General features: G+C 27.2%; 4 protein-coding genes across 8 annotated transcripts in view; 1 reads left to right on the top strand and 3 right to left on the bottom strand.

Moving 5' to 3' along the window:
* LOC103575556 (G-protein coupled receptor 52) overlaps positions 1-2,519 on the bottom strand; it is a 3,320-nt gene extending 801 nt beyond the window's left edge. The window contains exons 1-4 of the mRNA XM_008555400.3: positions 2,088-2,519; positions 527-898; positions 220-439; positions 1-153 (exon numbers count right to left, since the gene is read on the bottom strand). The exon at positions 1-153 is cut by the window's left edge and continues 277 nt beyond it. Of these exons, the coding sequence (XP_008553622.1) occupies positions 1-153; positions 220-439; positions 527-638 (485 nt within the window). The 5' untranslated portion in view covers positions 639-898; positions 2,088-2,519. The remainder of the gene's footprint in view (positions 154-219; positions 440-526; positions 899-2,087) is intronic.
* Positions 2,520-8,221: 5,702 nt separating this feature from the next.
* On the top strand, positions 8,222-13,889 carry LOC103575555 (uncharacterized). Its single transcript, XM_008555398.3, has 8 exons — positions 8,222-9,216; positions 12,148-12,207; positions 12,295-12,389; positions 12,490-12,597; positions 12,974-13,099; positions 13,176-13,268; positions 13,467-13,546; positions 13,621-13,889. The coding sequence occupies exons 1-8, from the start codon at positions 8,738-8,740 to the stop codon at positions 13,885-13,887; spliced, it is 1,308 nt and encodes a 435-aa protein (XP_008553620.1). The 5' UTR covers positions 8,222-8,737; the 3' UTR covers positions 13,888-13,889.
* On the bottom strand, positions 13,885-14,875 carry LOC103575553 (protein LLP homolog). Its single transcript, XM_014439988.2, has 3 exons — positions 14,728-14,875; positions 14,408-14,577; positions 13,885-14,336 (listed from the first exon to the last, which is right to left on the bottom strand). Exons 2-3 carry the CDS (start codon positions 14,565-14,567, stop codon positions 14,053-14,055), a joined length of 444 nt encoding a protein of 147 aa, XP_014295474.1. The 5' UTR covers positions 14,568-14,577; positions 14,728-14,875; the 3' UTR covers positions 13,885-14,052.
* Positions 14,876-33,780: 18,905 nt separating this feature from the next.
* On the bottom strand, positions 33,781-70,395 carry LOC103575552 (peroxidasin). 5 transcript variants are annotated; one of them, XM_053742934.1, is made up of 9 exons: positions 70,376-70,395; positions 69,437-69,519; positions 66,886-67,029; positions 65,201-65,274; positions 64,847-64,993; positions 59,779-59,992; positions 52,501-52,678; positions 40,460-40,596; positions 33,781-34,125 (listed from the first exon to the last, which is right to left on the bottom strand). In XM_053742934.1, exons 3-9 carry the CDS (start codon positions 66,965-66,967, stop codon positions 34,025-34,027), a joined length of 933 nt encoding a protein of 310 aa, XP_053598909.1. In that variant the 5' UTR covers positions 66,968-67,029; positions 69,437-69,519; positions 70,376-70,395; the 3' UTR covers positions 33,781-34,024. The 5 variants fall into 5 exon arrangements, 4 of the variants coding, with proteins under 4 accessions (XP_053598909.1, XP_008553615.1, XP_014296387.1 ...); XM_008555393.2 differs by lacking the exon at positions 70,376-70,395 and adding an exon at positions 70,247-70,262; XM_014440901.2 differs by lacking the exon at positions 70,376-70,395 and adding an exon at positions 69,587-70,144.
* Between the last annotated feature and the right edge of the window lie 1,694 nt (positions 70,396-72,089).

Genomic DNA, 72,089 nt, shown 5'->3' with positions numbered 1-72,089 from the left:
TCAAGCATACAGATGAAGGCTTCGCGGTCAAAGATCGGTTTGTTGAAGCCCAGCAGCGGTGGACAGCACATCATTGCCACGCTTATCCACGTAAAGGCCATCCAGCACTGGCATCGTGTTTTTGTTTGCACAGTCTCGTAACGCAGAGGTTTCCTGAACATTTTTATTTTCATTCAACATTATTTGTCTTTAAAAAAAAATTATTTTTACATCGCTTACCTAATAGCCAAATAACGGTCAACAGACATCCACATAAAAGTATAAACAGACACTGCCAGAAGAGTAATTTCAAGATAACCGACAAGTCGACAAACAACGTCTCCGTATACCCATCTTCTTACAAGAGCTGGATATATGGAGAGTGGAACAACAAGCAGACCGCAGAATAAGTCTGCTGTTGCCAATGACAGTAAGTAGTAATTTATCACCTCGGAGGGACCTTATTCATAATTAAATTTATTTTATTAATATTGTACATAATTTATTTAATCGATAATAACTAATAAAATTAAATAATAATAATTACCACGAAAGTTGAGGTAAGTGGCGATAATGAGAAGATTCGAAAGAATGATGGCGACGCCGACGACGAAGATGAGGCTCGCCTGCATAAGAGCCTCCACCGAGGGCTCGTCCATGCCGCCACCCCTTCGCGCTGCATCCCCTCACCTTTACTTACTCACCTCGTCACCCTTTCCCTCTTTGGTCTTTATGACCGCCACTTAATCCTGTGTATACTCAATTTTTTCCCTTTGGGTCCTCCAATTATAATAAATTGTCTTGTGTCTTTAAAGAGGAAGTATACTTCCGGATGAATTATTAACTTTTAGTCGAGTAAAACGACAAAACTAGCATCTACTTGAAAATATTTAATTCACCAGGGACACGCCTTGTATCGCTAAAAAAAAAAAAAAATAATTGTTATAATTCTAGTGTTAATGTTCATTCATAAGTATATCGTTTCATTCATGGGCTTATGGTGCGTGACTATTTAATCTTGATTTAACGATCATAAAAAGGTTACTCTCAACGGCTGTCTACTGCTCTATTGTAAATAATATTTAATGGCTGCTTATTATTTTACATTTTTATTTATTTATTTTTCTTTGCAAATTGATACATAGTAATTTGTTGTAGATAATTTAATGATGCCATGTCAATGCTCAATATAAATGTTGTGGTCGCGTCTAAAATAATTTATATAAGATAATAATAATAATAATAATAATAATAATAAATAAATAAAAAGTATAAATCTAGCCGCATGGACATGCGATACCATGGAGTTGATTACATGAAAAGAAGATTACGGAAGCCCTGGTTGCCCGCGTTGTAAATCCGAGTATCAGCATTTAATGAATAATTTTTTTTCTTTATTCTTATTTAACTCAACTTGAATATCGCATCGATGATTCTTTACTTGTACGTTTTATTTATTTTATTTTTTTTTGCAATTTATTTATATGAGTGCCTTGAAAGTTGTTGGCAAAATATCGATTAAACCAATTTATTAATATCTATAAAAGTAACTGTGTGTACGACCTAGCGTGAGAATATACTGAAGAAATCGAAAGTTTTTCAAACTACACGTATGTATTTATTATTATTAAATGCTTTTACCATATTTTAAATATTTTATAAACTAGTAGGGTTTATTGGATGAATAAATTTTATTTCAATGTATTTCGCTTTATTTATTGTATTTTTTTTTTTTTTTTATTTAAAATTTGATAGAGCGAAAAAAAAACAAAGAGACACTTGCAAGTCTTCCGTTTGGCGTGCTCGTGACCCTGCACTTCAAGCTTTTCTTATCCGCATAAATATATTATTTATCTTGGATATTTTTAGTTAATAATTTAATTCATCTTATCTATTTAAAGAATAATTTATTTCAAAAAAATGAATTATTTATTAAATTAATTTAGAGGGAAAAAAAAATCGGCAAACTAATTTGAATAAAAAAAAAAAAAAAAAAAAAAAAAAAAGAAAAAAAAATGTTTATTTAACACAGCATCTCTAAAAGCTTAATCTCCATGTTACAAAACACAGTGCCATCTTTGTTGTCCGTGTTCTATTTAATCACGTACCTTTTAGTTTTCATGCTGAGTTAAAAACGTCTTGTATATTTATTTATTATCAGTACTAGTTGACCATCACGACTCGAGCACAGCACATATTATTATTATTATTACTTTTACTATTATTATTATTATTATTATTATTATTATTATTACTTAAAAATTAAAAAAAAAATTAAACCTCACTTAAAACAATAAACGAAGAGTTAAAACTTAATATTTAAACATATTAAAATAATTAACGGGGGAAAGAAAAATAATAATAAAGAGTTTGTGATTACGAATAAATAACTATCACCGTGAAGGAGACGGCTGACCGAGTCAGACTTTACTACTGAGGGTCTCTGCTGACTCTAGCAACCGCGGGCCCGGGCGTTTCAGGCACAGCGTCGATATATACCGTTAAGGACGCCTGCGCGACCTCAACCCCTCGCAGCTCTCCTCTACAGTCCTCCTCTACAACACCTCGACGGCACCTCGACGGCACCTCTACGGTAGCTCGACTACGGGGGTATGACTGGTATAGCTCTTTGACCACTTCCAACCCTCAATGCCGCACTCTGGAATATGGCGCACACGCTCTGTGCATCTCTACTCTCCTAAACCAATCCTACGGCAACAATTACTGCAACTGCTACTATTCCTCATAATCACCATGCTCACCATACTCACCATGCTCACCATATTCACCAACATACCTACTGACTCTCATTCCGATACTCCCAATTTATATCTTGATATCCAACAATTCGTCTTTCTACCCTCCATCCAATTCAGTTTTATTTATAACTTACTTTCATTTCATTTTTTAAAAACTCATTTAAAAAAAAAACTTTAAATTGTCAGAATAAATTTCAACCCACTTTCAGTGCTATTCAGAGATGATCTAGATTTTTTTTTTTTTTTTCGTGAAAAAAAAAAAGCCTTTTCATATTATTATTATTATTATTATTATTATTATTTTTTATTTTTCTTTTGCTCCAAATATTAAAACATAAAAGATTATGACATTTTAAATTTAAAAATAGGATCGTAAATTATATTTGTCAGTCTTATTATTATGATAATACGTGGCATTTTCCGATAATCACTTTTCAATATTGAGTTTTCTTGGCTTGGGTGAGAATACATACATAAGAACTACAGAAGCTACGATCACCGTATCATTCAATCAACTTTCCAAAGCTCTTTTTAACACATCCAAGCCCCCTTCCGCTTTTCATTGATAAAAAAATAACTACCTGCTCACGAGTTGATTAAACTTGTACTACTACTGCTACTACTACTACTACTATTACTATTATTATTTCATAAAATATATCTATTAGCATTTATTAAAAATTATAATCACAAGTTTTTCTCTTTAAAATATACAATTTTCTAAAAATATTTATACTACTTTATCATTTTTACTTTGTTACTTACACTAGTATGTAAAAATAATAATTATTATTATGATAATTATAAATAAAGTAATGAGGTCACACATTCCATTTGGTAGAAATTCATGGGTATTGAAAGATGGATCAATGCTCAGTCACCTCAATCGAATTTGGCACACTTACGATTCATTCAACTTCTGCACGATCCTACTCAACCACTCATATATTTATTCCTGAGCCACCCTTTCTTTATGAGCTTCATACATACATTTATATTCATTCTAAACCTAGGAAAATACCTACGAATACAGTACATCTGATATAAAACTTGTCTCCAACGGCATTGTCTCCATTGGCTAATAATACTTTGTTGTAAAATACAAAAACAAAAAAAAAAAAAAACTCTTGAACTCATAATTAAATTTAAAAGACAAAGTAAAAGCAATTACTTTTAAAAAAGCTTGGATGGTATGGGTTTTGGACAGACTTTAACGATTTACGAACATGACAAATAATTTTTTTACTTGAAAGGTTTTGTTGTTAATGACATTGATATATTAAGAAAAAGATTTATCAAATCATGATTAATTATTAAATCTTGTATAAAAAATACTTTTTTTCTTTCTTAATATATTATTGTACTTTTGTTATTGTTGTCGATAATTGAATTTTTAATATCGATTAAGGTTGTATAGTGATAAGAAAATAGAAAAGAAAACAAGATAAAAGATATAGGAATTGATAAAAGCCAAATACCTGCACTGAGTCGCAGAAGAGAGACAGAGTTTGCAGATATATACTAGCGTATTGGCGTACATGACCGACCAAAGGGGAGCGAAAAAGAGACTGGGAGTGAGTGAGGAGTTTAATTTGGTGGTAGGGGATGTCCTAGACCCTTCGAACGCACGCGGCTCTTATTGATCTGGGTAGACGGGGAGCGAGAGTTGTTCTGCTTCCCAGATGAGTGAGAGAGGAATAAACATAACAGACAGTAGACAGGCAAGTAGGCAGGCGGTACGAATGAGATAACAAAACAGTATAGAATAAGAAGAACAAGCTGTAGTAGATGTTGATGTTGATGTCGATGAACAAGTAGAAGAAAAAGAAGAGGGAGCAGGAGAAGATAGTGGTTGTAAACGGCGCCAGGCTTTCTCAACCTGTTATCAAGAACGTCTTTGTTTAGTCTACGACACCCAACTTGTCCAAGTAGTCACATCAGTAGGATGAGTAGAAATGAGTCGTCGTTGAGTCTCTGAAGGTCTCTCTATCTATCGGCTCTGAGTAGACTAGACTAAATGAAAACTGGGTTGAGGACACAGCGATGCCAATTCACTCAGTAATAAATCTACTGTTCGTAACTCGACATCTTCTTCGTCTATTTTTTTATTATTATTCTTGTCTGTCTTCCTCGACTGCTTCGAATTTTTTTTACTCCATTTCCTAAGAAAAAAATTCAATCAAAGGACTTGATCGTTTAGTCTCCACTTTATACTAAATTAATTAATTAAAAATAATTAAGTATTAATCGGATAAAAAAAACTAAATTTTTTTAAAGTTTAAACTGTTATTTAAAAACAAAAAAAAAAAAAATTAAAGTAATATTTAACAGGACACGACTTTATTGGGATAAGTTCCATAAACGCGACCACTCCTAGTGACTCTGTAGTAGATTTGTTGATTAATTTGATTGACATTTGTACATGCTGTTAAATGAGGCCCATCACCAGTTCCTAGTCGTTTCACTTTGGTCCTGATACCAGTTGTTACTGACAGTTTCGGATGCAAAATTAAACTCTGTCGATCAACCTGTGCTGAGGATAGAACCAGCGCTTTAGTTCGCTTGATTGAACGCAGTCGTGACGGAGCATGACTACGAATAAAACGTAGCGGTGATACTGCACGTATTGCTCTGAGTATTGGACGTCGGCATGTCCAAAAAAATGCAGCCGTCGTCAGCCAAGTGAACCAGTCATTACCCTTAGGACTTGGCGCTTGTTCATGTGTCCAAAGAAATAACATCTATAATATTATTAGTACTAAGTTATTACTATTATTGATAATTAATAATAATAATAATAATAATAATAATAATAATAATAATAATAATAATAATATACCTTATTAATCCACTGTCTTGCACGATGTTTATAACTAACAGGTCGTTCAATAACTCGAAACATAGAATGGCCGTTAATTTAAAATAGTTTCTCTACAATCGATTTTTAAATAATAATAATAATAGTAATAAATAATTTTATTTATCTTTCGTCAGCAATTTTTACGGCTATTCATTCATTTTAATCCTATCGAATCACGAATTAATTTATAGATCACAGATAATAAATAGTTAAATATTAAATTTTATTGCCGATATGAAATTCAAATTTAAGATGATTATTCGTCAGTTGATTATTTAAATGAGCAATTTAATATTTTTTATTAGCGATAAATTTAAACAGCACAACCAATAACTGATTCAGCCACTTGTATACTTGTATCGTTAATTTTGATTATAAATAAAATTTATGATCAGGAATTGCGTCTACCGCATTATTTCGTCGCCTTTCAATTTACAGTAGGGTCACACACCCACTTATCACGCCAAATACCTCACAAAGTGGCAAATAAAAATAATGTAAAAAAAAAAAAAAAAAAAATTAATAAATAGCAAAACCCATGAAATTTTGACAACTGCCTGACGTTGTCCGATAGCAGTCAATTTTTTTTTTCATTTTTTTTTTTTTTTTTTTTTTTTTTCAACATTCGATGGCTTTTGGATGCAATTAAAATCACTATTTGCAAAACAACTAAACAAAACTAGTGTAGAAATAGTTGGTTGTTTGTCGGTGGTTTGTCAGTATTGAAACAAAGTTTAGCGCATGATGCATCGGTATTATTCCCGGAACGTCAGAAGTGTAAGTAGGTTAGAACCTGGATACATGACCCGCAAGAGCTTTCATTCCTCTTTCTTTCTTTTTTTTTTTTTTCTTTACTTTTTTTTTTTCGACTTCTCACGCCCACATCGGGTGGCTCAACACTACAGAAACCCTCTTCAAAGTGATCAAGATCTAAGAAATCGAGCTTTCGTTCTACTTTCTTTCTTTTCTTTTTTTTTTTTTTTTTTTTTTTTTAATACTTGAGGCGAGTTTGGCATTTCGTTTATTATTCAATAGTTTTTTCAATTTTTTATCACTGCAATTATCTGTTATGAAATATAAATAAATCAATGTAAATATTTATTATTTTGTGTGTAACGTAGGTAAGTTGAGCTATATATGATAAATAATTAATGGAGTGTATAGTGTGTCGTAGAATATCATCGCATGCAGCGAGATTTATCTTTCTAGTGAGTAAAAAGTTTGGCGTGCATCCGTGACCTTGGCATTAAACTATAAGATGTATAGCGCATTGCAGAGATAAGAGTAGTCTCAGCCAATTGGTTATTTTTTATTCATACAAAAGTATATTCTCTCGTATCATCACACTTGCTCGGTACATCAATCTGCTTTCTCCATTGTGTATATATACTACTTAATTTTTTATTATTTATTATTCAATAAATAAAACAATCGACAAACTAAAAGTATTTTTTTATTATCTAGATTTATTATTCTCTATAAAACCATAGCATTCATGTAAGTATTTATCCTACTCTATAAATCAATATATTTAATAAGAAAAAAAAGTTGTAATTTAAAATATGAAAAGGAATTGTTATTTAAAAAATAGAAAAAGAAAAAAAAAAGATTTTTATGTGAAATTGTTTAGCAATTTACAGAGAACGTAATTGACCTGTGACCCACTGTAGCACACGATAAATTCAGTCACTGCTTGAAGATATTATCTAATGTAAGACATAGAATAGATAGACACAGTATCAAGTATTGTATATATATATATATATATATATATATATATATATATATATATATATATATATATATATATAGTGAGTATAATGATGAGAATCGATTCACCGGCCTCAGCACAGGAGTTTAATTGAATAGGTTTGCTGTTGACAACGTGACCTCTTGTATTTAAAATTTCTTAATTGCAAAATCTCTATTCGATTCATTGATAATTATAAATATCTTGTAGCTTTGAAAATAAATATATATATTACAAATGTTGGTTAGATATTTAAATTCGAATTTTTTCTGTTACTCAACCAACAGAAGTTATCAATAAATTACTTTTAAATACTTTTAAATAAATAGTTTGTTTGACGTTTGAGAGTTAAAATATGGGTGTAAAATATTCATGAGTCAACGATTACAAAGTGCAACACCTCGTATCAGTCTGAAGAAAAACAAGATACGTTGTTTTAAAATCCCAGTAGACGAGTTTAGTTGTATCACTGTCGAGAGAAAATAATGCAACGCTTGGGTGCATTGTCCTGTTGAGTCAGAGAACCAGCAGCAGTAGCAGCAACAGCAGCAATCCAGAGTCATTCAAGGATCAAGGATGTGTTAACTTATATCTATATCTGTATGACAATAAGTATTTACTCAAGTGTTAATGGAAAATAAAAGTCATCAGATTATTCATAAGTTTGTTTATTCACCGACACAGTATATTATTAAAAGTTCAATATTAAATGAGTTATATATCCCGTAAATAAAACATTAATCACCGTAACTAAAATCTATTATTATTATTATTATTATTATTATTATTATTATTATTATTATTTTATTTTTTATTTTTATTGTCATTTTGAATTTAACGGACTGCGGTAAATGCGCTACTCAAGGATGAAGATAGTTTCCTCCGTTTCCTCCACTGCTTAATATGACTGAGGAGTACAATAAGACTACGATGTACTAAGAAGACCAAGATGTAAAATAAGAAGAGGAAGAAGAAGAAGAAGAATCGTGAGGCAGACCACAGAGAAAGAGACATACAAAAGAGGTCCATAGGAGAATTAATGCAGGAGAGTAAGAGAGTATTGCTATAATACCTATGGTGGGGACGTATAACCAACAACTCAAGCACGTGGAGACCGTGGAGACCGTAAAGACTAAAGTAGTGTTTCTTGGTGTCTCTCATTTCACATTTCAGTAGTGTTTCCACTGCCTTCAGACTCTTTTATCTTGCTTAACTTTTTAGTAAACCATTTGATTTTTGTTTTTCTCTATCATAAATTTTACACAAAATAGTCAACATACTACGACAATAATTATCGGTGACAATGAATCTGATGATAAAATAAAATTAAAATAGTTGGTTAGTATTTGATATTATATATATTTAAATATTTAAATAAAGTATATCAAGATGAGTGTGATGATAAATACAATTGGGATGGCTGTGAGTTTATTGATCTTTGTGGAAGTGAACACGTACCTAGGTACAAATGTAGCTGGCCTTGAGTTGCCGTTTAATCAGAACCATAATTCGCATCATAAAACTGCGGGAAGCATTGAACATGGCTGGATAAATTGGCACCGACATCAAGCCAGATCAAGCTATCATGCCCATCAACATAATTCAACTAGCAGACCTGCTCGGAGTCATAATAATCAGCATAATGGATCGATTGATCTAAACAGTATAACAGGAGTATCATCAGCGCATCATCATGATGATCATAACGCGGAAACACCAGTATCTGCATCGGAAAAGTTTACTGCTGTTGCTGTTGCCGAGTATTCTGGTACCAGGGCCGTATCTTACGCCGGATATAACAATAATAATCAGGATCAATATGCAGTCTACACAACTACCGTTCCTTCCTACACCAGACATCATTCTGGGTAAGTTGACAACGTTAAATCACCCTCAACTAATATCAGATCATCAATACCATTAAGATCATTAAAATCATTAATATCAGATACTTTGTTTAAACACTAATGAGATTTATAACTGATTCAAATCACTTAAAGTATTTTATTGCTGGTAATTTATATAAACTCACATAATTTACATCTAGATAAAAATTTAAATCTAAATCAAATTTATTTTATGTATATATTTTACTATTTTTTTTTTATATTCTATGTATAGCAATTAGCGGTTGTTGGTCTGCCCGCGGTAAATTGTTTGTAGTTGCATGTGGTTAGTCTGCAGATATGTTTTGTTTCACATGAGAATAAACAAAAGGGGAGAAAAGTAATAACTGGAGCAGCTGCAGTACTTTCGATCCTGCATTGTATATAACATGCAAGCTCGTAAACGCCGGTTTAAAAAATAAAGCAATAATTTATAGCTTCACTAAATTTAATAATAAAATATATAAAAATTATTATTACTTGTTTTAATAAATATATAGACATCAAAAAGAACCTACACCAAAAACACCACAGAGTTTATTGATTATTTAGTCTACAATTTCCTTTTAATTTATTATCAAATTATATGTATATATAAATATAAATATGTTAGTTGTACTTTAATGCAGTGATTTTCACAAGCAATCAATTAACATCTAGTTTGCTGCGTACACTCTGTGGTTACTAAAATTAATGATGTCGAGATGAATAGGTCATAGCTTTAGGAAACGTCAACAAACTATCAAATGCACTTATGCATTATTATTATTATTATTGTTGTTATTGTTACAAGTTGTTAACACAAAGTATACCTAAAAGCTTTGTTTATTTTAATTAGTTTTCCATGTACTATTGCTACTATTCCGGCTACTGCTGCTGTTGTTGCTCTTACTGCTTGTATCTTTAGTGTATTGATCATCAGAGTTGAGTAAAATAACAATTAACGAGTATATCAACTCCAGAAGGTTACAATTCTTTAAATCTTAAGATTTGTCGGTACAACTTGTTGCGGTAAAACGAGTTCTCTCTTTTCCATATTAGTCACAAACAATGTGATACTAAACGCCATGACAACTACAGCCTCAAGGTTATTTTGAGATCATCAAGGAAACTCTTTCATTTCCTTCCTATCTTATGTGTCATTTAATACAATAAAAAAAAAAAAATTGAAGGAAAACATTTTTACTTATTTTTAACATAAACACTTGATGTTTAACTATTTCCAGCAAAGATCGGTGTAATTTTGCATACAGAGACAAGTAGATAAACTGTTTAAATAAAAAAATGATTGAATATAATGACAGGATTGGAGTCAACATTCCGTATTATTGGCACCAGTAATGTGTAATTACATAAATTGTCTTGCTCAGCAAAAGCAATGTGTAATTTTGTAATTTGGAAATGTTATGACTACTGATATGTAAAAAAGCCCTACGGGCAGAGACTAGTATTTTATTTTCTACCTTCTCAAGGATGGATCACCCATCACCTATCGTTTGTATTATATAGGGATAGATTTAAAAAAAATATAAATTTAACAAAACCTTAAATTATGTATATATTATTAGTTATTAGTGTGAATGAACTCACATACACAGAAATATATATAATACACATGTATAATGAAGAGAATGTATCATGAAGAGAAAGAACTCGGTGATTCTGAAATTAGCACCGAGTAGTTCTGAGTTTTATACAACCAGAGGATGTTTAAATGCGGATTGTGTTTTACGCATCAGCTAAAGTGTTTATACGATAAATGCATCTGAGAAAATAAATTAACGAGTATTGAATGTCTTCGGAGAAATTTTTTTTATTAAGTTCCACTTCTATATTATTGATAAGAGTATCATGTTTAAATTAATTAATTAGTATGTTAGTTAGTTACTGATTGAGTGGAATATTTTATTTATATTTTTTCACAAGAGCAGTTGGATTTAAAACGAAACGGTTATCATCTGTCTGATGTCAGTCGACGGATAAGAAAAAAAGGAAGCGTGCCGAGTATCTTATTACTCGACGAATAATGTATATATATATTTATAGGTTTTTCTCTGGGACTTGTATGCCTCAACGAGTACTGTCAGATCAATCTTATTGCTTTTTTTGTTACTCCGTGTAAATAAAATGAGGTGTCATACCAGTCTACTAAATTATCAAGTTTGAAAGCCGGCGAGAGATGTTTGACATTATCTTTAAGTAGTTACTTTAAGTTTATCCTTTTTTTTTTTTCTTTATTTACAGATTTATTTGTATTATTGTATTAATAAATAGATTATTTAAAAATATTACTGGAGAATTATTATATACCGCAAAAGTTGATGGCAATATTCAAAGCTACTATCGATTTTATTTCCTCCTAAAAAAGTCTCGAGGCGATATGTAATCGTCTAAGAGGTTTGAAATGGATCCGAAAATTTGTTCACCTCATCCCTAACGTCATTAAGGTAATAACTTTAATACCTTGAAATCTTAAAAAAATGAAAAAAAAAAAAAAAAAAAAAAAAATAATAATAACTTCAAGGTCACGAGGGATAGAAGACGCGCAAAAAAGTCTCACGGGATTACCGAGATTTCAAGGATTTTTTCCTCTTATTTTTTTAACTGAAAAAATTTCGAGACTAAAATATTTAGTCTTTAAATATTCCAATAGAATTTTTTAATTAAAAGATTATTAATAAAACGATTGGTTCTCGGAGCGCAATTTTAAAAACCCATTTGTTATACACTTGAGTTTTATTAAATAATTGATTTATGATTGCGAAAAAAAAAAAAAAAAAAAAAAAAAAAAAAAAAAAAATAAAAAATAAAAAAAATGGGCTTAATTTTTTTTTTTTTAATCAATTAACGACAAAAAAAAAAAAGAAACAAAATAACTGTTGTTATGTTTTGCTAATGTAATTATTTTTTTAGGAGACGAGTATGCACGAGGAGTCCAAATGTCAATAATCACTACTCAGGTCGACAAATAAGGTAAATAAATAACAACAATACCTATGTATATATATTATACATGTTTAAAGGTCTAAAAATATGTAAATAATAATAAATTATATATAGATTTGTTTACACCCAAGTGTCAGCGTCGGCGTCAAGTTTTATTTGTTGTCCTGGTTGGTCGCAAGTAACGCGAACAAGCTACGGGTGTAATAGACGTAAGTATGCTTGTCGTTTAAACCAATTAAAATATGAACAATTGTCTCTACTTAGAATATGATAAATAGTAAATAAAATAAATGATACATTGTGTGACAGCCACAGTCACAGCCACCTGTGTTTTACCTTGTTACAACGGTGGAGTCTGTGGTCCCCACGGTAAATGCAACTGCCCCAAAGGCTTCACTGGCAGCCAATGTCAATTAGGTAACGTGCATTAATTAACTATTTTTTTTTTAAAATAAAAATTAAAAAATAGGTAGATAACTTATTTAAAACCGCTTAGAATTTATATATTTTTTTTATATAAATAACCTCAGATCAAGCGGCTTAAATACTTATATCATTTCGCGTGCGTGTCAACATTGGATGCTCTGCAAATAGATTTTTGTACTCTTGAGTATGTCAATAGTTTTTAGTTTACTTAAATGCTTATACTAGCAAAAGGTCACCTGTCTATTTATCTATCTATCTACCTATACATATTGATAATAAGATTATTCATAGCTATTATTATTGATTAATGAATCAATAAAATACGCCGCTTATATGTTTATACTTAATTATTTTTTAATAACTACAGATATTGATGAATGCATGACTGAAAAACCGTGTGCACAAATCTGTAAAAATTTACCTGGTAGTTACGAGTGTCATTGCCGTCACGGATTTCAATTACAACCAGATGGACAATCTTGTAAAAAAAATGGTTAATTATTTATTTTATTTTATTTTATTTATTCACGTAAATTTATTTAATTATAAACATTTAAATTATTTAACAGACAGTGATGGTACAGCATTCGAGGCACGAGATTTAGAAAATGACTACGGCATTGTTACAAACACCCGGAGACCGATTACTACGAGTCCGCGTGGTATGAATATATTTAATTATAAAAATATACTATCTTTACTCTGTTGACTAACCAGCACAGTCCTCATTCCCGTTGTCTGACTCACAATAAAAATAAAAAATAAAAATTTAAGATAAAAAATTGAAACACTCAACAACAACAACAACAACAAATATAAAAATAATAATAATAATAATAAACGATATTTTTTTGTCGCAGATACCGAAAATGAAGTAAGCGACAGTGATACCAGTAGGGGTTACCAAGTTTTACTCAAGAGATTAACCAAGTTAGAAAAAGTAAATATACTTAATATTATATTTGGACAATAAACGAAAACAAAAAAAATATTGATAATAAATAAAATTTTTAGCAATTTGGTAAAGGAAAACGAAAAGAAACAGAAGTCGCTGAGCTAAATGGAAAAGTCAATGAAGCAGTGGAGGGTGTTACTGAATTGCGATTGGCTGCCAAAAACGTCCTCAACTTTTTACACGAAAGTTTTGGGCCGATGAGACAGCAAGTTTACGAAATGAAAAACAAATTAGAATTGGAGAGACGAAGAATTGATTATCTTGTTCAACGATTCACTGAAATTGATCATAAAATAAATTTACAACGTACTAATATCAATGGATAATTTTATAATAATTAATTAATTATTTATTAAGTTAATCGTGTTCACATCAGCAATTAGATAATAAAAATAATATAATGATATAGTGTATAGTTAATATAAACTATTGTGAAATTTTAATTGATAAAATTTATGATTAATTAGCAATTAATGGAGTTTTAATGTTAATTATTTAAAATCGGAGCTACCTTTTTTCTTTAAAATTTTTTTTTGTCTTCTTGTAAGTCTTTTGTTTGATTTAGAGGTGGACTGTAGATTTTTACCACGTCCTTTCTTATGCTTGGCAATTTTCCGGCTGCTCATCCAAACTGGGTACTGGCCAAACTGATCTTTCATTGTCTTTTTGTTGTAAACACGTTTTCCATCTTGATCCATCTGATCTACATGATTTTCAGCATCATTTCCATCAGCTTTTTTATCTTTTTCCGCTTGAATTATTTTTGCATCAACGACTGTACAAAAATTAAACTTTATTTACAAATAAATTAGATAAAATTATTAAAATAAATAATAAAAAAATTACCTGTCGCTATTTCAGATAACTCGTTCATTTCTACATCTTGCTGGCCATTTTCGTCAATACCCAAAGTTTTCTTTAATCTAGCAAGTTCTTTAACTCCATAACGTTCACGTTTTACTGCTCTGCACTTTCTTCTCCATTTACTTCTCAATGATTTAGCCATTATTTATTATCTAATAAAATTATTTATATTTATAATAATTAAATTATTTTTTAATATTTTCTATAAGACAATTAACCTCAAATTATGTTAATTAACAATAAATATTTTTATAATACGTTTTAATATTAGTTATAAGTAAATAATATATAACATAAATTACCTCTGATAATTTTTTGAGTTATTTATAATTTTATTAAGTTTAATAACAAACACGTGCTTTGGATGGTTTTTGATAAATAAGCTGAGCTGAAACCTGAAACAAACTGATAATAAGTTCCGTTCAGTTCCGTTTTCCGTATAATAGAATTACAATCGCATATTATAATATTAAATATTGATTTTTATACCTCTGGTGGAGATGACAGGAAGCAATAGGAAGCTTTAACCTCTATATCCTCTATATCCTCTATAGGTATATACATATAAAATACCTATAATAACCACCACCACCACCACCACCACCACCACCACCACCGGTAACACAGGTGCAAATGTGGGCAAATGACAGTTTCCCTGATAACACGAGTTGATCGTGAAAAAGTTGGTCATTCATTATTAGTTTCCGACCAACTTGACGACAAGTTATCGACAACTTCAGCTTTTGCAACTTTTGGCTACAAGTTACCGCCAACTTTCTCAGAAAGTTGGCGCCAGTATGGAGCCGCAACTGGAATGCAAGTTTCAGAGGAAATTGAAAAGAAACTTACCGTCAACTTATGATTGCCAACTTTTGCAAGCAACTTTTGCCACCAACTTTCTCAGAAAATGGCTATCAACTATCAGGGAGGTACCAACTGTTGGCGGTCAACTTGGTGTCCAGTTGCGGCTGCAATTTCTTGTCAGTTTCTCGCCAATTTGACTGTTAGGGTTGTTTGATCAAATCTATCTCTATTTTCTCATTGCCGTAAAAATTAATCCGACCAAACAAAATAGTTGAATAAATTTATTTTTATACTTAATGAATTTAAAAATTAGCACGTACGTTCAAAAAAGCTGGGATGATCACATCATGATCACACTAAAAAGTCGGTAACAACAATATTTTCTCTTCTCTCACATAGGGTGCGTTCAGGATGATAATTTACTAATAAAGTGTCTGGCTATCAGCATCCTGCTGAGGGTATTCATATACTATTATTATTTATATTATCATTTGTTGTTTATTTATGCTCAAACCCTGATGATATAGCCAGACTTTTTGATCTGAAAGTTGATGTACATTAGTTGCGATCAACTTGATGACAAGTTGACGACAAATTTCAGCTTTTGTAACTGTTAACTAATTATATTTTAATTGCTAGTAGTATTTGCATAAAAAATATATATAAATTTTTATATAAATTAAAGACAAAATTTAATTAAATTACAATATTAATATTTATAAAAATAAGTTATAATAATAATAATAATAATAATAATAATAATAATAATAATAATAATAATAATAATAATTATGATAGTAATTAAATGGTGACAGAAATTTAGCAATTTTATGTATATAACTACAAGCAAAAACGTAACATATAACTTAACATATCCGGGTCTTCGAGGTTTTCGGGCGAGTACGATGAATACGGTGAGTACAAATACACAACATTAATATTCATATAATGCATATCCGTATGTATAAAAAATAAAAAATATAAAGAATAGACTTTTAATGGTAATTCAAATTATATACCTATATATGTATATATGAGTGACATCCCTGTTTTATCGTTTATACACTAATACCACAGGTTCCGAACCCGGGGCTTGGAAAACTACCAACCCAATGGATTTATAACTATAGTTGTACTACCATCAATAAACTTATCAATTATACTTTTTTATTGTTATTAATAAATAATAATCTATTGTCTGTTGAATTTAATTAAACATAATAAATATCAATAGATAGTATAAAGATATTAATATTATAAATTATTATTTAAAACAAATTAAATGGATTATAGACAAGCTTAGACTTATTTATAGGCAACATCATCATCAGAAAATATGTTTATTTAGATTTATAAAATAGATTAAATATTTCAATTATACTGCAATTAATGAATTAATTTTATTTGTGTGTATGTTTTGTGGTATGTCAACTTTATTTAATAACTGAAAAACGTTCATGTTAAAAAAAAAAATAGTTTAGTTTAGTTTATTTATTTACGATCATGGAGCTGCTGCTCCTTATCATCAAATATCAATATACATGTTATTTTGTTGTTGTTATTATTATTAGCGATAACATTTAAATAAACTCAACAGAATACAATATATATAAACGTTTTATTAAAGTAAATAAATTAACGATGAGAAATTTTTTTCAATAATACTGTGATTTTTAATTCAAAATAATTATAATAAGCACCGTACAGTTTATTCAATTGTAAGTTTCTTACAGCTTTAAAGTTAATGATAATTTACATTAATTAAGATATGAATGCTCTGGGCACTGGGTCAACGTTCTTGACTCAAGCTTTACTTGTCACTCGAACTAATTTAAGTGCTAAGTAGTTTATTATATACTCTACACTAGAGTCTGAACATCCTTTGCTCATATTATTTAGATAAATATATATATTATGAAGAAAAACATGTATAATTTTAGGTCAAAAATATTCTAAATCCTAAACACAACTACTTATAATTCTGTCAATACCAATTGGTTAATCAATAATAAGAAGAAATTTTATTATTATTATTATTTAAAATATATTTTATCTGCTTATTCAAGTATAAGACAAATTATATGTATAGTACATATTTATAATTTTTTTATTATTGTTTTGTATTTGAAAGCTTAAATATTTTTCATAGCAGTTTTCAAATACACACACACACACACACACACACACACACACACACACACACACACACACACACACACACACACACACACACACACACACACACACACACACACACACACACACATAAATACAACTTTGTTTTTTTTTTCTTATTTTTTTTTGCATCCCATGGTACACAGTTAAAATGCTTGTATAAGAAATCTCAAGCTTTCGGCATTTACTGAAGAAATACGATGCACTTAAAAAAATAAAATAACTAAAAAATCCAAGACAATAAAAATAAAATGATGATCTTGTAACGTAAAATGTATTCTTTTCAAAATTCACATTGAACTTAAAAAAATGTTTAAACAACTGAGCATTAAATATATGTAACTAAAAAATATAATATACTCAATATCAGTACATTTTATATGATATAATTTATCGTAAAATCTAATGATTTCGTAGAGAATCATCAAAAAATAATTATGTATGGAATTATGTTTACAATGATACTGATTATAATAATGACTGATGATATCAATTCAATAGCTATATATATATATATATATATATATATATATATATATATATATATATATATATATATATATATATTTCATAATAGTATAATTAGATAAAATATAGGCTATTGTCATATCAATAATAATAATATTATCTATATCTTGTCGATAAAATAATGATCTGAACAGTGAGCAATAATTAAGACAACTGTCCCAAGGTATTTAAACGCAAGCTCAGCTAACTACTATTATTGTAATACATATTAATACAATATACCATTCATTTTACCTAAATTGATTAATGTGGCAATAAATGTTATTATATAGAGTAAATACGTGAGTAATGATAACAATGAAATTAGTAGTAAAACCATAAGCAGTTAGTCTGGTCTGTATTAAATATATTGTATCTTAATAAAGTTTAGTGCAATGGCCTTAATTCAATGAGACATAACGATATATCATTTCTCATCTTATATTAGCTGTTTAATTTATTATTAAAAAAATAAAACTACTTATTCATGTATTTTATTAAATTAAAGGAAAAAATTTTGATAAAGTTATGACAAGTTTTTGAAATAGTTTATTACAGGCCGTTTCAAATGAGAAATTGAAAGTTTTGTTTTTCTAGATACAAAATTTATATAATTTATAATAATGATGCGTAAAAAATAGTTACGATTTACTGCATAAGTATTTTTAAAATTTCTTTTTTTTAACTTCTTGTTAAGAAAATTGAAAATTTTTAAAAATTCGGTAAGTTATTGGTTTCGATCCGATTTTCGAAAATCGAATTTCTATCAGATCTTGACGTTTTGAGGTTCTAAGAAGCTATTCTGACTAATTCCAAGATAATGTCCAAGTGGATGTATGTGTGTATGTACGTACGTACGTAAATATCTGTAACCTTCGAATAAATGAACCGATTTTGATCGTCAAAGTGGCATTCAATGCGGCTTGTTAATATCTGATAGTTGTGAATAATTAAGCATAATCGGTAGGGTGCGTTCGGAGATATTCCAAAAATAACATTTTTTTAAAAATTTTTTTTATCTATATATATAACTTTTAATAAGCTCATTGGATTGATTCAATAATCTACTCAGGTCTAAAACTGCATAAGCAACGTGATACTATCTCAACCATCAAAATCAATTCATTCGTTCAATACAAATCATTTACAAAAGAATTAAAAAGAAAATTTTTTTTAAGTTTTTTTGAAATTCCTCAAAAATGACTGGATAAATAAATTTTAAAATCTGATTAGCTGTAGAACTCAATAAAACGCGTCGAATTCTACTTTAACCGTCTCAATCAGTATATTCGTTTAAGAGATATCGTTGAAGAATTGGGGTAAAAACCGTTTTTTTTTTCGAAGACAAAAACAGCATACAAAAGTATTTTCGAGCTCTTTGAGCTCGAAAACAACGGCAAGTTTTAGGGCTGGCCCGCAGGGTCAACCGATAGACCGATTTTTTTCTATCTATTCATCTGCTGTTATATATTTATAAACTATTATAAATATAAACAATAACATAAGATTGATTGTAATAAAATTTAAACGATTGAACGTATTACAAAAGTAAGATCGTTTCTATATGATAGAAAATAATAGTTAAATAAAGGGCCTTGATTCACTCAGTCTATTCAACACTGATGATCATTTTGAAGCTGCATTCTGCAAACATTTCCGACGAGGTATGCAATTCTACTTTTCATTTTTTATTCTTAACTCACCGTCGCAACGGCGTCGTCAGATACCGGAAGCAATAAAGTCTGAGTGAACTAAATGAAATTCTTATCTAGATCGAAGCTGACTCGTTCTCTTGAATTCACTTTTTTTTTTTTTGTTTTTTTTTTTTTTTGTTTTTATTATTCACTTCTATCGGTTCTTATTTTTCTTATACTTCTGCTTCTCCACTTCTCAGAGCTTTATAAATTTCTTGATTCTTTAATTTTTTTATTTATTTATTTTTTTAATAACGTAAAAAAAGAGAGTATATCAATTTAATTCACGTCTGAAAGGTAATGATGAACTATCCATGAGTATTATTATATCTATGCTGATTTTTTAAAAATAATAGGCAAACTTGACTCGCTACCTTATTATATAATTTTTTTTTTTTTTTTTTCATACATCATAAAAAATATTTATGAAAAATATACATAAATAATAATTTATTATATTTTTACAACACTTGCATACATATAACCTAATAAATTATTAGTTTGAAATATTTATATTGACACCCAGAGGTTCTGGGTTATAATTTCAAATCCTAATTTTTAAAGTTTCTTTTTTTCCGTGTAATTAATCCATTGAAAAAAAAAGAGGTTATTGTAACCATCTATTGCTAATAGTAGATAGTTTTCATAACAAAATGTATCGTTAACTTGGCAATATTAGATTGCTGCTGCATTGACTATCTTCAATTTTAAATGAAAGTATTGTCAATTTAACCATATTCTTTGGTTATATTCTCCATACTTGGTATTACTGTTTTAACAATTCCTATAGATTGCTATCATAGCAATCCAAATTGTTAATGTAGCAATTCAAATGGTTAATATAGCAATCCGGATTATAAATATACCAATACGTATTGTTAATATAGCAATATATATTGCCGTAGCAATCATCTATACAGATAGTTGATTTAACAAAACATTGTATGGGTAAAATAGCAATCGAGCCTTTACGCAAATAAAGTATTGCTATATTAACAATATAAAATTTTCCATACTTTAGATGGTTACTATAACTTAACGGTATTGCTATTATTGCAACATTTTTCTTTCAGTGTCCTAATCAATTTTAATATGGATTATAAGACGAACAAAAAATGTTTATATTGTGTAAAATTATTTACAACAGGAGCCAAGTAACGGTTTACTCTTGATCCAAGTACACTATGCTTTTGTCAATAATTACTAAAACATATATTTTTTCATTATGAAATCTAAATTGATGGTAAATAATTTTTCAAATAAGTTTTGTGATATCTATGAAAAATAAACTCGGGTATTCTTGATGGAAATTCTTGCAAATAACGTACGCTGTTGAGTTTTACGTATTCTTACCATGTGAGTCGTTCGTGGTAACATCTGGGGATATAGAAAAAAATTCACAACCGACCACACGATAAGAGCTTTCGCTGAACTTTTCAAGTTTTAACACGAGATAAAAAAAAAAAAAAAAAAAAAAAAAAAAAAAAAAAAAGAACAAAAATATAAAAATAATATAACTAACTATCAATAAAAAGAAATTATTTATCTTTATATTCATACAATTATCAACTTATTTTTCGAATTTAATAATTATATTTCATAATAATTTTTGTCAATTTTCTTAATATTTTTAAATTAAGTATAAATTAAAAAATTTCAAGATACTACTCAATAGTTTAATGGGTAAGAAAAGAAGGTATAAAAAAGAAAGATTTAACATAGATTCAAACCCTGCAGTGATGGAGTATCTATATTATGATAATAACGTTAATAATATAAATATAAAAAGTTTATGCAACCTTTCAACTCGCGATGTTTCATGACGAGTAAGTTTAAACGGTCTCCATTCTAGTATATCTTGATTTTTGAAAATCAAACCACGTATTGTAAACGATAGAGCACGAATACTAACGTGTTCACTTGACCTCGTAACTTTTCATTCGCACTTGGCAAAAACAAACTTATTTTATACCTTTAATAAATACTCCAGCAAATATTACTTACTCCTAATTAAATAAGCATCTATTGTCATGTATACATATATATTCTCATTATTATTATTATTATTATTATTTTTATTATATATTTTATTTATTTATTTATTAACTTATTTACAAATAATTATTAGAATACAAATTTCTGATTAGCATGTGTAAATATAAGCATAAATAATATTGACTCTAGGAGTATAGCCTTTAGAGCCATTTAATAGAAGAAAAATACATCATAACATATTAGTTTAATATATAAATTATCAATTTTAACCAGCTTTCGAGCTCAAAAAACTGTTGGACCGACAAAACACATATTTAACTGAAAAAAAAATAAATTTTTTCCGACAATATCTTTGGAACGAATGAACCGATTCAAGCGTTCTTGGAGGCAATCAAAAAAGCTCACCAAGGCTTAAAACTGATTACATTTTGAGGTGAATCAGACAAGTGGTTTATAAGTTATACGCAAAAAACCTAAAAAAAAAAAGTTTTTTTAATTTTTTATTTTTTGTATAACTTGTAAACTATATGACCAATCGACTCCAAAATCTAATCAATTTTGAGTCTTGGTGAGCCCTTTCGATTGTCACCAAGAACGTTCAAAACGGTTGATTCGTTTCAAAGATATCGCTGGACAAAAAAATTTGACACACATACACAAACAAACAAATACACACACGTGGGCGCCCATTTGGAAATAGTTAGAATAGCTCCCCAGGACCTCAAAACGTCGACATCTGATGAAAAGAATAAGTATTTTGCACAAGATTACAGTTAAAGTTTGGGAACCAGCATACAGTCATGTTTATTTTTCATGGTTTTAACAATACTCAGTATATGTAGGTATATAAATATATCTAATGCAACACCTCGGCTGTTATGGGTTTCTTGATAGTAAGCGACATTTTTATTTAAATTGTAAGTTCTGATCGTGATTAGATATATTATTTACAAAACCTAGCTTACATGAAATTTTTTTACATATTTTTTACCTTAAACATGTCCAAGTAGTAGTAATTTAAAAAAAGAAAGGTAAAATAACAAGTAAATAAAGTGTCAGTAAAATAAATAATAAAAGAAAACAAAAAAAATATAGAGTAAGAAGATGAGAAAATGAGAATGAAATGAAAGTAGGAAAGGGCGCAAAAGAGGAAAACAAGTTTTACACACTCCAGCTGCATGCTGAGAAATGGCCCGTCTTGATACATACGCTCATATCACACACCCTATATATATATATATATATATACGTATATGGTTAAGGTTATGGCCATTCATCAAATCCTGTGAGCTAAAATCGACGTTACCACTTTTGTCCAATAACGATAGCAATAGCGATATACTATATGTAATAAAATATTACATTTACTTGTTATAATAGAGTGATATGTTATAGATATGAGTTATAAAAAAATATAAAGAATTGAGGATAAGACGAGTGGTTTTATACTTACATTTTTAACGATACTGTATATCGAATAGGAATCAGGATCGAATCGTTCTGGTTGAAAAAATAAAATATCACATCTATATAAATATATATTTAATGTTTATATATTGTAGATTAATTGAGTCTTAAAAATAACAGTTGCACAGTTGAAAAATTTGTATTAAATTTACACAAATCACATGTCCCAAACGTTCTACTAATTTTTTTATGGTAATTTAACACATTATCCTTGTGTCAAACAATAATACAGGTTTAAAACGTGTTGAGATTAAATAACACATTTAACTTTAGTTAAATTTATACTTGATGGTGTTAAATGATTGGCATAAAATATTTAACCATTCAATTTTTATACACAGGAAAACAAAATTTTCAATCATGTAGATGATTTATTTTCTTTTACATTAGTTAAAAATTTTACAAATCAATATAAAATTGTTATTTTATAAATTTTTCAACAAATTATTTATTGATTATGTCAAAAATAAATAATCAACTTGTTGATTTGTAATATTTATTTATTTCTTAAATCAATTACTTTTTTTAAAACAAGTTTAATGTTTTGTTTAATTAACAACTATTTTATTTTACAGTTGATGAAAAAAAAATTAATCCACGATAATCAGGATTTTTTGCACTTTTATTACCTCAAGAGATATATCGTGATCATGTACTAAGATAATATGAGTTTAATGTATACTAAAGTCTAGTTTCATCAGAGTGGCGTTGATGTATAAGCTTTATTATAATTATAAAGCAAAGATTGGATTATCTCTGAAATAGCGATTTTTATCACGTCTAACTTTTTATGCTCTCCTGCTGTCTTCGCTATTGAAACTCTTGATAAATTATTGATGTATTATTAAGTTTTTTTTTTTTTTTTTTTAAATATAATTATCTCATAAAATAATGAATTGTAATTTTTAATTTAATAATTTGAATATTATTTACTATTATTACTATGTATAATGTATGTCAGCATCTGTTACCCATGAATAACTAAATATTGTCAATTTTGGTGCTGCTGATGTAACCCGTGATTTTTATCAACTTATTTAGATTTATAAATATATAATCAATGAAAAATTTTTCTTATTTTACTTAAATATAAATTTTGTTATAAAACAATATGATCAAATTGTTGATACTGCAAATCGAATGATTTACATTTTAATATTAGTAATACTAGCATCCAGTTGGGTAAATATTTCATTAAATTCAAAATTTACTGTTAGTCATCATCTAAAGTTTACGATTAATTCGGTGAGAAACTTTATCGTCTACTGTTTGATTGCCTGAAACTATAATAATTAATTATAACGTAACTAGTTATTCAACTTGACTTTTGAGCTTTACGAATCAAATTTATTTACTTTCTTTATTTTTATATGATTTTAGTAAAAATAACGAAAAAAAAAAAAAATTTATTATTATTTAATTGAACAAAACTCACCAAATGAATGTAATTGAAAATTATATAATTTAGAGCAAGTACGTTAAGAACAATGTACTACTGTTTTCTAGAAATTTTCAACAATTTTTATTATTTTTTTTTTTTCGTACTTTATTATCAGCTATTTTTTGTCACACTTCAGAAACACGATCAATGACAATGTTGTACTATTTTTTTTGGCTGTAACAAGGTTTTATTAATTTAACATTAACTTGAAGGTAAATGTCAGACTATATTGTATCTGCTAAATTATACAATATTATTCTTATTTAAATATATAATATATAATACTATTTTATAGCACAATATACATATAACATCCTTAGGTATTAGAGTATCTATGTGGCATTAGAGTTAAAACGGATGAAAGCTCGTCTTCAGAGGTGAAGAGCGTCACCATGCGGAATGAAAACCCCAAGCACCAAATAAAAGCAAACCATACGAGAAAAGGAACAAGTTTTTAGTAAAGCGGAAGAAATAAAAAATAAAATAAAATAAGATCTAACAGAAATTTTCAAACGCTAGAGTAATATCAAGCTAAAAGAAACGGCACAAAGGATACAAGGAATAAAAGAAACAAGTTAAAGATGGTGTATAAGTATTAGTATACTGCATGTGCATCTATCTTAAAATACAAAAATAATAACAAAAAAAAAAAAAAAAAACTGAAATCGTATAACTCTCTCTCAAGAGAGCGTGAAACTTGCAAAGAAACAATGAGACATACAAGCCCTAGCACATGGTTTTAAATCTCAAATAAAAAAAAAAAAAAAAAAAAAAAAAAAAAAAAAAAAAAAAGAAAAAAAAAGAAAATGCCTGTGTCTATGTGTGTATCCCTAGACGATAACTCGCCAGGTTCTCTTCGGTAGCAAAATCTTATTCACCCTAACTTTCTCGTAATTTCGATAGTAGGTTATTGTGTTTTTGTTTTTTTCTTAAACCGAACTTTTATTTTCTATATACAGAAAAATATCGGCTCTAAAGAAATACTTTTGGTTGCTTCTCAATTTACTTTACTCAACATTATTGTTTTTTTTTTTTATTCATGTACGATAGATGAAAAGCTTAAATTTTTTTATATATGTTTAGTCAAAAAAAATAAAAAAATTGGATATACTGATAATAAAGAAAATGCTATATTTTTATTATATCATGGTGCCAAACATATTACTATTAGTGAGTCGTTAGTTTTGTCGACGTGAACCAGAGTTTCTGGCTGACATTATATAACACGGATGTGCAGGCTGTACTTAACGATGAAACTCTAGGGAAACTGTAATTTTCAAGCGGACAGAATGAAAATACATGACGCATAAAAAAGTGCAATGAGACTAGAAAAAAAAAAAAGAACTAAATAAATAAAAGACATAGACAGGATTAGTATAACAAAAAAATAATTTATACACGTGAGTGTAGGTGAATTGTTCAAGATTCTTGGTATATATGTCAACTAGATAAATTATTACTTGAAAAAAAAATTTACGATAGATAAAATAGTTAAATAATTTACACAGCTTACAAATTTATTTTAATATCTGTATTTCATAATTACAGTTTGCCTTATTCATAATAATCATTTTTAATCTATATGCATATGTATTATCGCTTAAGTTATTGTTAATAAATTTGTAATATAGAATAATTTTTTATTTTTGGTTTCATATACATAATATTATAATGGTGAAGAATATAATATTCAGAAACTCAATTTCAAGACTGTATTATTTTTAGTCTTAAAATATTTTTAACAATCTTAAAAAATAATCACTAAAATTGTATTAGTATATATAATTGTTTATTTTTTAAATAAAACTCATTTTCATGATGTACACATATATTATATATGGCACATGCATATATAACAACAGTTAAATAAATTAAAAATCCTAATAAATTTTTTTTATAATCATTTTATTTTATTGTTTTCCATAATAGTGGAGAAGAAAAGAAGGCTGTCATTAACATAAAATTAAGATAAATGATGATGCCATTGATCAAAATCGATTTAAAAAATTTTTTTCGTTTAAATTAAATTCATAATTTTGGTAAGTTTTTTACGGTTATGAGTTGAAAAGTTCCCTACTACGTATGTGGATTAAAACTGCCCTTGTATTTTATGAATATAAGCCACCTCAGCAGTAAAGTCTACTTCATTTCTAACCCAGTTTACACTTTTTATCTTACAAAGTGGGTTCGATTATAACACTTACCAACTACCAAACCTATTTTTTTCTATTCTTACAAAATGCTCGATTCACATTCTCATTTTTTATGTATTTCTTATTATTTTTTTTTTAAATCAATTGTTGTAAGTATTTTTTAGCGATAGATTAAATTGGTATTAAAAAATTGAAAATAAAAAAAAATAAATAATAATTTTCTACTATTATTTCTGTTTATTTTTATCCTGCAACAATATTATCTAGTTATCTTATTAAAGATTTCTGAATTTATCCACCAAAATCTTTAAATAATTTATCTTCAATAAATTCTTGGAAAAAAAAACACAAATGGAAATTTAAACGGTTAAAAGCCTTGTTCTATTAACTTAAATTATTAAACAAATTATCTTTGTCCTTTTTTTTTTTTTTTCTTCATTTTTGTTTACTACAGCATCCTATAATATATTCTATTACTACTACTACTACTACTACTACTAGAAATGTTATTTCTTTTGTTAAAAGATTGTAAAAGACACAGTTTCTTTGTGTAAAACACTCACCTGTTTATCATTGTTATAAAAAGCTCAATTTATTTAATCTAGCTAGAAAAAAAAAAAAAAAAAAGAAAAAGAAACACTAAGAGAATAAAATTACAAAAAAAGGACTAGAATAGAAATAAAGATGATATATAATAACACAGTTTTACAGTAAATTTTATAGCAACTATTTTTTTTTACCACCAGGCTAAATTTAAGTTTCCTAAGCACCATTGATATTTTTATTTTAATAAAAATTTAATCATATTAGTCAAGTAGAAAATAGTTTAAATGAATATTACCTGTGAGTAAATAAAAATTAAATTGAGTTAATAAATTTAAATTGAATTGTTACATTAACAGTTGTGTTCAAAGTAAGTAACTCATGAAATATATAAAGATAGATTTAGATTTATATACAAAAGGTTTTATTTTATTATAACATCTTTCAAAGATTAAAAAAAACATAACAAAAATCAGGTAATTATAATATTGAATTATTATTATTTGAAAGTAAATATATATATATATATATATACATATATAATCCAAAAATTTGCATAATCTTGTGTGTTTTAAGTAGGTTGATCAGTTAACATTAAACTTAACTTAATATTATTATACATATTGCATATCATCATTTATATCTCATGAATTTTATATGTATACATGTACAAGTATATATAATTCAGTTGTTTACTATATTATGGTACAATAGTATCAGCAGCTTAAGACCACAACACAACCTTACCCTAATGTATTTTACTTATCTTAAATCTAATAATAAAACCCTTACATTACCATTATAATGTAGATTCCATAACAAACATTAATAAAAACTTTTTAAACTTAATAGTCTGAAAAGTTTTTTAAAAAAATTATTTAAAAATGAATTTAATTAAATAAATAATGTTAATTGTTATTTTGATGTATGATGATAATGGTATATCGTAAATATACATAAAAAATCCAATCATCTTGCAAAAATGGCAATGCAAAAGTATTGCGTAGTGGAGTCTGTTGATATTATATAGCTTATGTCGGCTAAAGATAATACATGACGCTTTAGATTAAATTGTCAGAGGCAATTTTTTTTATTTCTTTGAGTTCTGTGTGTATATGGATGTATGTTTTTAGTCTGCACCATTATCTGTCTCCTAATAACGTTTACTCTTCTCACCCTTCTCTTCCACTGACAGCTGACTTTTCACCATTTCTTACTTTTTCACCCATATAGTTGATATCGTTTATATACATATACAGAATGGATGATGATTCTTTATATTTAAATTTGAAAGCTTTTTTATCCCAAGTTACAAGAAATCAAATAGAAACAGTTTGTATTACATGACAGAATTGTCCTGTATAAATTTGCTTTTAGTATACATGTCTGCAGACATCTTGTCTTTATTTATTTATTTGTGTCAGTTAAATGCATGATATTTTAGAATTAAAATAAATAAAAAAAAATTATTTATGCATACTTTTTCTCTCAGGTATAATAAAAAAAGAACAAAATAAATAAAATAATATAATACATCAAATCAAAATTGATATTCATCATATTTATTCTGTCACAAAATAAAATATTTTCCATTATTCATATCAAAATAATGAAAAAAATAAAAAATAGTGGATAAAATAAATTCCCGTGATATGATTGAATTTATAACGAAAGAAAAATCAAATTAAACATGATGTATCCGATATTTATGCTCTGTTAAAGTATTAATATTAATATTTATATTTAAATAAATCGATTTCATTTTATAATACTCTATAAATATATATATGACTTACCACGCATAATTCAAAGAAATGGGAAAAATTAATAAACAATTATTAAACTTTCAGATAATATAATGTGATATAATGATAGAAGCAACGATATCATATCGTATTATTGTGACGTGCATATAAGATATGATGTAAATATATAGATTGTACTATATATAGGCTTGATAGATGCCCAGGTGTTAAAAGGATATCAAAAGCATTAACTTTGAAACTATAACTCCAACTTTTGAAGTCACAAGATTTAAAATCTAAAATCTATAACTGCTTTTGTACACTAATCCACTATCTTAATTTTATTTGTTCTAACCTATAAAATTATTATTTTAAGTTCACTAGTCACCTTATTATTTTGTGTGTTGTTATACTTATTCATCTTTTGCTTCCATATTTAAATTTTATAAAAAAATAATACATATATACGTATTATAGATAATCCATATTACAATATTTATATATAATGCATTTTAATGGTTTGAATATATAAGAATGGAAAAAAAAATATATAAATAAAAGGAAACTTTTGATAAGCACCCAAAAGACGAAAAATTATATAAATTTATTTTTTGGTCGAATGCTCGATATGGATTGGATTTGGTTAAAAAAAAAGTTTTTTTTTTCTTTTTTTTTTTTTTTTTTTTTTTTTTTTTCGATAAATTTATGTATCGTAAATGGTAGATCGGTATTTAGTGATCTTCTAAAGGAGCATATGTATAACTACATATAAGATGGCAGATCACTCCATCGGGATATCAGGAAGTCGGTTGGCGTATCCGGGAACTGGTGATTCAATAAAACAGATAATACTGGATAGAACGAGAATAAGCGACAGTATTACAGAGTAGCTCACCCAGATCAGTTGGTTGGAAGCAACCCAACCACCACAAAATAGTATCGAGAAGTAGAACCGCCTATCAAAATAATATTAATCCATTTTTCAAGTTTTAACCAATTTCCACATACTGCGGAAAATATTTATCCCATTGAAATAATATACCATGAAAATGTATATCATTATACAACATATGTAGTCTTAAATATTATTCAAATAAATGTTTTTTTTTTATAATACATTGAACAACAAATTTATTCATTGAATTCGTTTTAATTTTTTTTTTTTTTTTTTTTTTTTTGTATTTATAACTGAATAATAAATAAATAATAAAAAAAGTATTATTGACACACTTGGGTCTATTGCAGTTGGGGATAGAAAAAAAATCTTTTAGAGTTTTAACAAAAAAGATTATAGAAAAATAAAATGACTGAATAAAAGGGTATGATTTTAAAAAAGTACTAGTAAAAGCTTCATTTGTTGAATAATCTATATCTCGATAAGAAGTTTTTTTTCATATATTTTTAATATTATAACTATTCTCTTTGGTTTTATATGCCAGACGATTAAATAGTATATATGTAATTTAAGAAAAACCAGAGTATGATTAGATTATATATAGTACTCTTTAAAACTAGGTTAGTAAAAATTAGTTAATATTTATTTTTTGTTAGTGAATTTCTAAACCGCAAAGTTAACAATATCCGACCAGCTACATTATATATGTATATAGTTACACTATACATGACATAAGTTAATAGCTTATTATATGATGCTAAACAAACTAAATGGCTCGTGCACTGTTCTAATTTATAATTATATTAATGCACTACAAGCAGGAGTAAATACTTTAACCTGTAATATTAGCCTGGCCGGTGTTGTTAACTTTAAATACATATACATTAACGAAAAAAATTAAACGAACAGAAAAATTTTATAAATTTTTTAGTGATTTTTTGAAGGCTATATAACTATGTGAAAAATAATCGTATCGAGATTTAAAAAAAAAAGTATTTAATAGCTTGAAATCTTTAGTTTCAGAGCATTTTTATCAAAATTTTTTAAGAGCTCCGGTTATTGCGCAAATATGAAAAATACCGTGAGACAAAAAATTTCTAAATTTTTTTATTTTTCCGAAGAGCCCAAGGACCGTGAAAAAATTTTCTCAACTAAACCAAGGCATAGATCGTTTAGCAAAATAAAATAATTAGAAATTTTTTGTGTTGCGGTATTTCTCATGTTTGCGCAATAACCGGAGCTCTTAAAAAATTTTGATAAAAATGCACTGAAACTAAATATTTCAAGCTATTAAATACTTTCTTTTAAATCTCGATACGATTATTTTTCACATAGTTATATTTTCTGTTCCGTTAATTTTTTTCGTTAGTGTATATATATATTATTTTCTTTATCACTAGCTGTTAACGTAAAGTTTGAGATGAGTTAATATAACTGATTTATTCTGATGAAATTTAATTTAAATAACTTTAGTGAGCAAGTGTATACAACAATGTAAAATAAAAAATAAATAGCAACCACTAAAGTAAATGATAAATTCAATAGATAAGAATTTAATAGTGTGTAGAAATAGAAAGAAAAAATGTAGAATGAATAAAAAAATGTTAACGATATTTTCAACGAGTTCGGTTAAGATGGAGGATCATTTAAGATTAAGAAACCTTAAAGCTTTCATTCGGAATTGAATAGTCTTTAAATAAATAAAATAAATAATTTAATTTTCAATGACAAAAAAAATTTTTAAACTAGTTATAGGTATTTTATCTACTTTATTCTATCTTATTTATCAGTATAATTAAAAAATAACAAATAAAAACTACATAATCTTATAATAACAAATAATAGACCTATTAAATTATTATTATTATTATTATTATTATTATTATTATTATTATTATTATTATTATTATTATTATTATCAACGCAAACACTATAACAGAATAGCCAGGTGTACTTTTGGTGCGGCCAATCGAAACAACCACAGAACTGCAGAATTATCTATGTCGCGGTCAAAATGCGGTTTTGTGTCCATTAATTCGATGTTATCCTAAGGGGCTTTAAATAATTAATCCCACAACTCTCGTATCAATAAAACTACTACACCATTCAACAATACAGGCGAGACTATTCTCTTGTAGTAAAATAAGTATATAACAATACGTATATCCATATTAAAAGCTATTATTTTTTTTAATATCTGCTATTGATTGATGATTATTGCTATAATAACATTTTAGTTATTTCAGCATCAATATACACTTATAGAGTTAAATATTACTTATATTTTATATATAATGGCATCGCGAATAGAATATACCAAGACCCAAAAGATTTGATGTAGATTCTTATCATCATTGAATAATCTATAATCTTGCGACAGAACTAATTAGTCATGCTTAAGATTTACTTACATTCTCCTTTCCTACAGTATATTATATCAGTAATCAGTAAATTATACGTATAAGGTTCAGTTGAAATGATATTTATTAGCTAATTAAACAAATATCATAATAATTTGATGTACACGAAATTTTAATTTATTATTTATTTTACACAATTATGATTATAATCATTATATAAGTATTAAGTCAATAATAATAATGTTTTTAATAATTATTAACTATTCAAGTATTATATACTATTTTAATTTAATAATAATCTATATATTATTTAATGAGATAAATATTAAATTATCTTAACTTATTTTACAATCTAAAAATTACGATATTTTGGCCAAAAATCTTACTTATCATTCATTTGATTTACTACGATTATATACAGTATACTTTTGTTTTTTAATCACGGCTTTTATTATAAATAATTAATACCAATATTACCATAATTACAAGAAAAAATTCAAAATATCGAAGACTATTTTGTTTGGTAACGATTGGTAAGCTTGTAAGGATCTGTCGAAAGTAACTATTTTTTTCACTTTTATCAAATAAATTGGATATTTTTAAATAAAATTTTACTTTTTATTTTTAACAAAAAAAATTGAAATAAATAACATAATACAACTTAATTATTCATTTACATTATTTTCGTTGTTTACTTACGTTGACCGAATATTTATAAAACTATTGATTGATGCATAAAAAAATAACGGATAAACTCAAAAAGCCATCGGTAGTTACCAATCGAAATCACTTTACAAGTTAATAGTAAAAACATTAAACAAGCACAAAAATTAAAAAAACCATTAAACTACATCAAAAGATAAAAAATATGATTAATTCGTTAACAAATTTGATAGCTATTTTATTATTTAATTTAAAACACAATATTTACTAATTTGAATAAATTTATGACTAGAATTTCACGTTAAAAATTTGAATTATTTGATATGTTAGTAAATTCATGTATCGAAGAATACTAAAATTATTAAAATTACTCAATAACCATCTTACTATTATTATTATTATTATTATTAGTATTATTATTATTATTATTATTATTATTATTATTATTGTTATTATTATTATTATTATTATTATTATTATTATTATTATTATTATTATTATTATTATTATTATTATTATTATTATTATTATCATCATTATCATTATTATTATCATTTTTTTTAATCAGTCAATAAAGCCATAAATAAAAGTTAATATTTAGTTATGTTTAACTATACACCGTGTTAAATTATACAAGTGTCACTGTTTATAACAATTAAAAAATATTGTGTTTCGATTTTATTACTTGTAATAAAGATAATATGAATAATAATAATATTGTTATCTAAAATACGTTTGCTTTCATAATACAACGCTTACTTTTTCAACTACTCGTTCAGGATTTATATATTTTTAAGCTTGCGAAAATATTTATTTAAATTATCAGGGTGAAAAAAAAAATAAGCAAACAGTTTTTAAACAATTTTAAGTTTAATAAAAGGTTATCTTGATAAATTTAATTAAGGTAAACAAAGTATATTTGCAGTTTTAGTATACATAATATATCTAAGACAATTTATATAAATGACCATTGTTATAATAGAAAAGGAATGATTGATGATAGTTGATATTATCTACAACTTTTATCTTTCGGCAGGTTTAATAATATGTTAATTCAGTTGATTTATTAATTTTATTTAATTCCCATATTAATCAAGAATAAGAATAAACATAAAATTGTTGATAAAGGGCAGTATTGAAATACGTCTGTCTTATGGTCACCTACAAAGTCTTGATGTAATCATTAATACAACAAGAATGAGGTAAGTGGATCTTAAGTCTGAACTAGTACCATGTTGCATTGCTGCCGGATTTTCGCCTATAACAAAAATAAACAAACAATTTAATTAAAATTTTCTTCTTTTTGTTGTTGTCGTTGTTGTACTTTCCCTTCTTTCTACTTCTGAAATGTAATTCGGAATAAAGGTATTTCGATAATTTTATAAAATACAAGGATTTCTTTGAAAGAAATTTTTCATTCTAACTGATAGAAATATGAGATTCAATGTATAGTAGAAAAGAGTACATAGATAAGAATGAATCAAAAAACAAAAATACCAAGTAACTGAGATGTTGTGAAGATGAAATAATATATTATTTTAAAATATACAAATAAAAAAAAAGTTATTTTGATGTATTTGGTAAGCGCTAACGCAAAAAATATGTATTTTTAGCGACGTGAGACTTTTTAATTATTTCATATTTAGATAGTATTACATGGTATTTTTGTTTGTTAATTTCAGTATTTTTTCAAAAAAATTATGTTTTCTGCTATAAGGGATTAATGTTAAACGTGTACTTGGCGCGACCTTACAACAGAATCTGTTTTTAATGGGATATAATTACACTCATATAATACAAGATGAAAATTTTATTTAATATTATATCGTCATTATCAGTAGTAAAGCGACTAACTCTAACAAAAAAAATTTTTGAAAATAGTTGATGCTGTGAGTCAAATTCCCAAAATTTCAAGTAATTCCGAGCTCACCAAGCTCAAAAGTTTTATTATTATTATTATTATTATTATTATTATTTTGAGCTCTCAAATAAATATGTATATATATATATATATATATATATATATATATATATATATATATATATATATATATATATATATATATATATATGTATATACTGCTTGTCTTTCTATACAATAGAGACCAGCGATAATCTTATTTACATTTTATCTTGTTTTTATAATGGACCCTACATTCATATACTTTAATACACAAATATGCTGTATACATTATATATATATATATATATGTGTGTGTGTGCAGAGCCAGGAAAGATCAAGTTGGCAAAGAGCCAACGGACCCACCGCGATTACGATTGTTTATTGCCCGTGATAACGATCAACTTTTGCCGAATGACTAGTACAGGATAAGTTTCACAGGCGCGTATTGGACCACGACCGGGTCAACACCGATGAGCATCTTATCACAACATTGGCGAACAAAAATATTGCAAGAAAAATCACAATAATTTTAGAAATTTTTTAGTGATTTTTGCAAGGCTGTAACTTCGTAAAAAATAATCGTAGCGAAAAAAAAAAGCATTTTGTAGCTTGAAATCTCTAGTTTCGACGCATTTTAACTAAAATTTTTTTAGAGCTTCAGCTATTGCACAAACTTGAGAAATACCGCGAAACAAAAATTTTTTCAATTTTTTCTTTTCTTTAGGAGAGTTTTTTTGAGAGAGTTGAGCCCTTTCGATTGTCACCAAGAACGTTCAAATCGGTTCATTCTATCCAAAGATATCGTCGGACAGAAATTATAATTATTCAGTGAAGGTATGTTTTACCGGCTTAAGAAATTTTCATCTCTTTGAGCTCAAAAATTTACACGTAATAATGTTTCCAAGCTCCCTGAGCTCGAAAACAGTGGGAAGTTTTGGGGCTAGCCGGCAGGGTCAGACGGTTTTCAGTAAAATATGTACAAAAATCGACCAAAACTTAGATATTGAAAATATATTTTTTATACATATTTTCTATACACTAAATAAAAAAAATAAAGGAACAAAAAAATTTCAGAAATATTTTAGTGATTTTTGCAACGCTGTATTTTTCTGCAAAATGATCGTATCGAGATCTTAAGAAAATCATTTTAAAGCTTAAAGTCTCTGGTTTCAATATTTTTCGATCAAAATTTTTTTCGAGCCACAGTTATTCCGCAACAATGAGAATTGTGGTGAGACGATAATTTTCGAAATTTTTTTACTTTCTTTTGAAAGTTCCAAAGGCAAAGGAAATTTTTTTTCAGCTAAGCCAATGCAAAAATCACTAACAAATTTCTAAAATTTTTATGTTCTTTCAATTTTTTGCGTTAGTGTATGTTTTTGTTGTATTTTACTATTACTGTAATAAAAAAATTGTTTATATAAATAATCCCAACAGCCACTAAAATTGGCGATTTTTATTAAATTTTCCTTATTTTGATAAGATATTGTTTATATTTATATATCTTATAATTTGCCTTAAGCAAACGTCATTTTTCACAAGTTATATATATATTTAGAGATAGGTCACGTGCAAAAAAGACTGTATGCAAATTGAACTGTCAAGTACCCTTGGGAGATCCCTTGTATTCTATATAGCATATAGTACATAGCAGCCCAGTGCAGCTTGTGCTAACTGCGTCTCACGAGATGAGAAGAGGAGCTTTTGCAAAACTTTTCACGCTTTCTTCTATACTATATACGCTGCAATGCAGTATAGTGTGTATGAATCTGCATGAGAATTCACGAAAAAAAAATTGTGTACTTCTTGGCACTATATATATTCTAAAAACAAAGATAATAAAATACAAATGAATGGTTGAGATTTGAAAAATATACATATCAAAGCCTATAAAAAGGTTAGAATTTTTTGTCCTTGTTAAAAACTATTTTTCACCGTATACTCCTGCTATACTATTGACTAATACGATATAAACGTAGTGACAAAAAAAAAAAAAAAAAAAAAAAAAAAAGTATTAAGTGTGAAAGAGAATAGTCGAATTCCCAGAAAGTTAGGAAAAGTTGAGGCTACGATTATTAACGAGCAGGGCGTGACATTCTCACGAAATAACCCACATAACCTCCACTTTCCTGTTTCAACTCGTTTTTTCTTTCTTTTTACTTTTCTCTAGACGTAGCAGGATATGTAAGTTGTACTTTGTCGCTCGTTATTTTTGCCTTTTTCTTCTTTGTATACATATATACATATATACTCGTTATTATTTTTCTAGTCGTTGTCTTTGTAGGCATTAAGTAGGCCAAGAAGTTCCTCATTTTTATGAACGAGCTTCTATAAGTTTTATCCACTTTATTTTTTAAGTCATTTTCATCTTTGTAATTTTCTCATCTATCAGTCACACTATTTTTATTTCATATTTTTTTCTTTTCACTGTATTCTTATGTTAAAAGTTGTACTAATGTCATTTGAATGCACTGAGAGTTTTTTATTCCACAGTTTATTTTTATGTTTTTATTATTTTTTCTTCTTTTCTTTCGTAAGTTAAATAGCTCAAGTCAAGAGTTGACTAATTATAAAATTAAAAAATACTCAGCAAATTTTTTGAAACGTTTGTTTGAGATAATATCAAAAAGTATTATGTATATTTATTATCATTTTAATAATTGTTAGTATATATATCATCTTCATTGAAAGTTATATATAATTTATTTGAATTTTATAGTCTTATAAATAGTTGTATATTTTAATTAAACTATGACAAGTTTATTAACATAGTTTGAAGTAAAGAGCTTTTATTATTGCTATATGCTATTATGCGCTCAAGAAATTATCTGCTTGAATACATTCTTTTTTTTTCTACTTTTTTTTTTTTAACTTAGTAATCAAGTATACTACATCAATTACTTGATCCAATTTTTAACGGTTATACACTCATGTTATAATATCTCAGTGAAATATAAGTCTTAAGTCTTTATTATATGAGTTCTGGAAAAGTATTTGTGTTGTGATTCTCATTATAAATTATTAAGAATATAAAACACTACTTAAATAATAATATTATGGGTATATTATTTTTTAGCTTTTAGACATAAAGAGAGCTTTTACGATAATTAAAGATCATAACTTAATAACAATAGAAGTCAATAAACTAAATTATTGAATTTAAAAATACAGCAAATTTATTAATATAATAAAAATTATATTAAATGAAATCATTAAAACTATAAAATTCACATTATGCTTACTGGGATTAGAATATTATGATTTATAAAACTCTAATAAATATCAAAAGAAAGAATGAGAAAAAATTTAAATTCTATTTTTGCTGGAAGTAATACTCAAAAAATTTAAATAATAATTTTCCATTGATTCTTAAATAAAAAAAAAAAAAACGAAAAATAAAAAAAAGGAAAAGCATAAAGGTCGTTAGAAAGTAGATAAGAAAAGTAGAGAGTGCAAGCAGATGAACTTTGAGGCTCAAGGCGATATAGTAAAAGATGAATTAATGGTACAGTAGTAACAAAAGTAAGTAGATAAAAAATAGCTTGTGAAATTCGCAACCTTACGAAAAGATAACAATAATAATTATAGTTAATTTATGCATATTTCAACAAAACAGTCATATTTTATTAATATATCTGTATTAGGGTGTTTCAAAAAAACAAAAAAAAAAACATTTTTTTTTTATGGTGTACAAAAATTGAAAGTATAACTAAAAATAAAAATTTTGGCACCAATCCAGGCTCACAAGTTATTTTCATTTCGATGTTAAGCTTCTAAAAAAATAGATTTTTGATTGATTTTAAAAGCTTGACATTGAAATGAAAATAACTTGTGAACAATGCGGAATTTCGAAAAACTTTATTCATAATAATTTGTAAGGAAAGGAAACAGACTTTTTTTTTGTAGAGCGTTCAATTTCCTACATAAAAATGTATTATGCATAAAAATCCGTTAATTAGTTTGGGAGCTAGAGAATTCTAAAAAAAAAAAAAAATTTTTCCCATGTTATTTAAATAGAAAATAGAAAAATGAATTTAGGCAAACCTTAATATCATTATGAAGAGCCTGGATTGGTTCCAAATTTTTATTTTCAGTTATACTTTTAATTTTTGTAAACCATAAAAAAAAAAATTTTTTTCTGTTTTTTTGAAACACCCTAATCTGTATATTATGATAAGAGTTGTTCAGCTTTAAATTTCAAATACTATTACAGTCAAAGTAGACAACAATGAACTTTGGTATTATAAATAAAACCATTAAACTTTAATATTAAGGTACTCAATTATCTAATATCTTAATACATTTGAATTAAATCATACCGAAGCCTATTCATATAAAAGAATTACCATTCATTTTATGTTGATCAGTTAAACTCAAAAATTTTTATTTCTTTACTATTTATATCCCCCTTTAAATTTTATCAAAAACGATAAAGCTAACACTTAGTACTTTTTAACAATCCCAATGCTATACTTACACACGGTTTTGAGCAGGATATACTAAAGATTTACGATTTGTGCCGATGGCACTGATGGTTAAACACTTTTATTTTAACAAAAACCAAAAGTAATAAAGGTGATTAAATGGTCAAAATAAATACATAGTTGTGATTTTAGTATTATTATTATTATTATTATTATTAAAAAATATCTTTTATATTTTAATTTCTATAGAACCAATATATATATATATATATATATAATTACGTTTCCACTATTTATTGTTTTTGTATTTGCGGCCCTTAGGGAATATATATGTCTCAGGACCGATAAAACTATTAAATACATAAATAAATAATTCTTTTTTCTTTTTACTATTATTTTCGTTTTAAAAAAATTAAATCCGCAAGATACTTAAAGCTGAACAAAGTGATATTAATGAAATATCAATTTCCAAAGTAGCAAGTACAGTGAATACTAAAATGTATAAAAAATAATATGAAAGATCGATAGTATAATAGTCGCTCTTTTAGACAATCTACAATAACAAAAACGAAAACAACAAAAACAACAACAATAACAATATCTATTATAATGTCATAAATATTTATCATATTTATCATTTTTTCGATTGATGATCCTTAGGGGGCTACGGCTCTAGGATCAGGTAAATACAAACAATAAAAAATTGGGAGATGTGCATTGATTGGAAAATATTGAGTGCCAACAACAAGTGTGAATAACCTTTTAAGAGAATCAATTGCTCAAAAATTCACAAGACTGGAAAATCATATTGCAGTCGCTTTTACCTATCAATAATCGGAGATCTAATACTGACTTGGCTTTTTATGTTCTACTATAATCACGCTCATTTCAAGTTCATTATACATTCGCCGCTTCACCTTCTTTATTATTATTATTATTATTATTATTATTATTATTATTATTATTATTTTATTTTTATTATATATCAATATAAATGTGTGTTTATTTTCAAGAGATTGCTATTTAAATTGTATCATTAAGAACTGTGAGGAACCCACACCTGAGGCAAAATGGTCTATTATTGAGAAAAAAAAAAATTTACTAATAATTTTAAAATAGCTCGCACTGTCCAGGCTGACCAACTTACCTCATCATTGTTTTTTTAAATAAAAGGATAAAACGATTATTTAAGTAAAAAACATGGCAATGGAAATACTACATTCAAGATGCATTATCGTTGATGTTGCAATACAATAGTTACATACCGTTAAGTACATGGACGGAGACTGTTGTTGCAGCGACATCCGCTAGAGCGCAGCTGTAGTTTCCGCTGTCTTTCTTGTTGGCATTTGCAATATACAGCCGCGAAACCGCCCCCTCGGCGCCCATGTCAGTCTTAACGCTGAAAACAGAAAACCGAAAACGGAAAATAGAAAATAAACATATAAGAATTGCTGAGGAACACAGCTAGTGAATTGTGTCCTGTATTTGTTGGGAGAGCAGATAATAGAAAATGTTGGAATAATATAACAATGGACCAACTCTTAAAATTATTGTATAAAAAGAAAACAAAACAAACAAAAAAATGATGAAGCATGTAAATTTTAGTAGCAGAATGCTATAAATGTCTTTTGGCAATAATTGATTTAAAATCATGGATACTTAATATATATATTATTGACATTAACCCCAACAATCTTAAGTGAAGATAAATTTATTAGATGGAAAAAAACAGCTTCCGTTCAAATTAGGTTTTGTGTGCTTTCTTCATGTTTCATTTATAAGAAACGGCGGATTTTTTTTTATGTCATCATTACTCCTGGCAAAACTTTTCATCATTTTTACAATTTTTTTTTTTTTTTTTTTTTTTTATGAGCTGAAAAACCCATGACATTTGTTTACCTATGCATTTAGACGGATAGATAGATAAACAATATAATTCATTTGGCCATAAAGCCGAAACTTCTTGCGGTCATCAAAAGCCAAAAAAAATTTTTAATCTATTTAATTTATAATAATAGCTGGTTAATCAAATAAGCAAATAAATTTTGTTAATTGGAAAATTTCAGAAAATACAAATTTAATCTAATGTAGGTAGAAAATATATTTTCAGTAAGCTTTAACAATTTGTGTATAGTAGAAGTAAGTATATTATTAGTATTATTAAGTACTGTATCCAATGTATAATATTTGTTTAAATATGTAATATTGATGGTCTTGAGGGAGTCTCGACTCCAAGATCAATTAAATTTATTTATCTATCTATCTATATATATATATATATATATATATATATATATATATATATATATATTTTTTGTGTTTAGTGCATTCAATTGTAAGACAATGGATGTTGACCGAAATAACGCATGAAATAAATAAATAAATAACTATTGGAAACAAAATTAATCAATTAATCAATATAAAGAGTGAGTTCTTAAATATTTATTTCAATATTAAGTTTAATAAATTTTATTTTATAATAAAGAAAAAAAAAATTATTTTAATGATGACGATGAATAATATATGAATAAAAAATTAGATATAATATTATGTTAATGATGTACTTTAATTGGAGAAAAAACAAACTTAATATAATTGTTACTAATGGAAAGTCAAGTAAGCGTAAAATTTAACGAATTTACGAGCCTTGAAGATGAGTTGAGGATTCCTACTGTTGTATCCTCAAGTACTGAATTACTGAATAACGAGGAAGAACGTTAAGCATTTTCTTCACTCGAGAGAGTTTGAATAATTTATTTATGTTTTTTTTTTTTTTTAATGTTATTTTATTCGAAGCAAAATCTTTGGCACACAAGTAATTATAAAATAAATATGGAAAGGTATTGAAGCATACGTGGATAAATATAAACATGTTTGACCAAAAGTTTTTTAAAATCTAATCAGTTGGTTTTTAAATAAAATAAAACAATAATAATAATAGAAAAATTTGTAAAATTTTATTCGATTAACATTTTTTATAATTACAAGTTATACTATAATTTATGATTAATGTATAAATTCAAGTCATAATTTTAGGTAGATTTTTTTTAAATCTAGGTATTGTATTTGTCTTCATGGTCGATTTTTCAAGAAATTTTGTCATATCCTATTATAATTGGTTGAGTAGAGTTCAAAAATATCATTCGTTGAAAAATTTATATATATATATAAATATATATATATATATATATGTAATAGAACCGAGTTTTGAGGACACGATTGCGCCTACAATTGTTATCGGATCCTAATAAAATTCTCCACACTTATTCTATATGTTATTATTGCGGTTAAGTTCGAAGATGGGCTAATCGGTTGATTAATTTAGAAGTTATGGCTGTTTGAAATTTCTACGATTTGATAATTTTAATGAATTTATACATCTCGAATTTTTGATGAATTGTATAAGTTTTCAGCGATACATATTTTGTCATGTACTTACGTATATTTCCGTTTTTAACCCCATTTACTCAAAGCCAGTTTGTCAATCCGAGATTTTTGTAATATGCGATTAAATTAGTATGGCTCGTACATTTATATATAAAGATACAAGGATACTAATAATATTTAAATCGAGGATTAAGAATCTCGAGTTGAAAAACTGACCTTCAAAAATTGGCTTCAACTTTCGTAGAAATGAACACGGGCCTCCTTCGTTTTGAATTACGCGCGACCTACCGAAAAATCAAGAGGGTGCTGAAAATTATCGAAAAATCTACCTTACATTCTGGCTGCCAGATGGAATTTTGCAAATATAGAAATGTAATATATAAACGAAAACATAGTAAAGTTTTAATAAAACGAAAAAGTAATGTATGGGAAAGATGGGATGCAATGCTGCTATTATCGGTATACTTTAAATGGTGCCTAAATTCCAAAGTACCACATTACCACGGCAATATGTATGTAATCCAACAGCAGTTCATACGTCTCTTATATTTATATATATCTACGTAAACCTGCATACCACAAATTCAATTTTTTTCGTTTATTTTTATTTTTTTTTTTTTAGTGGTGGGAATTTAATTCTGACCATACTTTGTGTTTATTTTCTACTCTCTCTCTCTCACTATAGTTGTTCTTTTTTTATTTTGTCCGTCTTCGAAATTCATTTTATCTAACACTCATTGGAGTGAGATTCATTCTGAAAGGGAGCTTATTTTAGTATAAAAAAACTTTGAATCGAAGTAAATGTCGTTCAATTATGTAAATTTTATTTAACTACTAAATTAATATAATGAATTATTAAATTTAAAAAATCAACTTTATTGAAATAATTAAAGATAAAAAGCAAAATGTGATAATTACATATTTTCTTGTATATAGAGATAGATTAACTATAATAGTGATTTAATTGGCATTCTCGATTCTACTGAAAGAAAATGACTTGCGTTGAAATTTTTCGTCAATTTTATTCAACGCATTGAAAACAAACCGAAAAAAAGCGTCTTTGATTTTATTGTGTCATAAAATTTTACTTTCATTAGTTGTAACAACCCAAAGTTTTATCGATTGCCAACACTAAATGAGAAAAAGGTTATTTTATGTATTGTGACTATATCTATAAACCCAATCTTCTAGAAGCATTTTTAAGAAGGATAGAAATAATAATAATAATAATAATAATAATAATAATAATAATAATAATAATAATAATAATAATAATAATAATAATAATAATAATAATAATAATAATAATAATAATAATAATAATACCAAGAAAAAAATCTGAACAACGGTTGACCCTGTAGGGCAGTCCCACAACTTCTCGCTGTTTTCAAGTTCCTTGAGTTCGAAAATACCTTTAATCTAGCAGGAAAAACTCGAATAAAGTCCGGAGGAAAAAACTTATTTTCGGGCCGACGAAACTCGGAGTTTCGTCCAGCTTCGTCCTCTTGACACTGTGTGACCATTTTTACCCACAGTAGTTAATAACTTTGCCCCTTTTTAAGAATAACGACACTCAATACTACCATTCTTAGTTAAGCTCCAAAAAAATTATGTTTTACATCGAACTACGAAAATTTAAAAAATCTCAAATAGATAACATAAAACTTTCAATTTCAGTGTACGATTAGTATTGAAAAAAATTTATAGATTTGGGCGGAGCCAAGACTTAGAAAGAGTCTATACGATCATAAAAAGTTGACGCACGCACAAACACACACACATTTACATACAAACATTTGGACATAATTCTGAAAATAGACAGAGTAGCTTTCTAGGACCTCAACATGTCGATACCCGATGAAATTTCGATTCCCGAAAATCGGGATAAAAACAATAACTTTCCAAATTTTTCTAAAATCGTCGATTTTCTTAGCGGGAAGTTGAAAAAAAAGTTTTCTTTTAAAGTTTAAAAATAATTAATTATTTTTAAAATGAATAAACGTCATTTAAAACTTTTTAATCAACAATACAAGATTATAATATGAGTTATTAGTTATCAAGTTATATAATAGTAATATTATTGTAAGAAAAAAAAAATATTGTTTTTTTTTTATTTTTATTGATGAGGTAAATAATAATAAAAGTGAATAAAATAAACCTCTGGAAGTATCTTTGAAATCAATAAAAATAACAACTAAATTTTTATCTACAGTATATAAATACATATATACGCAAAGTATTGCCTGCTACATCCGCTTATTGTAAACATTACTCTACTTTTTTCTGCATTCGTAGTTGATTTGACTTCTTTTTTTTTTTTTCTTAATTTTTTATTCTCCAGCTTATCCTTTTAGTCCGTCGGCATTTGCAGAATTTATCAATTCAATTTTTTAACTTTTGATGGAGCATATATCATACGCAGAGTTCTTTTTTATATTTAAAAAATATATTATTATACATAATTCACCAACTATTGACAGATAATATTTCTATTACATCTGTCTGCATCATCGTTTAAACTTTAGGTACAATAATTTCTTTTGATTTGATTTCATAAGCTTTATTAAATGAGTTATTTATTACTTTTTTTTAACAGATTTGTTTTTTAATTAGCTACATTAACTTGAATAACATTAAAACATTAAATTTGACTAATTGAATAGTAAAGTTTTATTAAGTAAAAATTTACATCCTTGCGCAACAAAGTTTGTAATGAGTAATGACATAAATATTTTCAATTTTCTTCGAGTAAATTGTCAAGTAATTTTATATGAGGAAAATCATGTGTTTTAGCTAGTATTATAAAAAAATTTTTATGTGCATAACTTGAAAATAATTTTACTATTACTACAATTACGATTATTCATGTATTTTTCATAAAACTTAAAGTCAATATTTTATTGTAATAAATCTAACTAAAAATAAATGAAAAATAATACATTATAATAAAGTTGAGAAAAATAAAAAAATTATATAAATTGACAATAGTAGGTATGGTTCGGTTAAGCAAACGCCAGTGGTATTTCCAGATCAATGGATAGATTCAAAGAACTGAATCTGATTCCAATTTACTGAAAATTATCGTCTTTCGTTGGACTTTGAGAGCACAGCAAGAAACAGAAAGAGATTAAATATCGATTCAGTAAGTGCCAGTACTATTCTATTTCTGGTGTTTCTCAAAGTTAACCTCCGTTTATTTATCGCCGTGCCAATAGGTCATTCAATTGATTTCTGGTTGTCATGATCCGGCTTTATACGAATGAGTCAATCTTATAAACTTGTATACCATTTTGTTGTTTACGATTTTATCGGTTTGATGTTATTGTAAAAATTTCATTACAATTTAGTTGAAAAAAGAGTAAACGATAAAAATTTAAATTATTTACTAATAATAATAACTACTTCAAATTTAATAATTATGTTGTGCAACAATCGTATATTTATTGTTAGTAAAAATTAAGTGTATTATTAAAGTTAAATTTTTTATAAGTATTGTTTTATATTTTATTTTAATCATTGAAATATACTTATATTTTGATTATTATTTTTTATTGTTGATTTATTGTTATCTAATGATAAGTAGCAATCGAAATTAATTGACAAAGTTTTAGTTCTTATAAAGACAATGACACGCTTGTAAAAACTATAACTCCTACAACTCTTACAATTCCTACACTACCTATAACAATAACAACAAAAAAAAACAGCTACTACAACGATACTACTTGTATGATGGTAATTCCTGGTGAACCTCTAATATCTTTTCTATATTGTTTTTAAAGTTTCAGTTAACCTTCGTCCCAAATTCAAACTTTAATGATGGTGAGAATCAAAGTTTTTTATAGAAAAAATTTTCAACTATGTAAATTTTTTTTTGTTAATAAAATATTTATAACTACGAGTTTAAATTGCATTAAAATTATAAAAAATGACAGTTCAATAATATGTAAAAAAAGAAATAATAATTATCATTACTCGTGAATTGTTTAAATAGCCGTATATATGCGTACTCAAATTAGCATTAAGACGTTTATGTAGTTTATATAATCCAAACTAATGTCTACAGTCAATAGCTTTACTTGTGCGAATAGGTCTAAAATAAATCTAAGGTTAACGTTGAGCTTAAAAGCTCTTAGAGAGGCACTTGGTCGCTGGACATCTCAAAGGCGTTCGTGTCGTCTACAAAATCTACGACTTTACTACTCTTTTTCTCTGGTTATATTCATATATATATATATATATATATATATATATATATATATATATTACATTACTGTATCCAACCGTTCTATTCATTATGTATTTGTCACAGATATCGTCCTTGATAGATGTCATTTATTTATTTGATGCACTTAGATACATCTGTAGAACATTAGATCAACATACAAATTTCGCAATTTATGTGGAATTCAACCTTCTCGATAACCGTAAGTCTAAAAATTTTTTTAGATCAACAATATAAAACTAATAGGTACTGCATCTAATTGCAACAAAAAAATTTTTGATAATTTTGTTTATTTTTTAATGTTATTTTTTTTTATACCTCACAGAGATAAATTATCTTATACTAATATTCAAATTGTAATTTTTTTTGCTAAATAAAACACTGATGTTTCTACTTAAAATTTTAATCTACTTATCATATTAATACATCACTATTAATTTCATGACATTTAAAATTTTTAAACGACTAACGTATTACACTATTTTTTAGCTTACACATTATATATGTACAAAAAAATAAAATGGTTGAAACAAATAACTCATTATATATGAAACAATTTTACATTATTACGAATACAACTATGATTCTCTTAGACAAAGTTATAAATAGCTGTGATTTTTTTTGCTGTCTCTTATTTGTTTTTGATTGCAAAACAAATATTTAAAATATGATCCTGTACCAAATTTTTATTTTGCATTTCGATTATCTTATAATGAATTGTAAATCATTCGTAGGCATAAAAATAAGTAAATTTAATCGCTCGAGATGAATAATATTAGCATCTCACAGTAGCTCACAACGTCAAAAAGTTCCTCTGAAAGGTTGAATTTGACAAAAAAACCTTTGTTTTTCATCGAATTGACTATATGAATTTCGGTCCATTGGAGAGATTGAAAATAAATAGAAAAAATCTCATTTGTCGAAGATTTCAAAAATTTTGCGGCACTAGGTGAGTCACAACACCTTACAACACCTCACAATACCTCACAACACTAAATAGGCCCTTTGAAAATAAAATTTAAGAAAAAAAAATTAAGGATTTTAATTTATTAATTATTTTAATTATATAGTATATATAGTGTGCAGTATTATACGATGTCACGAAATGAATTTTGAATTGTTAAATGTGCACATTCAGTAAGCGAATAATTTGCTGATACCACATACCCGAATAGTCCAATCGAGGGAATAGAATATATAAGCTATATAACTTGCCCTCCTTCTCCTTCGCTTTCTGAAATTGCCTTTCATTTGATATATACAGATCTATATACAATGTAGATATGTATGTAATCATGTGAAAGAGAGTATAGAATAGAGTATAGTAGGGTAAGTAACGCTGATACAGTTCAACGAAAACTCCTTTAATAATGTATGGTTGATTTATTATAGTTCAATTGCTTGTCGTACGCAAAAAGCTTATTTGCAAACATTTAACACTTTGATAATTAAATTTCAAATATTATATTAATTAATACTTTACTCACACATATCTTCAATTAATGAATCAATCCTTGTCCATTATAGTTTAGTAATAATCTAACAAGTAACTAATAAGTGAGAAAACGATTATATTATTATGAATATTAACCAAAATATGCAAAAAAATGTTTCAAACGTATAAATTTAATTAATTACTGAGAAATTAAAAAATTTTTTATGCCAGTGAAGAGCTTATTTAATTAATGAAATATATGACTTTTTTTTATCTTATTATACATAAAAAAAAATTCTCATTGTCTATTCAATTGTCAGTCAAGCTGTGGCGTTAAATCTTTCTGTATCCGTAAGCGATTTACTCATGCAAATTTCCGAGATGCGGTCGCTTGTCATACTAAAATAAAAAAAATTTTAATTAAATTAAATAAAACAAAGAAAAACCATTAAAATTTATCTATGGCTGAAAGACATATGAGTATAAAAATTTGTAAATATAACGAAAATAAGAATAAAAACAAAATTAACATTTAATATTTAATTTCAGTTCAATTTTATAGATAGATAATTGAAGTTAACTTTTTATAATTACAAGAATACGTTAATCAAAAAAAAAAATTGTATGGATATATTCAATATATAAAATCAAATTAAATTTAAATTTTTTATTATTCTTAACAATGTCCAACAATATTGTCAGATAGTTATATATATATATATATATATATATATATATATATATATATATATATATATATATATATTATTATTATTATTATTATTATTGTTAATGGAGTTACACTTTTTTTTTCATCAAATTCTTCAATGTTTTATTTTCCAAGATACAGAAGAAATATTTTAAAAAAACAACTTTTTTTTGTAGTTTTTTTGAAATGTGTTTGAAACACCTTGATCGATCGATTTTGAAATCTAATCAGCACGAAGTTGACGTAACTCTTGATCTTGATCATTTCTATCAATTTCTGTTCAAAAATATTGAATTTATCAAGCATAATCCTGAGCAAAGCTTGAAAAAACAATTGTTATTGATTATTTTCAGTTTCTCAGATATTATTACGAAACCTGACTTTTTTCGCGCTGGAAGAGCTCGACAATATCAATGTATTCAAAGATATTGTTGATCTTAAAGAGGTCGAACGTGGATTGATAACAACGTTTCAGATTTGTTTTTTTTTTCTAATGCCTACTAAATATTTTTTATGTCAACGTCATTAATTACGTTACATATATAAACAAAGGTCTAAAAATAAAAAATAATTTATAAAAAATAAGTAGTATTTAAAATATTTATTTTAATTGAAATTTTGTATTTTTTTATCTATTATATAGTTGAAAAAAAAAAAAAAAAAACGATACATTTATTAATTTAAAATCTTAATTTATAAAAAAATAAATTAAAGTTAAAATAAAGAAAAAAATTATATAACACTCATACTTTAGAAGTAAATTACATTAATGATAAGATATAATAATAATTAAAAAAATGTTGCTAGTTATGGAACAGCACATTGGTTAGATGGTATATGGTAGTGCGGTACATGGTATTACATAGTATTTCATTTTGTGGTATCTGTACTCCTCTCTGACTCTACCCAAGTAGGACGTACGTTTCTGCATTCTACTATCTTTTACTACGTAATAGTATAAAAGAGATATTTTTGTATATATATAATCCTTACAAGCAATCAAGGTGAAGAATATAAAACGGACAGAGTCAAGAACTGAACAACACATCTGAGAGCTTGCATGATATAAAAATTTTTCCCATAACAGTGCACACTAACGAATCTCTAGCTTGTTCCTACCAAGCTTCAAGTATGTTACTATGTTACACCAGATGCCACATATTGGTCCATCTGCGCAACTCACATCGATATACAAGCACATGTCATATATGTATTTACATATTATATGTATAGCCAATTGGTATAAAAAATTAAAATAAAAAAAATATATATAGATGTTATATTTTACAGTCTGCACAATCTTAAATAAATAACAGACACATTTATTATATAATTTTGATACTTGATAGTCCAACTACGCGACATTTGGCACGTATCAATCTGACCGCAGTGGTAGCACCTTGCCCATAACGATATCTAAAATTTCTGTGTTACATATCAATCGTGCTGTCATGAATACGATAGTTTTCGCGTCATAATTTATCGTATACATAAATTTTTGACAATTAAACATCATTACTGACAATTTATGTCATATATATAAAAAATACAATTATTTCAGTATTATATATATATTATACTCAATAACTTGTTAAATCGTCGATAATAAATATTAATTTTTTGACTACATCCAATTTATTATCGATTAATATTTTATTTAATATACATGTAATAAAAAAATTATCTATATTATTAAATAATAATTTTTAATTAAAAAAATTGCTTTTAACAACAGTAACCTTTAATAAGCAGTTAACGAAATATTTATGAATATAATTGGTCGTAGGTAGTTTATATTATTATTATTTCTATATGTGTATATCAGTAAGAAAGAAATATTTCATTAATTATCTTAAAGTGCAGTCTTTGCATTAGACTTTTGTAAATTATTACTAGTTCCTTGGCACAGGATAACGTAGCAGACTAATGACAGTGACCTAGTCTTTTGTTCGATATAAAACAAATTACATTAATAAATTAATATTACTTCATCTAACTTTGCATAAATTGAATATATATTAATATTTTTAGTATATAAAATTTTTTTATCAATTTATAAAAAATTTTGAATATGACTTAATTTTTAACCCAAAAATCATAATCTTCTAATACTATAAGAATTAATATTTCAGTCAGATAAAAAAAAAATTTATAAATATATATATTTGTTTACTTAATAAATTAAATAAATTTATCAGCTCTTAAACTTATATCTCCTAGGGAACACTTATACATGCACGTTTGTACGGATATATTTATATGAACAAAAAAAAAAACCTAATGAATGAACGAAAGAACGAATAAACGTCTATCACGTCCAATAGGCGTTGGACCAATAATTAAACCAGACATGCTGGCAATAGCGTATCTCACAATCTACGTGAACTGACTTAATTTTCGTTAGTTCTGGAACCTGCAAACCGGGACTGCATATATATGGTGATAAATTTAACGTATGTGGCCAGGCACCTGCTGGTTACTAATTCAGCGACTTTATATCGTTACATTTCAGTTATATTCCACCTGATAATAACGACAAAAATAATAGTTTACTTGTTCTAATTGTTTACAATTTATATTTTTAATATTGTGATACCTATTAAAATTTATTAATCAAATTACATAAAATATTTTTAACTTTTTTAACTTGTTGCTAAGAAAATTGAAAATTAAAAAAAAAAAAAAAAAGTTATTGGTTTCGGTCCGATTTTCAAAAACCAAGTTTTAAACAGATCTCAACGTTTTAAGGTCCTAGAAAGTTATTCTGATTATTTTCAGGAGGATGTCCGAGTGTATGTATGTATGTACGTATGTAAATATTCTATAATTTTCGAACGGATAAATTGATTTAGATCTTTAAGGTAGCATTCAACGCGTCTTTGAGTTCGAAAACAGCGGCAAGTTTCTGGGCTGGCCTGCAGGGTCAGCCGGTTTTAAAAACTTTTTTTTAATAAATTAATTGTGAAAAAAATATTTTGCTTTTTAAATAATAATAGCAAACAAAAGCATGATAATAAGAAAAACAATATGACGAATATAGTGTTGCAGACAACGATGTATTAAAAAAAAATGTATAACAGTTAACCTCACCAATATGTCTGATGCCGCTGATTGAAAACCCGACTAACAAAATTGATTCAAATCCATAGTGGAACTCGGGTAGTTGTTTAAAATTCATCAATTCCGTGGGATATAACCAATTAGATCACACACTGTGAACTGAAATGCTGGTGTGTCGTGAAACCCGTCATTATTACGTACCAAGTTCCACCTGCAACGACGTCCATCGTTTTACACGGACGTCGTCTATAGGATATAGATATATGTATAACAAGGGACTAATGGCTACTACTACTACTACAACACTATTATTACCATTAATAATAGTGCTACTTAACATTAATACTATTTAATCATTAACCAATATCTATTAAATAATTTTAATTTTATTCCATTTAAATCACGTCAACATTTTGATTAATATCTTTCTCTTCATCTTATAACTATAATTGATTAGTCGATATATTATTAAATAAAATAAACTCACCTAATTCCACCGCGAATAGTATCATAATTGAGCATTCGAGTTCCATGCCTCCATATTACATAACCAGTAGGATGAGGAACTTTGCTCACAACACATTTTAACTCAATCGTACTGCCTGCTTTGTAAAATTTGTCACCAGCAGTTGCACCGTGCTCGTCAACTATTTCAACACGTGGTACTGTAATATAATAATTTAATTTTAGATATTATTTTTACAATAAATAGTAACAAAATACATTTAATACACAACTATATTTCACAAATCAATATACTCTATTTACTCTCAACGTAAATATTTAATTATTATTATTATTATTATTATTACTGTTGTTGTTATTATTATCTATATATACTAGTGTATATTAAATGTACCATATAGTCCGAAGGCAATTTGCTAAAAGCACTGAAGAGAAATAAACTAGTTCGCCTGTGTGGTGAAAACAATGAGCCACGAAAAAGCTAGCTCCACTCTTACACGCATGAGAATGATTCACTCAGCTTAAAATGCATAAAACGCAGATAATACTACTACTACTAATAATAATAATAATAATAATAATAATAATAATAATAATAATAATAATAATAATAATAGTAATAATAATAATCAAACACGTAAAAATATTGCATAAAAAATGAAACTTCTGACAAGTTAACTATTTAATAATTGAAGTATATGAAAGTTTTAAGTCATATATATTTAACTACACAGAGTAAAAATTGTTAATTTTCCCGTTTTCACGTATGTATTTCTCAATACAAAAATATTTGATAAAAAAAAATTTTACGATGTCATTATAGGCATTCCCTCTACATGAATATAGAAAAAATTGCCATTTTTTTTTCTCCGAGCAATTGAAAACCGATTATGCTGTTGAAAAGTAATTTATTTATTAAATATGTATAAGAAATGTAGACATGTGATAAAAAATTTTTTTTAGTATAAAGGAATGTAGAAGAATTAAAAGTTTTATATTTTTTGCTTTATATCAATCCGGAACTTTATTTGAATCTATACCACCGTTCTGCTTTGACAGAACTTTCGACTGCTTTATTCAACTATTGGACCCATAAATTCGACACACGATGTTAGTAAATCAAGTATATATCTTTATGAGTAGAATTCCACACAAATTCCTATCTACTATTCTGCTACACGTGAAACCATTAAAACCACAACTGACAACCAATTTCAAGTTTACTCTTAAGCCAATAACCAGCTTGGTCATAGTTGGACTAGATATTTTAGTTTACTCACCACACACAACATACCTATATAAATTTTGAATTAAGATAAATTATTAAAATAAAATGAACCATCTAAGTTATTGTGTTGAGAACTGCAAACATTCGAGCAAAAAAAATGATTGTAAATTTTATGAATTTCCGGTTGCTGCTTGGAAATTGAATAAAAGAAAAAAAATAGATAGCTGCAATAAGAAAGGAAAAGTAAGTACTACACAGAAAAAACGGATTTCTTTGTGCAAGAAAAATTTTGAATTGTGAAATAAAAACGAAAATTTTTGTAGGACTAAAAAAAAATTTCTTGACATAAGACATTTCTTTTCGCTCAAAAAAACTTTTTCTTGGCTCAAGAAAATTTTTCCTCACTCCCATAAAATTTTCGTTTTCAATTCATTACGCAAAATTAGTAAGGGCAAATAAAAACTTTCTTGGAGCGAGTAAAAAATTTTTAGACCGAGAAATCATTTTTTTGTGTATCATAACCTTTTCAGTCATGAAAGTGACACTTAAAATTGTAGACATCAGGAAATTAATAGGTTTTTTTTATAAACACTTTATTATTATCTTTAAACAATAATTAAGAAACTTTTCATTTTGAGATGTTAAACATTTTTTTATGTATAATGCAACCATTTAATTCATTTATTTAGTTTATTTACTTAATATACTTTAAGAAATCGTTCGTTATCTGTGACAGTTTTTAAAATTAATTTCATGTTTTATTTGAAATTACATATAAAGAAAATAAAGATTTATTTTATAAATATAAAAGAATTTAGGTAAAAAAAAAAAAATATTAATATTAGTTTTTTGAGAAATTTTAATTTTATATGATTATTTTACTAAACTTTGACAGTTATAACCAAATTTTCACTCAATTTCAAGTATTTTATTTGGTATTTCTTATTGATTATACTTATTTTTTGTTAACTGAATTGATAATAATTTATAATAAGAATTTATTAAACTTTTCACTTGCTTTTTATATTCATAGAATTTTTTTTAAGATAAAAAATTATAATTTATAATGCGAACTCCTATCAAATTCTATGTTCAATGTATTTCAATATCTTCCTTTAGTTCATATTTTACTTGTCGCTGCTGTTGTGCACGGAGCGAATAGATGATTCCTGGTGATTGATTATTGATCATAAAATAAATTACAAACTGAACTAGTTATGTACATCTACATATAAAGTTAAGTATCCTCATTAATTTATTATCAACAAAACCGATCGTATTGTTATATAAATACAAAACACAATGCTGTTCAATGAAAAATCAAAATAATTAATACGTAATAATAAATTTATAATTTTATATAATAGAAGTGCTATACTTAATGTCTAAAATCTATAATTAATGTAGTTGAGTATGAATATTTTAACAAATATAACTTTAGAGGGTATATATAAATTTATTTAATATATTTTTGAGATATTGTAATTTGTCTAAACTGTGAAATAATAATAGAGGATAGAGTATAATATGTCATAATATCTGTTAATTGGCTTGGAGTAGTCATTATCTCTATTGCAAACCTCTTGTAATATATCTTCTACCGATGTCTTTCTTGTCGAATATATCGTATTGTATAACAACATTGTTCGATCGATGTCGTTCCATACCATCAAGCAGTGTACCATCAGTAATAGTAGAGTTGTAACAGCCGTATCAATACCAATAGTATATATATATATATATATATATATATATATATATATATATATATATATATATATATAGTAGATGAGAAGTAGTCGAAGTGAGGTCGCGGGTACACGATCAGAATACACGAGAGAGCAAATTAAAGAGAATGAGAATTATAACAGCAGCCTAGTGATACACACTCATTGGTTCCGTGTAGTAGCAACAAGGTTTGCATTAGTCCTACTGGTGTGTATCATGTTCCTGAAATGTCCACTAGTATAGACCATAGGTATACTATACTATATACTGACTTACGTACGCATCAATATATAGATACTGCGTGTGTACCCACACACGACGGAAGCACGCTCCGTAACGTAATTCTACGGATCACGTGATTTCCATGTAATGTCAATTTTGTATCTGCGCATTTACCAGCAACAAACTAACATCCAATTACCTATTCTCACTTCAGCCAATTAAACATAAACGGAAATTTAAAAAAATAAAATGTATATACACTAACGCAAAAAATTAAAGGAACAGAAAAATTTTATAAATTTTTTAGTGATTTTTGAAAGGCTGTATAACTATGTGAAAAATAATAGTATCGAGATTTAAAAAAACAGCATTTTATAGCTTGAAATCTCTAGTTTCGGTGCATTTTCATTAAAATTTTATAAGAGCTCCGGTTAGTGCACAAACATGACAAATACCGCGACACAAAAAATTTCTTAATTTTTTTTTTTTCTGAAGAGCCCACGGACCGTGGAAAAATTTTGTCAACTAAACCAATGCATAGGTCGTTTAGTAAATTTATTCAGCTTCAATTTGGCCTTTTTTTTAACCGTGTAGGACGATTTGTCGCAGAGATATCAAACGTTAGTTTATATCAGGAACGAGAAAATTCTTGTTTTAAGTAATTAATAACTACTGATATGCAATAAAATTTTAACTGTAATAAAATAAATTAAATCATTTAAGGTAGTTTAATTAGTTTAAGTGACGTAAACTAATTGGACAAGGTTTATAGATGGATTGTAAAAAGTAGAAAATATATAGCTTAGATAAATCTCCGATAACCACCGCATCGATTTATACTCCTCAAGATAAGAAAAACAACTCTTTAGATGACGTGTTTGAATTTTTTTATTATTTTTAGGTCAAATGATAGTATTCTTGAAGAACTGTAAGAAAAACATTTGCCGATACAAACAGGACATACTTGATAATAAACTCAACACATAAAATTAACTGTCCTGGGAAAAGGATAAACGTACCAATAAATCCTATCCGATTACTTTAATGTTATCATAAACGGATCTATTATTAAATGTTTTTAAATTCAACGAACCAATAGATTTATTTAGATTTTACACGGAAAAAAAAGAAATTTTGCTGCAACAGGAATAATATCAGATTCATAATAAGGGTAATAATGTGTATTAGTGGAGTTAAGAGTAACGACGGTAATATATATTTTTTTCTGCACACACACACACACACACACACACATGTGAGCACACACATCCATGCACATGCGCACACGCATTCATGCACGAACATGTGTGTAGACACGTACACACCTGCGCACACACATCTATGCGCACGCACACACATCCATGCACATACGCACACATAGGTAATCATATGACCAGATTATCAGATAATAGTAATAAATGAGAGTAACAACAGTTTCAGACGTTGCCAAATAATCAGTATGAGTATCTGCTTGCTCTGGTATTACTACTTGACAATTATTGTCACTCGCACTCTCATTTGAATCTTTATTCTTTTTTATTTGGAGCAAACGCAATTGGCGCAATAATAATATTTCTACCAATAGTATTTATTAATTTTTATAACTATATAATTATATAAAAAATAATACATTTTTTTACAATTTATCATCAAAAATTGACTTGTCAATTTTCAGATAACTATGATTACTATTTTTTTTTCTTATTTTTTTGTCATCACTATACGACGTTATATTTTAGTTTGCATAATTCCAATTTGCCTCTTGAGTGAACAACGATCAACTGACGTCAAGTAAACGATGAACGTTCAATTAAACGAGAAAAATTATTTTTACTTATTTTATATTTTTTTCGTTAGAAACTTTTCTGCTACTTTTATTGGAAATAATTAAAAATTTTCAAATTTTACTAAGATCATATTTTAGTAATTTAAAGAGTGAAGTAAATCTTTATCTACATTGCACATTCCAAAAAGATTGACAGCATTGCCATGATGGTTTTAAGCTATATATACAACTCAGTAAGAACATTTCCGATTTCAGCACGTAATGGTGACGGCGATATAAATTAATTTTAACATTTGACATGAATACACTGGTAGCAATTTTATATTGACTCAAGAAATATTTTCTTGAGCCAAGAATTTATTTTTGAAGAAAACCAATTGTCTTGCTTCAAGAAATTCTTGTCTTGATTTAGATTTTTTTGGCTCTAAAGATTTTGTATCTTTGATGGATAACTCTCGTGTTTTTACCCGAAACTATATTATCTTCAATCGATACTATTGAACTCTTCAAGCAAGACCACTTGTCTTCAACTAAAAATGTCGTATTATTATTTCAAGAATTTTAAATTTTTGGATCAAGTAATAATTCCTTGATTATTTGAGATTATAATCTTCCAAATATATTTCTCTGCAGCGATTTTATATGGTATATCACTCAAGTAATCAATCATAAAGTTTCACAAAACTTTGAGTCAGGAATAAACTTTTATAAAATTAATTTACGTCTAACTTATCTTGTGCAGCGCATTAAAATTATCTATTATCAGAAAGTCGTTATCTTATACTAAAAATACATTAAATATTAATAATTTATAAGTGGTTGATCGTTATTTATTCTCTCTCTCTCTCTCTCTCTCTCTCTCTCTCTCTCTCTCTCATTTAATAAAATCTTATTTATATTGAAGATATATTATTGATAATAAATGTATATACTCATAATTCAAACAGTGACAAAATTTTTAAGTTTTTAATACAAATAGATCATATACTTGAGTAATCTATTCTATCCAATTAAATATCACTTAATATTGAATAGATATTTAGGTTACTTTCAATTAGAACTGCAATTCTATTTAAACCAATGTTTCTTAATAATGAAGCTATCTAAATTTCCCGCAAATATACTATCTTAATAGTTAATTAAGATATCATATTTATTATCGACATATAAAGGGCGCTCACACGCGGAAAATAATGAAATTAAAACAGAAAGAAACTGCCCACCTGTCAAAAAGATCGGGTAAATCAGCATCCATTTTTATTAATCAGTGTCAGTGCGATAACCATTTATAATCGTATAGTGTTTTCAGTTAAATAAAAAATACTCAAAGTGATGATAAATGCTAAATGATTTCAAAAAGAGAATTAGAGTAAATAAAATTTTTTTGACGCAAAAAAAAAAAAACAAAGCTTTCTGTTCATTAGTCTGAGCACCGGATGGCAATTTACTGTGGGACACTTGTAAATTTTGTACCAGTTTTCTTATGATCCGGTGTTACAATGCACCCATTGTAAAATTTAATGGAAATTTTTCACAGGGTAAATATGTTGGAAAATGAGAGATTACAATATTTGAAAATAGTAAATATATATTTATAGAACTTATTAGTAATGTATCTTTATTTATGATAAATTAAAAAAAAAAAAAAAATATTTTTTAAAAGGGCCATGTACCTATATGGTACACAATAAAATAAATGCGACGATGATTCAAAAAACGTATTTGCTCCTTCTCTGACTTAAAATTCAAGTAGTAACGGGTTGAACATTTGCCAGCCGTAAAAAGCTATCCAAATCGGTGATGCCTTTTTACCAAGAAATTATTTGCTAAGTTTTAGAAAAGCGCTTTTGGCTACGAAGATTCTTTTTTTCTCGAAAGAAAAAAAGCACATGAGAGACTATTGTTGGTGGTCTTTATATTAAATTTTATTTCTATTCTTTTATTGAGGTTTAATTTACTACTGGCGTGGCATTTTTTAGATATTTTATTCTTTATACGTTCTACTATAAATGGTCGTAGTTAAATCTAAAATAATTATATCACAAATTTTACTATAAATATAGTCATTTTTTCAATATGCTGTTCTTTTAATTTCCATTTAGTTGTCTACATAGCCTAACGTTACAATAACACTATATCATTTTAAATATTAATCATTGTTCTCTATACTAATAGTTATCGATTAAGAGAATAAAAAATGTTTCAGACTATCATTTTTATTAACTGTACACCAAATTTTATTTTTATTTAAAAAAAAAATAAAACTGAATAATTAATTTAAAAAATATATTAATTAGAATTAAAACAAAAAGAAAAAATTTAATACAATTACTCACCGGAAACTGTCAAATAAATTGTTTTTGTCAAGGGTGGATGAACACTAACTTGACACTCGTAAACGCCTGCGTCTCGTTCAGTCGCTGATCGTAGTAATAACCGCCAATCGTTTGGCATTTGATAATCCAGTGAGAACCTGGAATCACTCGAGTATGTGTGAATACCAAAGGTTAGCAAATGAAGCTCGTCACCGCGTCTACGAACCCATGAAACCTAGAAAGTAATCAGCATAAAATTACATTACTTATTGAACAATTGCTTTATTATATATTTTTTTTTTTATATTTAATAATCATAAAGGAAAAAAATTATTTTATTAAAATATATATGTAATAAAATATTTACTTTGAATATCATTAAAGAAAAAAAAAAAGATTCAGTGTATTTAAGTCCTCAAAAACTCGGTATTTCCTTACGTACCCCCTTTTGCCCCTCCCTTCCCTATATATATATATATATATATATATATACATTTTTTCTTTCTTGTAAGCCATGTATGATCGTTTATTAAAAGTTTTAAATATTCATTTATCACTATTATAAAAGGCTGAGTAGTGAATAATTACATCTTAAGAACTTTCTGGACTCGACTAAGCCATACATTTACTATGCGTATGTACTATATATACAGTCGAATTCCATTAAGTCAGATTCCATTAACTCGGAATTTCCCCTTAATCCTGACCCCCACTACGGGCTACGCTGTCTTCCACCACTGATCTCAATATAACGTTATATAGAAATCAGTGATTCTACCCGATGCTGTGTATTAGTATGTCTGCGTCTATTTATATATGCAACATTCGTGTGGACGTAAGAGCCTATGCGTGTAGTTTACTCTTTAAAAGAGAAGCGCATTTGATAAGTCGGAATTTCCAGGAAATTTCGGCTTCTCCGTAGACAAACTGCCCGAGTTAATGGAATTCAACTGTATATATATATATATATATATATATATATATATTCTCTTTCTCTATTTTTCTCTTTGCATCGTTCGTTCACAGGCATGCGATTCAAAAGTCATATTAACTCCGTACCACCGTGTGACCTCGTTTCTACTACATCTAATTGCGAACTAAAATTCATCAAGATTGTTGAAATATATTTAAAATATATTCCAACAACTAAAAGAAGGAAGAAATCACAATTTATATATACATATATATATATACGTATATATGTAGCGATGACTCTTTAGGATTAGATTGAAACAATCACTGCCAAAGTCGCTACATACTAAAGAGTGCTACGTTGTGAGTGATAATGACAAAGGGAGAGATGGAAAAAGGATTTGTGGGATGAGATGCGTTTCGTCTAAGTATATCATAGCTGAGACTTCTCAGTTAGGTGTGTCTATCGTACACCCCACCTAAGACGTCAAGTTGAAAATTACATGTTGGAAATGTTATATATTGAAACAGGTATAGGGACGAGGTATTGCGAGAGGCGCGAGTTGTACAATGCCACCTCGCAGAGTGAAGCCGAACCACCACATATATATAAGTACACCTAACTAGAATTTAGAACATTCAAATGAATAAATAAAGCTGTTACATTAGTTAATTTCAAATGAAACTTCAATGCTATATAAAGTTATATCAAAAATAAAACACGCCTACGAAAAATCTTGAAATCACTGGTATTTGCGGTATTTTAATAATTTATTATTTAATCATTGTAAGTCAAAAATTACAATATGAATTGGATCACCAAGGGATGGTTTTCTTTTTATTCGGCAATTGAAAGAGTTAAAACTGAGGGGGTATAAATAAAAAGATAATTTTTTTTTCTTTAACTTATACAATTTGGATTGTAACCTTTGTCAATTGATAAGTAACATGGTATATTAACAATTGTTAGTGATTGGATTTGAACCATAGTATCAAGTATTCGTTGTAATTTTATATATACACTGAAAGAAAATTCTAGTAAAATTTACGATGTTAACATCGTAATCGTGGGCTAGACTTTCATTAGCATCAATTTTTAAATCTCTCATTTTAAAGTTTACTAAGTAGGTTATATTTTTTACTATTCAACATCGTAATTTTAACAAAATCTTTAACGAAAGTCTAGTCCACGATTACGATGTTAACATCGTAAATTTTAGTGGAATTTTCTTTCTGTGTACTATTGTTGTTTCATTAGAAAGCAATAACGATGATACAACTTAGTAAAGTATTTTGTTGAAGATGGATTCTATGTTCATCGACCAATGAATCGTAAACGATGTGTAACGATCAGTGTTAATCGTTGCACCGAGTGTGCAAAACCACGTTCTCTCTCTCTCTCTCTCTCTCTCTCTCTATTCACGCTTATCTCTATTACACGACAAAGATTACGCCACCAATAACGAATAACGACAGGCATTTATCGAAGCATAAAATGGAAAATTTAGTTAACAGTCAACACCTGTATAACACACAAGGGACCAATAAAGCTTTCATCATATATTTGCAGTGATATTTAATACATGCTGTATGATGAATCTATGGTTGCTTACATAAACAGATGTCTACTTATAAATATTTTTTATTACTTTATAAGAACAAATTTTGAAAATTAATAATTTTGTTACTATTTATTGAAGCTTGTGAAATAATGTAACTATGATATGTGTATAATATGACATTTTTATTGTCCAATTATTATAATATATTCCCGATATTGCTGTTGTTGAGCTAAAACAGTGATATACTTATCTTCAAGTGCACTGTAAAATACTAATACTAATATTGTAATAACGATAATAAGATTCATTTTAGATTGGTATTAAAACAATTAATAATATGTCATAAAAACTATAAATATTATTTAATAATTTTACTAGCACATTATTTGCATTTAAGAGAAAAAATTTTATTCACTATCTCATTGAGTTTCAAGTGTTATGATACAACCAACGGTATTAGATGAAAAATGGGTCGGACAACGGATATCCGATTTTGTAAGGATATAGCGTCCATTCCGCTTTAGAGGAAATGAAAACGAACTTATATGTCATAGAAAAGTCTTTTTCCGCTCTTTATATTTAACGCTCACTATAAATACTATATCTATGTACATATATAAGGGAAAAGCTAAGAAAAATAGTGTGCCCAAATATTTTAGTAAGCAGAAAAAAATTTTTTTTTTTTCGTTATCTTTTTAAAAGTACTTTATCTTAATTATTGTAAATTTAATGATAATAATGACTAATTTATATTATTGTAAATTCAAAAGATTGATTGATATACAGCGAAAGTGGAATTAGTTATTGAAATATCCAGTTATCATAGCTTTCAAACTGGTTAATCATAAAACAATTCATCATTTGTAAATAGAAAAAAAAAATAACTTAAATAACTAACTTTGTAAAGGATATAAGTACACAAAAAATAAATAAAATACATATATTAATTAATAGATGGTGTTAATTGAAGAAATAAATAAAAAGATCAGAGGGAGATTCAGGAATGTCGGAAACGTGAAAGCTTAATTAAACTATTGGAGTGTTCAATTCAAGCATAAGAGTAGTTTGTGAGTGGCTCATTGTCTTAAATGTACGCGTTTACCGGTGAACTATTGTTATCGCCAGACCCACCTGCTGAATCTCAATACAATGTACCGTGAATAGTGATAATTAAAAGCTAGAGAAAGCATCATATATACTCTATAACCACTACTGCTAAAATATTCAATATATATATATATATATATATATATATATATATATATATATATATCTTAATACACAGTCGTTCAGCTTTTATGCTTTGCGAGCTTTGTTTTCATAATTTCAATAACACATAAGGAAATATAAGCATAAACTGTGGAACTGTATGTTAATGCGATAAGCTAGACATTTTGAATGAACCAATAAGAAAATCAGTCTGTCGGTTGACCCTGAGGGCCAGCCCCAAAACTTCCCGCCCATTTCGAGCTCCTTGAGCTCTTCGAGCTCGAAAATACTTTTGTATGCCTTTGTTTTCGAAAAAAAGAACATTTTCTACCATTTTTTCTCCAACGGTTTCTCTTGAACGAATGAACCGATTTTGATGGTTGAGGTAGCATTCGACGCGGCTTACAAAGTTTCAAAGCTGATTAGATTTTGGAATCAATCCATCGAGCAAATTAAAAGTTATTAAAAAAAAAACATTTTTGAAAAAATTTTATTTTTGAAATATCTCCAAACGTACGCTACCAATTAACCTAAAATTTCCAGTGTTTATAGTAAATAACAAGCCGCCTCGAATTACACCTCAATGATCAAAATCGGTTCATCCGTTCAAAAGTTACAGAATATTTACATACGTACGTACGTATATACATAGATTCTGACATCATCTTGAATTTAGTCAAAATAGCTTCCTAGAACCTCAAAACGTCGTCATCTGTTGGAATTTCGATTTTCACAAATCGGGGTGAAATCAATAACTTCCCGAAATTTTTGAAAATCTTCATTTTCTTAGCCGGAAGTTAATAATGTCATTTATGTGTCAAAAACTTAAAATTGAATCAATTTATCGTTCAATTTAATTTAAATACAATATATTTATTAACTTAACTTTTTTTTTCTCTTCTTTTATTTGCATTCTTTTTGATTTATCTATTAGAATTTCTAAGTCCTTTAAAAATTAAACAATTATACTAATTTTCATTTTCAGTTTACTTAATATCTCAGACAGATATTATTTATATTATTGAGATGGTACAAGTATGTATAACAACAAAAATTTTCATATTACTGTGTACTATACACACTGAGATTCACATTAATCGTGAGTGACTGAAAGACTATAAAATAATTTCATCTTTCAATGCTTTTATCATACTTTTTAAGCTCATTTGCATTTATGAGAGACTCAAGGACTACTTTAGAATTTGCAAAGCTATGAGTATTCGTAGGCTTTACATATATTATACTTTACTGCAAGTTTTACAAAGCAAAAAATGTCCATTCACCGCTAAATAAAATTCTATATATATATATATACTATGTGATAGAGTAATCAAAAATATTTCTTTTGTTAAAAATATTTATTTTTCTCAGTGTGCAATTGTGTACACTTATATGTGTATACTTACAGTTCTTTTTTGCAAATTTTCAACTCTGCAATGAAAGTGCACTGACGCACCAAGTTGAACGGTAATATTAGCATCAGGATCTTGAAAAAACGGTCTGGGCTCAGGTGTTGCACCATTCTCTGTTGTAGGTTCTTCTATTCCATATGTCTGAAAATAAATTTAAGCATTAAATTAAATATAAATATTTCTGTATTATGTAAGTTTTTAATTTTTAAATAGTAATTGGAATAAAAAAAAAAAAAATATTATGCTATACTCTCTAAAAGTGAATTAGCGAAATTCACTAGCAAATAGGGAAAATTCAATAATTTTTACTAATTCAGAGAGTATAACATATAGCAATATTATACTGACCTCAGTAAACGGTGAACTAAGCTCATGCCAGAAAGATCTTGGTAAATTTTCTAATCCTGGAAATGGTTTAGATCCTTAAACAAATAATAAAAAATACTATATATTAAAAATAATTACTGACTAAAATTGTACATTAAATTTTCGAAATTATCATCACTTTATTGGTAAAATTTTAAATAAGTAATTATTTTTAATGTGTTTTTCTCTTGCGTTGAGTTGATATTTTGAAAAATTTATAATTGTCTTTTGAAATATATATAAATTTCGAAATAAATGAAGGATTTCAAACAGTAGAGTTTATTCGTAAATGCAACTTGGCAATGTTTTTTTTTCTGGTACTGATTATATTGTGGTAGATTTTTTCATTGGTAGAGATTTCAAGACGGTGGATATATTTTATTGGAGCGGAAATTTTCTAGATAGGCATGTTGCGGCTGACTTCAATTGGGTAGAGTTTTACTTTTGATATAGGGTCGCAAATTTCCTATCAAAACTATTTCGGATCTTAGGTGTAGTTTTGTTTGCTTCAGAGATAAAAAATTAAATGCAAGAAGTCAAAAATTCCATGTTATTTCAATGGGAAATGTAACGTGATTTCGGCACGGTTTAATTTAAAAATTAAGAGCTTGTTTAGATTGGATAATTTGTTTAAGGGAAGAAACTAAAAGTTTAGGGGGTGGCAGCAAAAAAAAAAAATAGCAACTCGTCAAATAATGGACACCCTAACATATATATATATATATGTGGTACTATCCTCGATATATAGAATATCCAATATGAAAAGTTAATGATACTCGTTATAGCATATAAACACTATAGTGTTTTGATGTTTTTTTTTGTACACAATATTAAGACGCGTTTTCATTTGTTTCTCTATTCGCACTCAACTGGATAAACGGTACTATCTTTGTTGCACTTGTACAGTAAATGTGAACTTTGTCCAAGCTTTTCTCGTAAACAAATGGAAGTTATCAAAAAATTCAAGTGCACTTCGCTAGTTCATAGAGTAAAGCATCGGGTCTGTGTCTTTATTTTGGGTTTAGAGCTTTTATTTCAGAGAAAAGCTGGGACAAAATTATCTGAAAACCGTTCTTAAATACATTTTGTTAATTGACAGATCTATTTGAATTAAATATATATTTTAGCTAGATTGAACTGCGTAAAAAAGTAAACTTGTAGCAATGTTTAAGACTTTATAATGAAATAGATCAACAAAATAATTTGCAAAATTGTATGGCACTCAAAAATTCGGTTTACGCTCAAGAATATATTATCTGAAATCTGAAATTCTATACTTTTAATAGGTTGGGATAAAAACGTTTTCGAGAAAAAATATAAAGAATGATTCGTGCTGGCATAAAGAATAAAACTGCCATAGCTTTGAGCTGACAATATTAAAAAACAAGTCATTTTATAAAATGAGTTTTTATAACAATAAAATAAAAATCATAAATAGGCAATGGAAAACAAAAAAAAAAAAAAAAAAAAAAAAGTTAAAGTAATTTTTCTCGATCCATTTCGACATTACTAGATGTAAAGTCATTCATCATTTACTACATAAGATACACCCTTCATGACACATTTTTTTTTTTACTGTAGTAAAAATAATATTAAGACACTATTAAGAAGAATGATTAAATAATAAAAAATTAATAAATTTATTATTATATTTAATCGATTCTCACCTGTGGCCACTGCAGCTACCGAAAGACGAATCAAATGAATGAAAAATGCGGCCAATATAGCCAATATATTTCTCAACTTCATATTCGATTTTCAACTCATCTCTTATTTTTCTTGATATTCTAAATTTTTGACGCCTTCTTAATCTAAAAATGAAAAAAAAAAGAAGTTTTTTTAGAAATTCAAATTATATCCTAATTATATTATTTATTATCAACTGTCCATATTATACAATTAGCTGTCGAGTTTAATAATGTTTAATTGTTAAATAAATATTTGGTTTTATCTACTAGCAAGTAAAATATATTGAAGTAACCTTCTTACACTAACCTAATTAGATTTACTTATTAATTTAATATAAATGTTCTGGTCGATGTCCATAATTTTTGTCTCAATTTAAGAATTTTTTTGGATGATAAAATAGTCGCTTAAAGTTTGCACCACCAAATATTGAACTGAAAGTGATTAAGTGTCTCGACAGTCAAAAAAAAATTACTGCAGTGTGAGTTTGCTTACATATAAATCAGGCGATTTAAATAACAATAATTTTGTATAAAACAACAAAAAGGACTGTAGAAGTGATTATCTAAAGGCATCATCTTGTTGCATGATTCTAAATATTCCATCGATGTGTTTTCCATAATATAAAAGTCCAGTGTAAAAAAATAAACACGATTTAATGTAAAATTACATAAGTGAAACGAGTGATTTAAAAAATTCGACAGTAGAGCCCAACCTCTACGCTTCGGGTTCAAGGTGTACAAAATAGATTCAATAGAAAGGGAATTATTTTTTATTAGGTTAATTATTAAAGATTTTTATTGATTCCTTATAATATTGAGCTTAAAAATATTTAATCAATTAACAGTAAATATGAATTTAATATAATATAAATCATATTCTTTTTATTTAAATTACATTTCACTATTTTTATTAGAAGTTCTTTTTAATTATAACAAATACGTTATTTTGTTAATAGTTTAGAAATAATAGATAAATTAAGTAATTAACAGTATAAAAAATCCAAATGATAATAGAAATGAATTTTTCATGCTGTTAACTGGATGTGCTTCAACTGAATGTGCCAAGCGCACGATCAGAGAATTTAGATATGATTTATCGAAGAGATGTTATCGAACTGTGAGTGAATCAAAAGCACTATTTAATAAAAATAAGCGAAAACTAGAGAAATAGTAGAATAGTAAAGAAAAAAAAAATCAGAAAAAAATAACGATCTCATTTCTTACAGCATACAATAATTTTTTAGTTTTATATGTATACGTGCAAATAAATACTTGTGTATGTTTGTTTTTTTTTTTTATGTGAAAAATTATTATTTAAATAATGTTATTGTTATTAAAAGAACGGTTAATTATAAAAAAATCAGTCTATCGGTTGACCCTGCGGGCCAGCCCCAAAACTTCCCGCAGTTTTCGAGCTCCCTCACATTGTTGTGAATACCTTTCCGAGCTCTTCGAGCTCGAAAATACTGTTGTATTCTGTTGTTCTAGGAAAAAATCATTTTTTAGCATTTCTTTCTCCCACGATATCTTACGAACGAATTAACCGATTGAGATGATTGAGGCAGCAATCGACGCGTTTTATTGAGTTCTAAAGCTGATTAGATTTTGGGATTGATCGATCGAGCCATTTCTTAAAAATTTGAAAAAACTGAAAAAAAAAATTTTTTTTTTTTTTTTATTTTCTTCTATATCTTAGAGTTGAAATTTTCAGAAAACTTGACGACCAACAAACTCTTTTGATTGCCACCGTAAACTTGTTAATCGGTCAATTCATTAAAAAGATATTAAAAATTTACATCCATACACACACACACACACACACACACACACACACACACACACACACACACACACACACACACACACACACACACACACGCGGACATTCTTCTGAAAATAGTCAGAATAGCTTCCTAGGACCTCAAAATGTCGACATCTGATGAAAACTCTATTTTCGAAAATCGGGGTGAAATCAATAACTTCCCGAATTTTTGAAAATTTATAATTTTCTTAGCGGGAAGTTAAATATTTATTTGCTAAATAAACAATATATTAATTATTGGATTTATCAATATACATTTATATGAACATATATATTTATATTTTGTTACTAGTTTAGTATTTGTTTACTGGAAGTATATTTAAGTAGTTATCGAATTGAAATGTTATCATTTATAAATTTATATTTTTAACACAAGTATACATAAAATAATAATAATAATAATAATAATAATAATAATAATAATAATAATAATAATAATAATAATAATAATAATAATAATAATAATAATAATAATAATAATAATAATAATAATAAAAATAAAAATAATAATAATAATAATAATAATAATAATAATAATAATTTTCGCTATGAAAACGAACCATTATTAGATAACATGAATAGATTACAGTTAATTAAAATAATAAATAATTTTTAAGGCAAATTTGAGGAAAACATATTTGATTTTATGATAATGACACATAAATAATTGAAAAGACATTAGTAAATAGAGAATATTAATTTACTCACATTTTGCAGTAGTCTTGAAATTAGGAAATTTAATTATATTTGAGGTTTCCGTGGCACAAAGTAATATTAAATTTTTATTGCAACTGTAATCACAATTATTATTGGTGTAAATTGTAGTAATATAAATGTTATGACACTAATAAATCATACTTATAATTGAATTTACTCAATATATCAATAGACATTGCATTATAAATAAATTATGTCATCATTAATGAAAGTTTCAATAACAAAACTGTTTAAATAATGAACAATAATATATATTGACATTTTTGAGAGTATTGTTAACGTTTGAGTATTATTATTTCTTGACACTCGAAAGGTTAAAATCGAATAATAGCACATTAAATAAACTTGAAAACGTTATATTCACAGTATTATACATGCTGTATATTTTAATAAACTTCTTCAACGGACGACTATAAAAATAGAGCTTTTCGAAAATACTTATTAGTTGTTCACGACTGTCATTCAAATGAACGTGTATACCGGAATATTTAATAAAATGTAATTATTAAAGATGTTAAAGGTATAATTTATAATAAAACGAAAGTTCTTAGTACAGACACAATGAAATAATAATGATATGACTAGTAATGGCAAAGAAAAACAATAAATTATTAAAATAAATCCGAATTATAAATAAGAGTGGATAAAGAAAGTTATCAGCAGACTATTTTTTTCTGTTAATAATCTAATTTACAAAATATAATGTAATGATGATTTATTGTTAAGAAGCAAAATGTTAATTAATTAGTGATCAATTTACAATTATATTGTAAGAGAATAAACATTGAAGAGAAATAATACATAGTTCGCTAGAGATTTAAGCACAAAAAATTGATATATAACTTTTAATTATTTAGTTAATAAATAAAATATGAAGTAAAACTATCAATTGTCAATGATAGTACGAATTAAATATAATGAAATATATACAGAGTATATTAATAACGGATACGCAGTTCCTCGAAAGAGTTTCGGCGATAGACTGGCCGGTGACGCGGTAAAGTCTAAAGCGCATACATACGACGCATTGTCAGATGTAAAATGGTTAGTAGACAACGTCTTGTATACTCCATATATATACATATACATACTTACATGAATATATGCATACATACATATATCTATAGTATTACACACTTATGCACAAACATTATGATCTTTGATTTAACTCCAGTTTTTCAAATTCGCTCATTTTTAAATATATATTAGGCGTGTTGCGTGACATACCCCTACTTTGCGTGAAACGTAATAATGCTGCGGTAAGTATTTTTGAACCATAGTGTTCAAAAAACGTCCTTTGATCGAAAATGACAAATATATTTATCTTCATTTATCAAGATTCGGGTCTCAACTTCAAAAATAAATAATTTCCAGGATTTTTTATGGTAGTTCCTACTAGATGACATCATAATAATCAAAAAACGTCATTATTGTGATTGGGTATTCCTGACAGAAGCAAAGTTACGAGCTACTCTTTATAGAACATTATCGCCACCCATGTCCACATGTGACTGCGAGGAATCTTCGAGACCGGGGATATTATCAGAGTGGTCAAAGAAAAAAAACTTCAAAAAACGTCTGGAATTAGGTGGAATCAACAAAAAACGGGTAAAAACTGGGAACAGGAAAATTTCGAGAGTTTGACCAAGTGTTCTGCCTTCGGCCCCATGCTGGGGGCGGTCCGATAAATATTTGGTCCGGTCCCCAACTAGACAGCGTCCCCTAAGAGACGTGATCAACATGGAGGAATGAGTAGTTGGTCAGATTCTCTAATAGGTAGCGTCTCCTAGAAGACGTAATCAATACGAATCAATAAGTAGTTGGTCACATTCCCAAATAGACAGCGTCTCCTACAAGACAGCTAATGTGACAAATAATGTACTTTCCCTTTCCTTTCCCTTTCACATCCCCGTACTTTTCTAAGTTTTTATGAGGAAAAAAGTTGAATTTCCGTTAAAAATGATGGAAAAAATGTCTAAAAAAAGTTGGAAAAAACTTAGTAAAAAATTTCCAAAATTTCTAAAATTTTCAAAAATTTTTTTTAATGGAATTTTGAGTTTTGTGAGTGTGAAACGTGGGGGTCAGTAATGGATCCCCCTCCCCGCGGCCCACCCTACGCCGAGTATTCTAAGCCTCTCGATTTTCTCGGCCATATGAACTTTATTTAAATTATGGTTAAATTGAGCGGAAATTATCTTCGAAGATATTGACAAAGTTGTAATAAAAAAGTGTCGGAGGAAGTAGAGAAAAATGTTGTCTATCAAAAAAAAAAAATAAATTTGGGGGGTGGGGGTAAATTTTTTTTCGGAAAAAAATGATCGATTTTCGAGCAAAAGTTAAATAAAAATTCGAGTTGATTTAGTCATTTTTGATGTAGTTTCAGAAAAAGTGGTCGGAAAGAAAGTTCAAAATGGAGTTCGAAGAAAGTGTAAATTTAGGTGAAATCGAGTAAAAACGGGTAAAATCCGGGAACGGAAAAAACGTGGGAATTTGACCAAGTGTTCTGCGGGGCATGGGGCCGAAGGCCCCCATGCGGGGGGCGGTCCCAGCCAGTTCATGGTCACGTTCCCTAGTAGTTTGCGTCCCCTAAGAAACATGGTCTACATGGAGAAATAAGTAGTTGGTTATGCCCCTTTCCTTTCCC

The sequence above is a fragment of the Microplitis demolitor genome, chromosome 1 (genome assembly GCF_026212275.2).
Source record: "Microplitis demolitor isolate Queensland-Clemson2020A chromosome 1, iyMicDemo2.1a, whole genome shotgun sequence".
Taxonomy (NCBI): domain Eukaryota; kingdom Metazoa; phylum Arthropoda; class Insecta; order Hymenoptera; family Braconidae; genus Microplitis; species Microplitis demolitor.
The sequence above is the reverse complement of the archived record's forward strand: the minus strand, read 5'-3'. Positions and strand labels throughout refer to the sequence as shown.

Coding starts and splice junctions, on each gene's coding strand:
- LOC103575552 (XM_053742934.1), bottom strand. CDS start 66,967: ATGAAGTTGAGAAATATATTGGCTATATTGGCCGCATTTTTCATTCAT. Junction 64,994..65,200: donor TTAGTTCACCGTTTACTGAG/GTCAGTATAATA, acceptor ATTTATTTTCAG/ACATATGGAATAGAAGAACC. Junction 59,993..64,846: donor AAAATTTGCAAAAAAGAACT/GTAAGTATACAC, acceptor ATTACTTTCTAG/GTTTCATGGGTTCGTAGACG.
- LOC103575555 (XM_008555398.3), top strand. CDS start 8,738: ATGAGTGTGATGATAAATACAATTGGGATGGCTGTGAGTTTATTGATC. Junction 12,598..12,973: donor TGGCAGCCAATGTCAATTAG/GTAACGTGCATT, acceptor TAATAACTACAG/ATATTGATGAATGCATGACT. Junction 13,100..13,175: donor ACAATCTTGTAAAAAAAATG/GTTAATTATTTA, acceptor ATTATTTAACAG/ACAGTGATGGTACAGCATTC.
- LOC103575553 (XM_014439988.2), bottom strand. CDS start 14,567: ATGGCTAAATCATTGAGAAGTAAATGGAGAAGAAAGTGCAGAGCAGTA. Junction 14,337..14,407: donor GTTATCTGAAATAGCGACAG/GTAATTTTTTTA, acceptor ATTTTTGTACAG/TCGTTGATGCAAAAATAATT.